The following is a 72,089-nucleotide window of genomic DNA, read 5'->3' on the forward strand; positions in this document are numbered from 1 at the left end:
GCTGCCTGGTTAGTGCGGCAATGACACTGGGCGGAAGGCCCTGCCCGGGGTCTCTCAGACACTGCAGGCAGGCTGCAGAATTGTTACAAGTCAGTTACATTGTAGCAGAGACTAAGAGCTGCACAAGGGCCGGCACTCTGACTCAGAGCAGCTTCACTCTGAATGAAAGTTTTGTCACGAACAGGAAGACACGGCCCGTCTAGTGCCGAGCAAAATAAATAAGGGCAAATTAATACCGCAGCGATGAAAGATATGGCGGGCTATTGATTGCAGGAAGCGGCCAAACAGCGTTCTAGTTTCCTTGCATTGCACGAAGTCATATTTATAAAGGAAACGTCGACATTTTTAAAACGTATGGCCCGTAGAGTGAAAAAAATCCAGTCGACAAGGCATTTATTTCGTTTATTTATGTACGTGGTTTGTCACGCCACGCTACAGAGTTGATTGTCTTGTCTAGAAATAGGAAGCTATCCTTTGTCGGAGCGGGCTGAGGAGAGACGATGGCTTGTGGCACGTGTGCGCATTCACAGTTCTGTCTGGTGGAAGAGCAATCTTCAAATTAGTTCTTACGCATTTGCAGAAGAAATGATGAGCGCTCCTCTGTAGTTTGGAATGAGAACAGGGGCGCCAGAGTATGGGGTATGTATAGAGCGGAAACGAAAAATATGAACAAAACTGGTTTTTTTCTCATCTTTTTGATGGTGGGTACCTTTTCACTCTTGTTTGCTGTGCGGCGGCCTGGGCCGCCACGGGCACACACAGCCCGAGTTGTCAGAGGCGCCATCAGCGCTGTCATTAGAGTGCCGGCGGTCAGTGGCAAACACGCATTTCATGGATGAAACACTCACACCCTTCACAGAGACAAATGGAAAAAAGAAGCCTGTGAGTGGTGCGCGCACGCCACAGTGAGCCATGTGGTTTTAATTATCGTGCCCACATGTAGGCACGATAATTGAAACCACATGACCGTCGGTGCGCATAATAGACACCAATAGGCCATGGGCAGAGCAATGTGCCCGCACGAGCGTGTGCGATTCCTAGGGCGATTTTGAAACCCCGTACAAGAGGTGTCTCACTGCGCAAGCGGTGCTACGCACTGCAACGCTGGATGCGAGACCTAAAAAGGGAAACCGGCGGCAGAGCTGCTAAGAGAGAGCCAACATGGACGATAAGTAATTGACAAGACTCGAGAGAAATCCGACACCAATTTATAAAAATAGAGTGTATTTTTATCTTAATTTAGACACCAAAACGAATAGAATAGCATACTTATAACCAGAGTTATAGATGTTTTAAGCAATATAAATTCAGTGCAGCATAATATAGCAAAAGAATATCATTGCGATCAATGGAAAAAAAGCATTGGCATAGCCAATAGGTTTCGCCTTTGGGACCTTATAAGTGCTTAGCCATGCAACATGCAATACTTGATGTTGTTGCACAAAGTATATTGTGCTGGATAACTAAACACTTATAAGGTCCCAAAGGCGAGACTTATTGGCTATGCCAATGCTTGTTTGTTTTTGGAGGAGGGGTTTGGGGGCAGGGTGGGGCAAAAGTGCCACTTAGGTACTTCTCGGCACGAGCCCCCCCTCCACACACTTGAGATTTTTGTTCACGTTGGCAGGTATGATACTGACCTGCTAAAAGTTTTTATTTTGGGGATAAACGGAACGCGCACTGCATTGCAAGTCCTAGATTACTGAGCACCGGAGTTAAGAGTTTTTGAAAGCGATTGGATTTTACTCCCTTATAAAGGTAAGAATCCATCAGCCCAGAAGTCATCACTTTATCTTCTGACTGACTAACTGCTTTGGTGCATCTGTGAAAACATCAGCTTTCAGGAATTGGCAATGCCCAGTAGCACCTGTAAACCGAGAGTGAACTGTCAGAGAGTTTAGTAATGGCGGGGCACGATAACAGATGGGCTTGGCGAAAATGGCCTTTCACTAATGTATGCCGAGCTTCGGTGTTGTGTTGTGTAGTCAACCTTCCCCCCCCCTTAGCCTATTGCTTCTCCCCGCGCGCCCCTCCCCTCCTGCGCGCGGCAGCCACCAGCTGGAATGTTGACAGCTGGACATTCTGATGTTGACAGTTTAGACGGTTTGTTAGATCGTCAGTTAGGCTTTATGCACTTTGCCTCCGGGTTGAGTGCGTTGTCCGTATGTGAATAAATAACTTATGAGTCTTACTAGAGCAGTCATCTTTACAATTTGGCGACGAGGATGGTCGGACGACGCACGGATGAATCCACGAAGAAGAAGTGATTGAATATGATATATTTGAAGGAGGTAATGAAATACTTTGAGAATATTTAAATGAGGAGCAACAGCAAGTAAAAGGAGTACATTTTTAAACGAGGAAGGAATAGAAGTAAGTCCTGCGTATAAGTGAGAAGATTGTTGGCACTTCAGGAATTGTGAATTGGAAGGAGAAAATAATTTAATGGATGGTAAAAGTAAAAGTGGACTGTGTTACGAAAAGGAAGTGAAGAAAACTTAAGCAGTGTATAATGAAATGTAAAGGAAAATAGAAGGCATTCCTTACTCGCATTGTTAAGGTGGAAAAATTTAAGAGCGCTCGGAGGAATACCGTGCTCTAAGTGAAACTGAATGAGTGTGAATCTGCCTTCAAGACATCGCAGGTGAAGAATTGCGTCATAATTGAAGAGAAAAGGAAACGTATTAGGAATACTCCGCTATGAGTGAAACTGAATGAGTGTGAATGTGCATAAAGAAGGGGAAAATAACGCTGACATCAAACCATCGCAGGTGATGCATTGCGACAGGATATATGAGAAGCAAGCAGGAGCATTTTGAGGAACACAGCGCACTAAGTGAAACCGAAGGAATTTGAAATTGATGAAAGAAGGGAAGTTTACGCAACCTTCAAGCAATCGCAGGTGAAGATTTGCGACATATCGAAGAGAAATGAAAACGTTTTGAGGAATACAGCGCACTATGTGAAACCGAAGGAATTGAATTCGCATTAAGAAGGAAGGATTAACGCTGCCTTCAATCCATCGCTGGTATGCTTTGCGATATAATTCAAGAGTAAGGACAAGTAAATTAACTTTACACGCCTATGTGATTTTACCTCAGATATAAGGCGCTGACAATAGAACGTTGAGACGTAAAAGAGGAGGAGGAATCCCAGGAAGTAGAGCCTACGTTCTAGTGTTCCGGCGCGCAAACACGCACAGGAAGTGGGCGCGTCACCATCTTGGTTGAAGTTCCTTGTAAGAGAAAGGAAAATGGAAACAAGACGTACAAGTCTTACGGAGGCGTACGAAGCTTTGAACGTTCAGGGCAAAGGTGCGGTTAATGAAGAGCACAATAGACTGGGGTTCTACCGCTTGGGCGCAAATGAGCAGGTGAGAGATATTTGTGTACGTGATTAACAGAAGCAATAAAAGTAAAATATTAGAGGAAAACTATAAGTCAAGTAAAACAAGAATTAACATGGCAACAGGCAATATATATAATTTACAGCCACCAGAGGCGTTCTTAAAGGGTACTGGCGTACCAACTGTGAAGTGGGAACAGTGGAAGGAGTACTTCAGTAATTATATATCCACATTCGATAAAGAGGATGAACCACTAAAACAGGAAGAAAAGAAAAAAATATTATTGCATTGTTTAGGTGCAGGTGGGCTAACAGTGTATAAAAACATTACTAAGAAAATAAGAGTTGGAGGAGAGAGAAATGTTTATGATGAGGCAATGGAGGATTTCGACAGTTATTATAAACCGACAGTATGTGTTGCGGTGCACAGGTATAAGTTCTACAGAAGGAAGCAAGGAAAAGAAGAAAATATTGAAGACTACGTTGCTGCCTTAAAGAACTTGGCGCTCTTATGCAAGTTTGGAAACATGCATGATGACTTAATCAGGGATCAGATAGTGATGTGTGCTGCAAATACTAACATTCAGGACGCCTTATGGGCTAAAGGTGAAAAACCCCTCCAACAGGTTATTGAAATCGTAAAGAAGGCAGAATTGACTGGTCGTTGTGCGAAGGAAGTCATCAATGAGAGTAAAGGTAACATTGAGGAAGCTAATGTGGTGGCAAAAGTAAGTGGGTACAGTAAAAGTACTCGTAATAGAGTGAAGGACACTTCAAAATTCAAAGAGAATGCTTGTTCATACGAGCAGTTGAAATGTTACAGGTGCGGCAGCAGTAAGCATTTGGCGAATGACTGGAAATGCCCAGCGAGAAACAACAAATGTACCCAATGTGGGATCATTGGTCATTTTCAGAAAGCGTGCAAGTGGAAGAAGAAAAAAAAGGTAAAATTTGTGGAGGATGAGGATGAGGAAGAATTTGGAAATGACTCTTCGGATGATTCGGAGTACAACTTATGTGTAATATATGTAACTGAGGCAACAGATAAAGAGGATGACGAAAGGAGGAGGAAAGAGAAACCTATGTGCGTGGTGGAAATTGGAGGAGTGCATATAGATATAGTAGCCGATTCGGGTTCACCATGCACTATTATCAACCATGATGTTTGGAGGGAGAAATTTAGCAGTAAGGTAGGAAGACAATTAGAAAGACCTGACATATCACTCAAAACATTCACGGGAGAACCGATAGAACTTAAGGGTTACAAAAAACTAACATTTGCATTTCAGGGAAGAAAAACCAACAGCAAGATGTATGTTGCAGCCACAGGCCCATCAGTGCTGGGCTGGAAGGACCAGGGAAAACTTGGAATAACTCTAAACCCAAATAGTGTTGAACAGGTCCAGGTTACACAATACGAGGTAGAGAAAGAAGAACTATGTGTAGCAAGCATCATGGAAGAGTTCCCAAGCATTAAAGAAGAGGTATGGAACAAAGAGAACGAAAGTGGTGGTAAATTAAAAGAGGTTAGGAAACTTGGGGGCATATCAACAAGGGCTTTATCTCTGCTTTTTTGGCTTTAAAAGCCAAAAAAGGAGAGATAAAACTAGCGCACTATCAACAACAGGGTGCTAACATGCAAATTTGCATGTTAGCACCCTTTTACTCTACGCTTCCCCTTGCATCTCTAATGAGATGCAAAGGGGGCGTTCCAGAGTAAAATAATAGGAGAAATGTCGCTAAGCGACATTTCTCCTATTATCAAGAAGGTCGCTAACCCTGTTAGAGACAAAAAAAGCAGCGCTAACCGCGGTTAACGCTGCTTTTTTACGTCTGGTATTTTTCTGACTTAGCCATGATATCCTATGGAAGGAGGATATCATGGCTAAGTTTGCCTGTCCCTATCAACAAGGTAACGTGAGATTATCGCTGGGTTTCCAGCGATAATCTCATGTTAGCCTGTTAGCGTGAGGATTTTTATCGCTATTGAGATAAGCGTTGCTAATAGCACGCTATCTCAGCGATAAAAATTTACGCTAGCCGGCGATAATTATCCTAGCGCTAAGTGCGTTTAGAGATAATTATCGCCGGTTGTTGTTGATATGCCCCTTATTGTTGAAGTATTGCCCAAAAAGGTATTACGTAGAGATGAATTGCGGCCTTTCTGGGAAGTGAGGAATGAACTGTCCATGGAAAACGAACTGGTTTTAAGACAAGGAAAGGTTGTACCTCCGACCACTTTAAGAGAGAATCTCATTGAACCTTGCCATGAGGGACATTTGGACACGAACAAAACTAAACAAAGGTGGCCTGGGTGTGACATACAAATCGAGAGAACGGTGAGAAATCACATGCAATGTGATTATTCAGAAAAATCACAAACAACCCTGAGACCTTCTCTCCAGCTCCTTAAGTGTCCGGACATGGCATGGAAAAGGGAGGGCATTGGTTTGCGACCACAAACTATTAGAGAAAACAAAGGAAGTAGAGAAGGTAGTGAGAATATCGAGACTATTGGGGGTATGAGAGAACATAGCACAAGCGCCTCAGTGGCATCTCCTGGTAAGGCAAGTGACCAGGTGTCTGTGGAAGAACAAGTGTGTTCGGAGCATAGTGGTGCAGTCAGTTCGCCTGATATGGGTGCCGCTAGTAGTTCTTTGGAATCTATTGGAAAACAAGTACAGAGTCATGAACTGGTGCCCGAAAATAACACTTTGGATGAAGTGACCATCACCAGCAAGTGCGGGCGCAGTGTAGCTAAACCCTGCAAGTATAAAGACTATAATTGTGAAATGTAACCAGGCACAGCATCTTTCAGTTTTCATGTCTTTCCTCTCTTTCTTCCTCTAGGTTCAACTTTTCATAAGGGAAGGAGATGTGTTGTGTTGTGTAGTCAACCTTCCCCCCCCCCTTAGCCTATTGCTTCTCCCTGCGCGCCCCTCCCCTCCTGCGCGCGGCAGCCACCAGCTGGAATGTTGACAGCTGGACATTCTGATGTTGACAGTTTAGACGGTTTGTTAGATCGTCAGTTAGGCTTTATGCACTTTGCCTCCGGGTTGAGTGCGTTGTCCGTATGTGAATAAATAACTTATGAGTCTTACTTGAGCAGTCATCTTTACATTCGGTTACTTCAGAGCCCCGGGTGGGGTGGGGGGGGGGCACTCTCCAGTAAATAGAGCCACTGTCTAGGCGCGGCTCTTGCTTCTTGACCAGAGGAATTTAAAGGGCCCCCTTTGCTCAAGTTCAGCTTGTGCCAGCGGGGGGCCTCCGTGGCTGCCAGGACGCGCGTGCGTAATGACGCATACTCCATGTATGCAATATCAAAACCTAATAATAAAAAACATTTTAAAATAGCATCGGCAAAGTCAGTGGCAAGTCTGCAATGATTAATTTTTATTATTTCTTTGCAAACGTGTAATAGGCATTAACATTTTAAGACTTGAATGTTGAAAATCAAGTAGCACAGAAACAGAAGAGATAAGGTTAAAATGTTTGGAGACCTGGCAAAGTTTGGTGAACAACGGTGAATATCAATTAAGTTATTCTTGCTAAAGCACACCCAAAAAAAAGTACTCGTGCTGCAACCAGTCTAAAAGGCAACAAAGTCAGATTCTTTAGGTTTTGTCATAGAGATCGTGGCGATGGCCCCCACAGAGCCATCCATTACTACCTTTTGGGGTCATTAGTGGCCCACACACCCATCTGGGTACTGCCCTGTTTTAGCAATCAGTGGCACCCAGGCGAGCATGCATCACTGCCACAGTTCACTTGAACCATACACCCCATATGGGCAAGTAGAAGCCGCTGCTGAGACGTAACCTATAGAGGGCACTACAGTGGCCAGTCCCGGAGAACCCCAGTCTGAACGAGGGACGTTTGGGAGGGAACCAGCTGAAGATGCGTATAGCTGACATCTATTTACAGCGTAGACCTATGAAGTCACCCCACTGTTTAGAAGGAAAGTAGGTTACTACTAATACTGTAAGTAGACTAAGTTGGATAGCACGGAACAGGGCACTCTGTTAACCCTTTCATCATTCTTTGCATGAATCCACCCAACCCAACATAGAGCTGCGTCCTCCATTGACTCGGTAACAATGAAGCAGGTAAACATGGAATAGTTTTCGAATAGGAATAAATATTTCTTCTTTTAAAGTAAATGCTTTTGCCTTTGATCAATTACATTATAAAGTACTTGTAAATATTTTATTATTATTATGAAAAAACAAAACAAGTGGTCCCTCATTGCAAGGCATGGCAGACACCCTGGCAGGAGGAGTGATGCCCTGGTGGGCGTTCAGAACCCTCTGCACGCCTTGAGCCCCGTCAGAGAAAACTGCTCCTGGGAATGAAGGCGGGATGGACTGGACATGAAAGCACAGTCAGGAACGGCCGGGAGCGGATCGGCATAGGTGGGCCTGTCAGTTATCTGCCGTCAAGTCTGTCTTTCAAGACCTCTCTTCCACTGGGGCTTTTTCTAAAACTCTGACGTGCAGCGTTCTGTATTTGATCTGTCTGCCGCTATGAACTCGAGGCAAGGTGGAGGGTGGGGAGGTGGTGTGTGAGATTCTTTTATTCCAGACAACCCAGATCATGGTAAAGGCGGCTTGTCCAAAGTACCCGTTTTCATGCCGCAGAAGTTTGACACTCCTCTATAAACACTAAATAGTGGATTGTGCTTCACGAGAGCACGCCCTACCTCCCCTAAAAACTAGTGGTGCGCTTGCGCTGTAGAGCAAGCAGCCCATTTGTTTTCAATTATCGTGCCCGCGTCTGGGCAGGATAATTGAAAACAGATGTGGCCAGTGTGCGTAACCGCAAGCCTTAGGCTGTGGGCGGTTACATTGGCTGGGAAAGGCGGGACATGCGCCCGCCTTTACCCACTTGCATGCTGTCTTTTAAGGAAGATGCACGCAAAGGCCAATGAAATGTCAGGATTCCAAGCACAAGCTTGCTTTCTCATGCGCGAAGTGCTGGTGAGCTCCAAGAGGTCGTTTTCCTATTGCAGCGCATGCGCGCTGCTATAGGCTCGACCTAAAAACACTGGTGAATATCAATCACTTGCAGATCGAGTTGAGTGGGTAAAGGGTACACCTTGCAGGGTAAAGGTGATGCAGGTCCCAGTACCAAGCCACAACAGTCAGTTCAATTTTACCTGGCCCGTGGAGCCCATGTGAAGAGTTGTCCTGGCTGTCCCTGGTGCTGAATGGGCGCCACAGGAGAGCTGCTTTAACTGCTGAAATGGTGTTGCGATGGAAAAAGTTGCAAAAACACCTCAATGGAGTTGTTACTGAAATTTGTCAAAGGTCGGATGGAGTTACCTGTTGATGAAGTGTCGAGTAAAGGGGTGGGTTGTGGAGCCGGCAACCAGCAAGCCTTGGCAGCGGTAAGCAGAAAGTATCTTTGATGTCCCGTGGTCCAGGGGAACACAGTAGCTGCCTGTACTAAACCATCTGGATTCAAGTGATTCCCTCAAAGGGCCCAATGGCCGGCAATTCTTCGGATTGTGAGCGGGGTTTTACTTTCAGTTTGCAGCCGACTAATGCCACTAGTCTAGGGGAGTCGGAGGGGGCTACAGGTTTCCACTGGGGTCCCTCTGTCAGAGGGAACCGAGATAGCCTAGGATGAGTCTTGATCAGGCAGTTCTAATATCGTTGCCACCTATGTAAGGTATCCCTCTTTTGTCTTGTACAAGTCTTGTTGTCCCTGACATGAGTCTCTTCTGTCCTCTTTGATGCAGGTTGTTCAGAACTGAGGTTCTGGGGGCAAGGGGGGTCCCTTACATCCTAGATTTAGGAGAGTTAGGAGTGTGGAGGCTTGTAGCCCACAGGCAGCTAGTCCCTACCGTCAGTCCACCCCTGAGTTGACCACATCCAGGGGTGTGGGTCACCTTTTCCACCCAGAAACCTCTATTCTACCAATCCTAAAGATGGCAGAATTCTAATTTTAGTGTACAGACCAGGCCCTGGAGGTGTGGCTAGCCTTTTGGGGTGTACAGTACCTTGAATAACTAGTTTCCCACCTTCCCCGGTGTAAGTGTGCCTGGGGCAGGGGAAGGGCTGTTTCCTCCACTGGGAGTCAGTCCTGATGCATATCAGAGGCGGTTCTGCCTCTGATGCTAACCGCCTTGATGTGCCTCTTCACTGGCCTGCTTGGGAGAAGGGACGTGTGACCTGCTTTCTGACCAAGCCTTTGTTCCTGACTCCTGGGAGTGATCACACTGCCAGCAGGAGATGTTAATCCTGTCTTGGTGGCAGCAAATGTGAGAAGCATGCGCTTGCCAGCCAGAGCTCAGCAAAAGCTGGGGCAAACAGGTAGGCAACCTCTAAGGTAGTCACCTGGATGCATGCCACTCCACCCAAGACATGGGATTCATTTCAGAGGTGAGAAGGCATGTTGTTTGATACCACATTTTGGCGGTACCATAATGGAGGTGCCAACCTCAAGAATGCCTGGGTGCCAGCCCATGTTATCCTATGGACCGCTAAAACATATAATATTTTCCAATGGAAAACACCACTATAGGGATATATAGGCTTGCACTTATATGTCCTTACCTTTAATATAATGCACCCTGCCTCCTGGGTTCAGGAGGCCTTCCTTAGGGGTGCCTGACATAGATTAAAAATAGTGTATTGACTGCATCACACATGGTGAGGGCGCAATCGAGTTCGAGCAGTTTGTACTGCTCCTACAGTTTGTAATGGCAGGCCTGTTGTCAGTATTTTACTTTGGTCACTCAGGGCAGCACAAAAGAGTGCTGCATCCCTGGGGACCCCCTTTACAACCTATGCCCTGGATACCCCTGGTACCATATACTAGGGACTTATAAGGGGCTTTAGTCTTTGCCAATTTGGGATTGCCTAGTTGAACATAACAGTTTTAGGAGAGAGCACAGGCACTGGGGTCTGGGCAGCAACTTCAGCGCACTATCAAAGTCATAACCATCAGCATTTGGAGCAAAAAGTGGGCGGTGACCATACAACAAGGGCACTTTCCTACACTTGCCATGAACTCTGATGCTTGAAACCTTCCACATCAGACCACAAAATGGTTTGTGTCATGTGAATGGTAGCTGTACACCTCATAGAATCTGCCAGCCCAACTAAAATGACTTCACCCACATCTGTGTATAGTTTACCGGCCATGCAGTAATCTCTTCAAAATAATTGACAAAAAGACAAATGCAACTACAATCTACCCCTTCCTAGGAAGAAGCACAGGAAGCCATTGAACCTAGCATGGCCACGGGTGCTTCGATTAGCCAAGGTGGTAGCAAACAGGTGGAGGAAGAGGAAGAGAATGATAGTGGGAGCAGATTATGCTCAACTGGATGTGCCAACTATGACAACACATCCAAAACCAAATCTGTGGTATTAGATCGACAATAAAGAACCATTGCATGGGAATCATTGCCAGTTTATACTGCAAGTGTTTGGGGCTTAACATTGCTGGATAGTGTGGCTTATGATTGGTCTCCTTCTGTAATACAATAGAGGCCATATGTACAAAGCTTTTTTTTATTTGCAAATGGTCCGATTCGTAGAATCATGCTGTTTGCAAATAAAAAAAGGCTTGTGATTCAATATTAGGAAGGGGTGCATTTAGGGCATCCCTTTCTAATACCAAATCGCTGTGGTATGAGTGAATGTTTTGAGATTGAAATGAAATTGCCAAACATTTGCATTTTACCACCTACTTCAGGTACGTGGCAACCCATTCGCTAATGGGAAGGGGTCCACGAGGGACCCCTTCCCCTTTGTGAATGTTTATTAAAACTTTTTTTAAGAGCAAGCAGTGGTCCAATGAACCACTGGGGGCTGTTTTTGTTACAGGGCCGTTTTTGCAGCATAGCTCCAAAATTGGCCCTGTAACAAAATCGGCCGAAAACCGGCCCTGGCAAAGAGCTCAGCCGCACCCACAACCCCCCGGGGAAGCTGGCCTAGCACTTTGTCAGGGCCAGTTTTGGTTCCCAGTCCAGCCCTGTGAGATCGGGCTATATGCGGCCCACTGAGAATCGTAGAAAGTGTAATGCTCCCTTTGGTACATTGATGTTTGCGATTACCAAACAGCAAACTGCAAACATTTGCTATTTGGTAATTGGAAACCATTCCCTATGTACATCTGGCCCTAGATGAGCTAAAATGGAATGCTACCTATAGGAATTCATAGTGGTCCTGACATGTTGGCACAAAGATACCTATAGGTTGGTTTTTGTTGTCACTCATACCACCAGACCCAGAGGCATATTCTACAGCTCCATCTAAGTGGCTAAAGTCCATGTTTCGCAGGAGGTGTCTATGTCCAGGTAGAATGGCATGTTAACAAGTTTGTTGTAGCATGAACACACTCATCAATATGATCCAGTAACGGTAAGCTTTTTGTTTTTAGATCTTGGGTAGATGTTGGGTAGATTAGATAACTTCTAGTTGAGTCTCGCATTATATAGAACTTATCCTCTCCCGCTTTGTTTTATTTTAGTCTGGGAACCCTCTTGAAGATTGACACGACTGGGATTTTTTGTCAGATTAAAGCAGGATGTTTACATTTATACTGCACTAAGGTAATTCATGTTTGGCATATTACCAGTTGGCAGTACCGGTTGTCTGGATGCTGAGTTCTGAGTCGGCACCTAGCTTGTCGTGCACAGTGATTTATATTAGTTTTTGTTATTATCTTTCTGTTACAGTTATTGAATTCGTAAGCAAATGGAAGCTGAATTTTAAGAGCTCACATTTCTTATATATATGTAAGTAACTTGGATGGATTATACCTTGGTGGTGGTTAGTCTTGCTCTAGCAGGACATTGATAGAGCTGTACCCACTCTCCTTTACAGAACTCTAGAATTCAACTGATACGCAAGCACGGATGTAAATTGTGCTCTAGATTTTATTAAGGATTTAGTGAGTATGATACAAAATTATAACTTCCCCCCTGCCTCAACCCCCCCCCCCGACACCCCCCCTTTTTTTACTTTAATTTTTTTCTTCTTGGGGTCACATGATTTTTTTCTTTTCTTTACTTTTCTTTATTTGCACAAAACCCCAATTTTTGTTGGAGACGGTGTGGCTTTCTTTTGCACAAATTTTTATATCATTTCTTTAAGCCCTTTAAAAATTAAATGTTATTATAAATATTTAAATGGTAATTTTGTACCTTATAGATTATCTGGTGAGATGCTCAGCTATCTAATTGTCCTGATGATGACCATGTACTTGTGACAAAGGTCGAAACGCCGTCGACGCATCTGTGGCCACAATTCATAGAGGACACATTGTTTTGTGTGTTGAAGCTCCAGTGTTGTCTTGGAACTCCGACTTTTATGTAAATCTCTGTTTGTGTACGACATTTTTGTCTGGTTTTATATGTTTATTGAATTGTCTATTTGTACCAGCTTGTATGTCTGAGCATTATTTTATTTAAGAATATTTTATGCTGATGATTAAAGTTGTTTTTCTGTATAAGGGCCTTATTTTCAATTTTCTATTTTATACAACTTGTTTGGTTTTTCACTATTTTTAGGAACACGGTATCATTTGTATGGTTATGTGTTGATCATATATCTATATATATTTTTTTTTTTTATTGACTGTAAACAAGGCATAATCACATACAAAGCGTTGCGCCTGCTACCCAGGGGCCGGCTACCATGTCGCAATTGTCATTCCAACAGCCTCGGCTATCCCACATCCCGGAGGCCGGGCATCGCCGTATATATTTTTTATATGTTGATTATTTTGTATACACTGTGAACCATTGTTAGGATACATTATTGATTGCCCCTGGTTCAGGTGGTTAGGGCTGCCCTTGTGGTAGTTAATTATGACTTCACTAAATCAGCAGTTCTCACTTCAGTGGTCTATCCTTTGAACGAGGCTAAGGTTACTTGAACAGTCAGGCTAAATGGGCAATGTACAACAAGATGGCAGTCCTTTAAAGTACGTGTAAATGCGCAATAATGCTAAGGTTCTAGTAGTGCATTAAGCAGGTATAAAAATGAATTCCAAAATGGTATTATATGCAGTCGGATCTACATAAAATTGTGCTCTCAGCATTAACTTAGATCTTTCTTGCGAATGTGCATCAATTTCTTTGAAGATCAGACTGCTTTCAATAGGCAGACTATCCCAAAGCAGAATTAGGATATTGCTTTCATCCGATACTCATTATCAAGAGGATGTATATATTACAAGTCTGAGTGCTGCGGTCACAACTGCTGTGCATCTGATGGCAGAGCCGAGGTGTTGGTGGGCTAGAAGTCAAACCTTCTGTCAAAGTATGTCAGCAGAGAACAAAGGATTCAGCCCTCTGTGTGTTTTCGGAACCTCTCACACAAACTGAGGGTGACAGATAGTTTCTAAGTCTGCACACTTGATGACAGCCAACGGCACTTCCAGCCCAACCACTGACTGGAAGACCCCACAGCCTCCTTGTTGACGTGGTTCTTGTTTCTTGGCACAATATTTACCTAATGATGCATTTTATTGTCACAAAAATTAACATGTCAGCAGGCCATGTTATTCAATGTACAGATTTCTCTGTGGGATCTCTGAACTTCGAGACAACAGACGTAGTTTCATAGGGGGGTCAAGATCCACCCACTTTTAAGCAGTACTATTGGATTCCTGCTAACTCGGCAGAGTAGCAGATGTAGGAGACTTTCCATTTGCCCAAAAAAGATAAATATGCATAAGTAAGTAAGTAAGTATGTTTATTGTTAAGTTAATTAAAACTATAACAATTTTTGCATAAAATAACATTACAATATAAATACTATCATAATTTTAAAACAAGATTACATATTTTGGACTATACACACATAGTCCTAATGATCAGTGGAGTATATATATATATCCAAAATTGTTCATAATTTTCGATTTTAAAATCAAGAGTGTAGGGCAGAGGAGAAGCAAGCTTCGTTCTTGATACAGGGTAATAAAATAATCAACAGTAATTTATTTGGTTTACAAAGCGCTCTTTTCCCTCTATTCAACTCCACTGTACACTTCGATCATGGTCACAATGTGCAAGTCTTTGCTGCTGCAGATGGCTAGAGCTTTGGAATACACACTTATGTTACTTAATTTGAGTGGCTTTTTCGACTTGCAAAGTGAATAATTAATTTGACCAACTTCATTTTTAGCTTTACTATAGCCTTATAGACCGCCGTAGCGGGCTATACCAGCTATTAGTGGCCAGCTGCAGGGTTAAAGGCCCGAGCCGAAGGCGAGGGAATTTAACAAGGCAGTGGGACTTTAAAAGCCGGTATAGCCCTGCTAGGAAGGGCTATAAGGCTATTAGTACATTCTGCCACTAGAGGGCAAACTGTTCTAACAAATAAAACAAAGGCTTAAGGGGGCGCGAGGGGATTGAAATCCCCTCAGGCTCCCTGAAGCCTTTGTTCACAGCCAGAGCTGTGAACAAAGAACCATTCGAATGTTGGAGCTCCGGGCTTATACCAGCCATTATAAGCCCAGAGCACTCCATTGTTTTCAATGGAGCTACCAACATTGCTATGTTCCAATTTGTATTATAAAAGTCATGGCAGAAATAATTTATTGTGAAAGTTGGATGAGTTAAAAGATCATATGTTCCAATATCAGAAATGTAAGTGTGCTTACTACAATCAACTGTACAATATATAATGTACATATAATAAGTACAATAAATACTCCTATTTGGCTATGATTTTCGAAGTCTGATCATGTAGTCTGAGAAACTTTATCAGCTTGCAGTTCATTTGAAGTTCTGACAGATCTAACCCTTGTATTATGAAAACTCAACATGTCCTTATTTCTCAGTCGAAAAGGACTTTCCTTCATAAAGTGACTAATGTTGTGTGAAGTTTAGGGCGTATACCACAAAGTCAGCACGATGTAGGCCCTTCCATCAATTGTTTTTTTAGATGAACTGAAAATGTGAGATTTAGAGAAGGTGCTGGTGTAGGGGTCTTGTATTTAATAATCGCCGTCCAGGTGTGTGATTTTCGGCTAAATGTGTTTTTAGCAAGTAGCAAGAAATGACATTTTGCAGCTTTGTTAAATATACATATTTTAGATGATTATGCATTTGAGATGATTACGATTTATGATGATAGAGATCAGCACTAATGATACTTATGCATAATTTCACATGCATATGGGGGTGGGTGCAGACTTTCAAAAGGTCCTACCTTGGCTGCTGTGCACTTGTGCATTGCTGGAATATGGGAAAATGATGTGTAGATTTTAGAGCCCAGTGACCTCTTTCAGCAGAAATGCATAGAAAGCTGGTCGCGGGGCAAATTACAGATACAGCCAATGGTGAGAAATAGGCTGGAAGCTTCAAATATAGATCTAGGCATTGTGCGTACCAACCAGTAGAAGAAGGGTCACCTAGCAACCTTAGGCCATTGTGGTTTAAATCCTGCCATGTTTGAATCCAGGATAGAGGGTTTTGAACCAGATGGGCATGAGTGAGACTAACAGCTGCATGTGTGGAAAACAGCAGTAGCAAGACAGCAGCAATCCTTAGTGAATGGAGCTGCTGGAACCTGTGACCGTGAGGTTGCCTGTACCTTTTACTGCTGGGGCATGACTTGAGAGAGAGACAGGATCCAGTGCAGGTGCAAAGCTACAAATATGACTGAAGCAAACATGCATGTTGAGTACTTGAGGAGAAACTCTGCAACAAGTGGCAGGGACCTGAGAATATGGCCACATGCAACAGATGACATTGATTACTCTTCCCTTGCTCTACAAAAAGGGGTAATGCAAGTGATCTGATTTATTTGCATATGTATTTATTTCTTTTGTAAAGAAAGATACAACCAACAAAGTAGCCTTGGAGGAGATATTTTACCAGCAAGGGTCTGCAAGTGAATGTGACCACAGCTTTGACTGAACTGTCCATTTAATTGTTGTATAAAGACTAAGGGGCAGATTTACAAGCCCCTTGCGCCACTTTTGCGTCACTTTTCCCATGTTAAAAGTGACGTAAAAGTGGTGCAAGGGGCTTGTAAATCTGCCCCTAAGTCCCTCATTATGAGTGACAAAGAAAATGGGCCGGATTTGTACAATCCCAAATTTACTGACACCTGGGTTCCCGAAGTCTTGGCTAAAATCTCCGGGCAAATGTAACTGCTTCAACCGACCTCATTGGATTTAAGAGGCCGCTCATAAAAAGGGCCTTCTACAAATATCATGAATTTGCTGCCTCACTGGCATAGATGAGCTAAAGTTATATAGTGGGGAACTAGGCAGAGCCGGACTGGCCGTAGCCAGCACCGGGCATTTTCCCAGTGGGATGGAAGGGTGGGGGGCAGTTTTGTTACTGGGGGCCAGGGGGGAGTTGGGGGGGGGAGGGATTCGAGAATATTCTGTAATTGTTGATTCAACGATAACTCCATCCAAATCGTCAATTGCACACATCTTGTAATTGAGGTCTTCCAGCCTTATTTAGAGATTGGTGGACAGGATATTCCATCACAAATGTGGCAGATTTTCCATCCACTGTTTTACACGTGCATTGTAGCCTATCACACTTGTAATACGGCAGACAGGCTATCCGTCATGTTTTGATGGAGTATCCCATTAACCAAGCTCTAAATAAGGCCCTATGTTTTGTTTTGTTTTTTAATTGAAGAACCCCCACCACCACCACCTTAGAGAGGGCTTATAACTCTTTGGAATGGTTCTGGTATCTTTGTATATTTCAGAGTTGATGAAGTGAATTTATCCTTTCAGATTGCCCACTTTCAAATGCATATAACCCTGTGTCATTAGGCAGCTCACATTAGTATCACTCATAAAACATGAAGTCCATTTACAACGCATGAATAATCTTCTAAATGCATCGCTAGTGAACAACACTGTCTCTTCTGCTGTGCCTCCTGGAGTAAATTGCTACTTCTTAATCGTCTCTGGATTCGCAGCTAAGTGCAAAACGGCATGCCTGCTATCTAAATACACAGAGGTCCCAGAAAGACATGTTTGTGTTAGCAGACATACTGAAATACAACTCTGTGGAGGAAATTAAAAATTCAGCATTTGCAAAATGTTGTGCCAAGAAATAAGACCTACTGCATAAATGTGGATGTCCTGCCTTTTTAGTCGGGTGGGTGGGTCAGCGAGGTCTGGTGCCTTGCAAAGGAGGGTTGGGCATCCACCCAAGCCATTTTGGGGCAGCAGCAGACTACCAAAGGCAGGCACAACAACAAGGTGATGGTCACTGCTTACATTCTGCAGTCAGTGCGATGGTGTTCTCGAGTTAGTGACCTGCCCCAAAGCAGCATCTGGCACATGGAAAGGGAAGAAGGCGGAAAGATGGCAACGAACCGGAAATGCCTATGCATGGGAGTAGGAGCCCCAGCGGAAGGGAACATCATCTTTGTAGGTTCCTTTTATTTTATGATAGTCAAAATTGTACTTTTCCCTCCACCACAAAAAAACTGTTTCGCAAATAGAAGTCTCGGCATGCAGTACCTTGAAATAGCATCAAGCGCCTTGGCACATGGAGAAGACCCTCGTAGCACTCATAAACACATGAATGGATGTTTCTGTGTGTTGTGTGTGTCCAGTGGAAGATGCAGCCAAGTCGAAATTGATTAGTTTATCCCCTCCACATAGAAACACACACGACTTGTTTTCCATTGTACACTATTTGGCTTTCTGTTTTGAACTATTTTGATTTGATAATTGTGGATGTATCTGTCTTTATGCTGGGAGATTGTATTGTTTGTATGTGCCTGTGTTTGACATTGAAACACATCCATAACATCAGTTACACACAGATCAACTTTACACTGGTAGACAGGGAGCGAAAAGTAGTTGGGAAAATGTGTTTCTTCCACCCTCCTAGTGTACTCAGTGAGTTTAGGGCAGGGGCGTGACACAGGGCCCTGCAGTCCCGGCAGTGCAGGGGGGCCCTCAACCCTTCACAGGGCCCCCACTCATCTCATTTAGACCAAGGTCAATATATAATTGTGAGATATGGGCGATTCAGGGGCCCCTCATCACATTCTCCAGGGGCATCCAACATTTTGCGTTGCGTCGCTGGTTTCGGGAATGAGCCTGAAGATGTGGATATCGCTGGCTGCTGCCTTGGAGGAGGTCAAAAGATCTCACAACCCTTCTCCCACCGGCTTTCTCCCCATGCCTGCCATTAACTGCAAAAGGCAGTGGGTATGCAGTTCCTCAAGGGGGAGGAAGGAACAGGGAGGGGAACAAGTCTCTTATTGATTGCTCTTACACACCTAGCAATGTGTCATGATTCATCATTGGGCTGTGCTCCTCGTCGGGCCGGCGCTGCAATGCCCAACAGGCTCCCGTGAAGGGGTTCTTTATCGTAGGTCTGGTGCTGCCACAAGGAATTGAATTTATGCAGGTGGTGCACCAACCTAATTAAAATATGTGGGCTCTGTCTGAATAATAATGATCCACAGGGACTAATGTGTAAGTTTGGTCGACATGTTTCTTGCCTTCTGCCCCTAACGGATCGCTCGGCAATTCTTCAGGACCGTGGTGGTGAGAAAAGGTGCTCAGAAATATCTCTACTACAATGCCAGTGAAAGTAAAATTAGTACGTCACCAGTAAGGATCTATGCGGTCCCAGGGGGGTAAAGGGACCTGCGAGTGCGAGACCCCCAGTTGTGGGGTCGTGGCTATACGGGGTTGCCGAATGAGCAGTTTGTTGCTCACCATAAGGGGGGCGTGAAACTAGCAGTGCTCCTACCCTTGTTCTGGCTCCCATAACTGCAGCAAGATTTGATGCTTTTCCTCTTTTGGTTATTTTGATTAGATTTACATGTGGTTGCATGACAGAGCAACGCAGGGAAATACTCTGCATGCCTTTACCACGCATTTTTTACCACGCATATTTTTAGATCGCATAAGTTTTTACAGCGTATGCCTTTACCACGCATTGTTTATATATATATTTATATATATGAACAATGTAGTTGTGGGGGGAGACCCCCCCTACACCCCGAAACTTCCCTTAAATGCATGGTAAAGGCATACGTTGTAAAAGCATATGCGTTTGGAAAATAGACTTGGTGAAAAAATGAGTGGTAAAGGTACAGGTGAAAACTTTGTTGTTAATGCTGTTTTCCTTTACATTTGAACTGGAATGATATATTTAAACCAGCCCTTCAATTTCTTTCCTTCATTTTATTTCAATTACATTTTACAGTCGTTCCCATGTCATTGTCCACTGTGACATTTTTTTCTCATCTGTGTTTTGATTTTTCCATCGCTTCACTTAAAAGACTGACCTTCATTCTAGCTCCACATTATGTCCTCACTTACTCATACGTAGGGTTATTATTTAAATCGATTGACAGACCTTTCACAAATGTAATTTAACTTATTGACAAAGCTTTCACACATTTAATTTAACTCATGCTCATATTTTTGTTCACTTTGTCTAATTATTTTGTAAATGATTCAGCCTACTTTGCTCATGTATACCTGTTATTTCACCTGATTTGCCCTTTTGAAATCTCTCAAAAAATCGGCGTAAAAACGCTGCTCAACAGTTTGCACAAGGACTCGAGCATTTGTTCTTTGTTTGTGTAAAGATAACAAATGCCCAGAACGATAACTAAATGTGTCTCATAGCAACCCGCCTTGTGATATCCTGTATCACTCAAAGCGCTTAACTCCACAAACACCGGCTGCATGTACCTTAAGCGTGTCATCCGAGCATCCTGTGATGAGACAGAATGCCACGTTTCTGTCAACAATATATCTAACCTCGCGTCACGGGGTGCTGGAAATGCCATATGGAATGTAGGTTAGCAGGAAGGCATCCGTCTTCTGACCTCGACTGAGTCAGGGTGGTCAAATGGCATTCTTCAACGGACGGGAACCCCCTAAATCTTCTTGAAAAGAACCCCTAACAAGCCAGTATGATTTATTTAGTATTGCTTCTGGAATGAGGACTCCCCCACCACCCCGGTCTTGAAGAAATCGTGCACGGCTCTGTGATTATTTTCACGGCACTGAGGTCGTTTAATTGGTATACAAAGATGTTTGCTCAGCTCTCAAAATATGATCAAGCTATTCTGACGTGTTTAAGAGCGAAGCGAAGAAATTCTATTTCCTAATGTTCAGTGAAGGGAAATGGGGTGGCTTGCCTGCTGCTACTGCATGTCGGGACGAACGCTTTGTTGTGAACGTGTCCAGCTGTAGTTTTGTTTTTTCTTCACTGCCGCTGACTGCGCTTTTATATTACATTCTGCAGTTGAAAATAAGATTGACTGCAAATAAAGCACGTTTACATCATGAACTTTGCCCTGTATGACAGTGTCCTTCTGTTGAGCCCCGTGCTTAGCAGGACCACCGGCACTTCAAAGGTTAAGATTTATAGTGCGTGTTAGTTGTAAAATGGGTTGGACGACATTGGCAGCTGCTACAGGGGACTAGCGGGAAGTCGGAGAAAAAAACAAGCATTTGCAATGCAATAGGTCTCGCATTATTAAAGTTTGAGCTATTGGCATTGCTAATAATAATGCAACACCAATAGCTCAAACATTCAGTAATGCAAGACCTATTGCATTGCAAATGCTTGTTCTTCTTTCTGTCACTGCCACTTAAACCGTGGCAGCCAAGGACTGATAAAAATAATGACCCCACACTGAGGGAAAAAACTCTTTGGGTGTCGGGGTCATTATCTATATGATGTTCAAAAACAAACTCCCACTTTGGAGTTGTTATTGAGAAAGGTGTCCAGTAGTGCTGCCTTTGCTTTTCAACACATGCCGCCAGGTATGCCAACTCAGACTGAAGGAACTAAACAGTGCCTTTAAAGTTAGCACTAGGAAGTTATGACAGCAGGATTTGGAGTGGACCCATCAATTTGGCTAGGTTCCCTGGACAGTGCTCCTCCACATAACACGGAAAGCCTGCAATAGTTGTTGTCCAAGACAGCTCCTGGAAACGAAATACAGCTTGTTATCCTATGCAAGCACTGGGAGTGTCATCAAGCAGCAGTTCCACTAAACAGCCACTTCTGTGCCGCTCTCCAGAGAACGACATTTTGTTAGCTGTCCACCTCCACAGCAGGTTATGTCAAACTGTCTTCCTTGACTTGTACAAACAACGTTATGATCATTTTTTGGTTTGTTGCATATTTATATAGCGCGAACTCGACCCGAAGGTATTGGAGCGCTTTACATAGCACCGTATTTATGTCACACATTCAGGCACGGGGAGATTAAGTGATTTGCCCAGAATCACAGGATGTGGACGCGACCTCGAGGCTCGAACCCTGGTTTCCAGCACCCGAGGCAGCAGCGCAGCTGACGGACCACATCCTCTGGCCACTCTGGCAGTAGTGGCGTAATTCTAACTGCTTGACTACGAGTTTAAAAAAAACACTGAAGGCAGAGTAAACAAATACTAGCCAAATGATAACTTACAGCAAGTTTAACATTAACCACCAAATGCCCCTTCTGATTCTTCATTCGCAGAAATCAATGCGTTCAGCAAGATGTGGCCGTCTCCAGGCGGGCAACTACAGCCAAATTTCAGGGGGGGGATGAAAGAGATTTCGGGGGGGGCTAAGTCTTCCAGCAACAAAAGCCTCAATAACGAGTAAATGGTCTTTTAAAGACCCGTGCAGCTGCAATTAGAGGGACGACAGCCCGCGAGGCCGTCTCAGCCGGGCTGTCACACACGACGGGGGGGGGGGAGCTGAAGCCCGGTGATCCCAATGGGTGTTGCGTTGCGCGCTCGGCCGTCTCTCAGTGGGTAGTAGTACAGCCTGCATGAACCTGCAGAGAGCAGATTATTCCGAAGCAACGGCCAAATTAAACATTACTATCTTACGTCACAGGTCAGCGGGTCACAGAGGTGGACTGGTCAGTTACATGTCAGAACAAGGATATCATGCTTCAACTAAACCATTCTCTCCCACGTTCACACGCTGTACGTCACGGCCTCACAGATTCTCAGCAAGCCCTTAATGCTAAAAATAAAACTAGGTTATGCGTTTCTGAAGAGCAAGCCGCTGCCTTCCTCCGACAGGCCTCTTCTGCTGAAGAATGCTTCCAGAAAAATAAGTTAGTCAGCGGCAGGGACGAGGAGCACTGAACTTTAGTGTAACTCGGGAGATAGTTGCAACCAAGATGAGCAGTGACCCGCTCCACCTCCCCCCCCCCATCCCCGCTTAATTGCCTGACACTGGAAGACGTGTGGGGAGAAATGAAGGATGATGTATCCAAAAAAGCCATCACTTTCATTCAAGTAATTCACCGGCAAATCTTTATCTGCTAGTACATCCATGAAAGGTTCGCGGCTACGATGGAATATTTATCAAATACGATACCCTGGTTCACTCGAAAAGAAAAAAGACAGCGCATTCCACAGCTCTGTTGTTCCTCTGCAGAACAGCGCCGTGGAACCTGCAGGCGGAGCGACAGCAGCCAAGAAGACCTTTGTTTTCGTTGCGGTGATCAGCAGAGTGTTGACACAGCTGGCGGGAGGCTGCATTTGCCTGGACCCTGGTGCCGCCATTGTATTAAACAAATACCCATAAAAAGAAAGGCATGGGTCAGCGTTTCGCGCAGTAAATATTAAAACATTATTATTCCTGCCCAGGCGTGCGTGCCCGATGCCTAAATAAGACAAGTAGTCCCTAAATTAAACGATAACAGCCAGCAGTGGAACTACATTGTAGTTGGTCGGTGCTGCTTCCTGCAAAACGGCAGGAAAACGGAAGTGACGTTTCAGACCACCAGCCAATCAATGAGCTACATAAAAGGAGCAATGCCAGATTTAACCAATGGCAAGCCAAAATACAAATATAAACGCAATGGATGGAGTTTCACCCAACTTACTAATTACTTAATGCCTTGGAGAGGCAGCGCATGCGCTGCCCTTTGCGAGACCTAAAAAGGATGTCATCAGTTCTTTAACACACAAGGGTTTTCACGGAAGAAAAATATATATACAAGCGTGTTCCCCAATGGAAATCTGGGGTGCGACTCAAGTGATAAGCTGTATGTAAATATCATGAATTCATTTGGAAACAGTTGGACATGTCAGTAATCTTTTCTTCAAAATCAGAGCCATTTCCTCTATTCTGCTCGCAAGTGGCTCAAAATATTTTTTTAAATGGTAAAAAAAAAAGGTTGGAAGTGGTTTGGACCTAAGCATAGAAACGGAAGTGCTTCTTTGCCGAATCCTAGCAGCAATCTGAGGCGGCCCTGTTTTACCTTTTCCCGGTGCACAGGGACCTGTGAAGTGTGAAGGATGTGGCCTAAGGGCAAGAGCTGCAGACTTTGGAGCTGGGAAACAAGGGGGCATATGTACAAGCCCTTATCACCACCACAACGTCACAGCTGCCTATTTTGGAGCTGGGAAACAAGGGGGCATATGTACCAGTCTCTATTGCCACCACAGCGTCACCTATAGTGACTTTGTGGTGGCGATAGGGGCTGCGCCTTATGTACAAGGCAGCGTTAAGCCACTTAACGTGGCTTAATGCTGCCTTGTACATAAGGCTCCCTTTCACGCTATGGTTAGTGTGAAAGGGGCGTGCAGTGGGTGTTGTGGTGGGCGTTCCACCGCAACACCCATTGTATTTGATGCTGCCCCCTATGTACAAGGACGGACTACATTAGAGGCAGCGCCAAAATTAAGATCTGGAAAATCCTGGTCTTAAGTTGGCAAAACGAGGAGAAATTGATTATTTCTCCTCATTTTTGCTTTATCCAGAGCAAAATGCCATGGTTTGTTTATGTGTAGGAAGGTGTCCCTTCCTGTACATAAACAAACCTTTAAAAAAATGCCATTTTGTCACTTTCATGTGTGCTGCATAAACAATCCTCCCCTGCACGCAGAAACCCTAGCACTCTGGTGCAAGGGTGCCTGCGTTGGCGCTAAGTTGCTAAATTTAGCGCCATTGCAGTGGAAAACACAAAGCTGCACCATATTCTTGTAAATATGTTTCAGCCTTGCGTTTTTGAAGTGGCTGAGTGTATAGTTAAGCCAAGGAGGCTAACAACACGCTCTGCTACTTCCTTGTACATGTCACCCAAGGTTTGAGTCGCCGTGTCGGCTAGACATCCAGTGATTCTGGGCAAATTGCTTAATCTCCCCTTGCCTGCCAAAATGAATGTGTCCTTGTGTAAGTAACTGGTTCTCATGTAAAGTGCTCCAATGCCTTCGGGTCGAGTTCGCGCCATATAAATCTGCAAAAAAGAAGAAAAAAAGTGGCATAGATAAAATGTCCTAGTTTTACCAAGTAATGATACCCTTTACATCCTGTCGCAGGTTCTGAGTTGATTTCCTTTGAACATGTTACAAAGATAAGCCACACATGGAGCAGTCCGGTTCATCCATCCATGGGCCTCCTATCTAGTAACACAAGCCACTGCACAAATATCCCACCGGTCTCCCTCCCCATTAACATTCACAGAATATAGCCCTCTTTTAAGGCTTTAGCATGTGCTCATCTTGAAACAGTCAAAGGTTGTAGGGTCAAAGATACCAGGAGCAGTACCCATGCGAGTTTCTGCTCCTCATTTCGTGATTTCTGGTCAATCTACCTGGTTTGACATTCAAAAGAGACAAGCAATGCGTCCTGACAGTTTGATTTACCTAAACTGTTCCTCCTCTCATCAAAATAGACTACTTTGTCCTTTGCTAGGTAATGCCATGCCCGTTGGCTGGTAGGAGATAATGGTAATTTGAGAGTACAGGCAATTTTCTTGCTCCCTTCTTGCAAAGCTTCCTTAAATTCTCTCCTTGGTGAAACTTCCTCAGAGGTGAGCATGTTGTGTGTATATTAGGAGTTGAGGGAGCTGTAACTAGGGATGAGTGTGTGTGTGTGTATGTAAAACTGTGAGTTAACATGAACTTCCCAAGCCCATTTCCACTTTTTCCCCATGCCGGCCCTTACGTAGCTCTTATCACACCCTCCCTGCATAGACCACTGATGCCCATGAAGCATCTCCACACATCAGGAATAACTGCACAGTGTGCCTATTTTTGATAAAGCAGTGTGGCAGCATAACTTAAAGTGGACAATGAACAAAAAACTACCAACTAGTGAGCAGATCTCAGCCAACCAGGCATGGTCTCTACTTTAGTATGGGGATTGGCATGTGGCATCTTCTGTTAAGATAGCATTTGCTCATTCATTCCTTTTCACACTCTCTCATACTGTTATGAGCTCTTAGCTCATGTTCATGGTTAAAGGCCGAACTGTCTTCAATTCCTCCATTGGTCTGAGGTCCTGGAAGACTGCAAACATAAACCCAGGGTCAAGTCAGCATAGAAATATCAAGTTCGATGCCCGGGGTGTCCAGCAAAGGTATTTCCACAGATTCCTACTGCGGTAGGTACCTTTGAGCCTTCTTTCCCACTAACACAAGCTGCTGTTACCTATCTTGACAGTGAGCCTCATCATGAGAAATGATCAGAGAATATAATACAGGGGGTGTTCTCTCCCCTTGCTTATGTATTAAACACATGGTACTTGTGGTCCTCAAGCAGACGTGGTCTGATCAACCTCGCCGCCTTCAAAGAGGGGAGAATCAGAGCAACGTGTTAAAATCTGAAGCGTGTCACTTAGGAGTACAGTTGTTTTTGTTTTGGAACCCATTTGATTCATGATTTGATCATCTAATGGTCAGTAGGAGAAACCAAACTCATGTCTTCTCACTGGGTCCCTCCATATGCCCTAAACATCCCTCCTTGTTCACTATATGGTGTAGACAAGCTCCTTTGACTACACTAACATTAATCACCTAACTGGTCTACCCATTGATTTGGATCCCCTCACACAAAATTAAAACAAGCATTTGCAATGCAATAGGTCTTGCATTTCCGTGAGTTTGAGCTATTGACATTGCAAATAACTATGCCTTTTATTTTTATTTTTAAAAACATAAATAAAAGGCATTGTCATTTTAGCTTATACTCGTTTAACTGCGAGACCTATTGCATTGCAAATGCTTGTTCTATTTCTTTACTATTGATGAAATCATGGCACCCGCGTGGGTGCCGAGATTGTAACTAAAGTAAAGAAATAGAAAATAAATGGCAGGGCGGCCGCATTTAGCATGCGGCTTGCTGCGCCGCTTAAAAAACAAGCATTTGAAATGCAAGAAGAGGAGCGTTGTAAACTTATTTTCGGCGATGTGCGCGGCCGCCATAAAAACACAGCAGGGCACTGGGAGGCCGTGGGCCATATGGTCGTTTCACAGTGTGACTGTCCTAAATGCACGCTCCGTGGCAGTCTCAGGGGAAGGGGGGCGGGGGGAGGAGCAAGGAGAGGAGCGGTGATAAGCAAGAGGTGTCGTGCAGCTTGGGGATTGCGGGGGGGTGTTGGAGGAGCAAAGAGAGGAGCTGTGATAACGAGCGCAATGTGTTGTGTAGCCTGGGGGTGGGTGTGGGAGGGGGAGGGGTGGAGGAGCAAGGAGAAGAGCAGCGATAACTAGCGTGAGGTGTCCCAGGCACAAATTCCCATTAGGGCACAATTAATATGTGGTTAAAAGCAGACATAAGATGCCTCATAAAAATATATAGTCCAAGTGGTTTCACGTCATGTCTCACTTTCGTGCTGTCAAGGCTATTCAACCAACAAGACTTTGCATGTGCACATATTTAAGCCATTACCGGATGTGAATAGTGAAACAAAAAGTACTAGAAAACGGACATGCGCTCGCTTAAAGGCATGACAAGCTAAAAGGCATTAAGTAATGAAAGATTACTCTCAATGTATGGGTTTTATGTTACACAGTTTACATATAGCACGTCTGCCATTTACACGCCTTTTAGGCGACAACAGATCTCGAATTTCCTACTGTGAGCACGGCGCAGCACGGAGGATCTGCCTGGGAACAGGCCGTTATTTGGAGCCCGAATGATGACATCCCTCCATGATGCATCTATTCAGCAGTGAAGTAACAAGCAGGAAGGGGGTGGCAAATAGTGTGCACTTTCGCGGCCGCTTTGATGTCCTCAGTGGCCTCAGACCTGCTGATAACCAGCCATGCCCTACACGGTGACGACGAGCGGGACTGAAAGTGATTGCTATTGAAAAAAAACAATGAACGTGGGAAATGAGGCGCATACGTCACAACGTTAGAAGACATGAAATCACATCACGGGTTAAGCAGCTGATTCTAGTACAGAGTCTACCATGAATAGGATTATGCATTTTAATGTCGTGTACCTGAAGATGCACCAGAGCTGCTGATAACCAGCCATGCCCTACACGGTGACGACGAGCGGGACTGAAAGTGATTGCTATTGAAAAAAGAAGTGAAACAAAACAAGCCCGGCGGAGCGTGGCGTGCGCGCGCTTGGGGGCGGGTGAGCGCATTCCAGGCGGGGGAGCAGACCCTTTGAAGTGCTCCCAAAAAGCGGAGTGCATGTCGGCACCATGCGCGTGATTGCGCGCGTGCTTGCAATGCAATCCGCTTTTTGGGAGCACTTTGAAAAGCCCTATTACAATAGTCTCGCTTTGCGATCGCTTACGTGATAGCAAGGCGAGACCTAAAAAAGGTCATCAACTGAAAGTTCACAGTATGCCAAGGAGCCAACATATTTCTGTGCCACATAGCGCCATATGTTTCATTACAAAAACCATATTACTCTGATTTCCTCTTCACTTGTAATGCAGATTTAGCTTGTAATACCTGAAAAAGAGTGGAGAAAACACATCTCATTCATGTTACTACATGCATCAGGAAGCACCAGTATCCTAGACATTCTGAATCTCTCCAAATAATGCTAACGTCACTAGCCATATACTTTAATCCGATGCTCCTAATATTATTAGTTTACTCTGTATGGGACAAATGTATCTAAAGAAAGATATTTTAGGAGGGAGTGACTTAGCTCCAGCAAAGTTGGCAACAGCCTAGAGGAGCTCCAGTGAGCCTGACACTCTAGACCCACCATCTGTCAACATATCTGGGCCAATCAGCACTGTAGTGCCCCGATCTGAGCCCTGGGGGGTCAGCTGACTCATCAGCGTCGGACTGTAGAGGAATTGCCATGGAACTTGTTCAGTCCGGAGCAGTGATCGATTGGCCATCAGTGCGGCGGCGGAGGAGCTCCGAGCAGGGGCCGGAGCAGCAGGACCGAAGCAGACCCAGGAGCAGTGGATACATTGAGGTGCTTTACTCCCCCCCAGCAGATTGCATATTAACACTTGGTGGGACACGCAGGGGAGAGCGCGGCTGCCCGGAAGGTAGGTCTGCACGTTGAAGCCTGAAAACTACAGGAGTGTGGCAGACGCCTGAGTGGTGGGACTGGTGGGGGCCCGGGGAATACAGGAAGTGACGGGGTGATTTCCCTCCTCCCCACAATATCTGTGCATCGGTGGACCACATGGGAGAAAGTGGAACCATCTGACTAGAGGGCCCACACATTGGGGCCTATACCAAGTATTGTGATATCCAGTGGTCCCGGTCGTAGGATGGCAAACAAATGGGATGAAGATGAGGGAGCAGGCGGACCCCTGGATGCTGCTAAAAAATATTGAACTGTGAGTCTGTACTAAAGGAAAGGCACAACCTGCATCGAGCGCGAACCCACTTAGTCCCTGGAGGGGAAGTGAGGCCCTTGGGTGAACCTCATGCCAAGGCCCATAGCTTGCTCACTGATCACTAGCGCAGGCTGGAGAAGGGGCGACACTGTCAGGTGGCAACCCTGATGGCCCCAGGGGGCTTTGATGGCGGGGTTAGTGTCTGCGGGGACCGCTGTACTGAAGTGAGCATGGGGCTAGAGGGTCTGAGTGGCGATTAATCTGGGGGTGCTTCTGTTGGGCAATCCCTGCTCCATTCCTTGTCCAGGTTTGTGGAAGACTCCTCATGCCTACGGGGCCTCTGGAGCGAGCTCCCTGAAGAGTGTCCTGGTTGGTCTTCATCAGAGTGTGGGACCATGGCAGAGTAGGAGAGGAGTTGCATCCCTTATGACGATCAACTGGGGGGGGGGCAGGTGGTGTCTGCTGCGGGGATGGGTTACCCAGCGAGTTGGGTGTGAGGGCACACCCCAGACCCAACGATCAACTATCATAACTTATCACTGCTTGCTGGGAGTTATGGTGAAAAACTAGGGGCCATTCACCACCACAAACGAACAAGATGGACAAGTACGCGCTTCCCAGACAATCTGCAGAGGGAGCCAGGCTAGCCCAGGTTCAAGGTTGAGCCGGCGGAGCCATACTGGCAGCTATCCAACACCTGAATATTCCGTTTGAACCTAAAATAGACGCAGTCACAATAGATGTTCTTCTGCGAGCGGACTGTCAGAAAATGTCTGAAAAAGTGACGACCACTGAATCAATCATCCACAGCTTAGTATCTACATCCAAGTCACTGGAGGAAGAGGTCCGTAACCTCACGAAACAGCAGGAGATTTTGGCATCTAAAATCAAGGACCAAGAGAGCAGGTCCCGACGGAACGATATCAGGGTGGTTGGGGTTCCAGACTGACCCAGTTCCAACCTCTTCGTAGAAGACCTGATCACCAACTTCTTCCATCCTAAGCACCTCTCCAAATTCTTTTCAGTCTACGGGTGCATAGGTCTCCGATCCGGTTGCCGAAGCCGGTGCCGCCCGAGCACTATTATTGCCTGGATCTTTAACCACTGTGACAGGAACGCTATACTACAGGCGGCTCACATACTTGGGGACCTGAAATATGAAAAGGCAACTTCCCAGACTTCACACTACAAGTACAGTGCCAGCATCACATTTGCCAGGAGGTAAAGAGGGCATTCCGTGTGAAAGACTTGAAGTACATGATGCTCTTCCCAGCCAAGCCACGGATTACAGTGGAGGGGAAATCCTGTCTCTTCACATCACCAGCGGAAGCATGGGACTTGCTGAAGGGCTGAGGTACTTCACAGAGGCGAGACCTAGGGGGCAGGAGAGGGCACCCCCAGGTCAACAGGGTGATGATTCCCCAGCACTCAGCGACAGCCTGCAGACCGATGAGACAGAAGAAGTGTCATAATAGGCTCTGCTGGATGTGGGATGAGTACCTAGTTGTATAACTTTGAGGTGCAGACATGGGGACCGGAGTCTAGTCAGACTGGGCGGACCTTCTTTTGGGGAACACCACTTTGACTTTGATCCTTCACTAACATACTTGCCTTCATAGAAGGAGTGGGCCACATCATATGTTCCAGTCTGGGGTGGGTGGTCTCGGGGGAGAGTACTGTTAAATGTTCGTCATTGAGTACGGGGAGCATGGAAATGCAAGGGACGTTAGAATTATTTATTGCATGGGCGCTGTTTGGAAATCTTACACCTACTTGCAAAAGGGTCTATGAGTGTCTTGGGCGCAGGTGAAGGCAATGGTGGAGCAACCTGCCCTTAAAATGTTCACTTTTCAGCTTGGGGTGACAGGCGCTCTGCAAATTAGGGTGGTGGCCATTTCTCAACCCACAGTGCAGGGTAGCAGGGAGGGGGGAGTTTATGAGAATGTTTTGCTTGTGTATGATATTATAGTTGCACAGTATAACATGAATATTTGTAGTTACAGAGCGGGCTGGCAGGGTGAGGTGATGCGACCACGGGGAGGGGGGCAGACACAGGGCATAACCCACAGTCTCAAATGCCCACACTAAATTAAAAATTCTGTCCTGGAATATGAATGGCCCGAGCTCTGGTTCTGCAGTATATTCGTTGACATGTCCCGGACCTAGTCCTCTTGCAGGAGACCCATTTGAAAGGCCATCATTGCAAGGCACTGGTCAGATAGGGGCATACCCTGGTGGTGCAGTGCGGTGCATGCATGTTTCATCTCTAGAGCAAGAGCATGGGCATCCTCCTAAGGTCCTCTACACCATTCATGCCCGGCCAGGCGTGGCATGACCTGATGGGTAGATTTGTGCTGCAGACAGGTGTTTGGGAGGGACACATGATCAACCTGGGACCCAAGCTACAGGGGCACACTCTCTGTGCTTGGTGCCTCTCTCTTGGAGATGCCGATAGACACCTTGATCCTGGGCGGCGACATAAATGACGTGATGGCTCCGAGGCAAAACAGGTGGGCTGAGAGGGGAGAGATGCTGACGGGAGCCAGCTCCAATCCTTTGTGAACGCTATGGGACTGGTGGCCCTCTGGCAGGGGAATGCACTACCTGAGTGAGAAACAGTACACTAATCTCTCAGCCAGAGACAGTAGCCTTTCCTGACTTGATTACTTTCTTACCCGCCATGGTGATGTGAGCTGCTATGGCAAGATAACGCATCTGGCTCACGGCATCTCCCACCCTTCCCCGGTTGCGATCTGCCTGTTGGGACCATTCAGGGAGACCGGACTGCCCCCCAATATAGCAGCTTGGCAACTTAAGGATAGGAAATTCCAAGACCAGATAATCAAGTGCATGGACCAATACTTCTAGGTAAACAAAGGGTCAATTGACTTGGCGTGCACTTTGTGGGAGGCTTTTGAACAGTGTTGCGTGGGCACACCAAGGCCCTTATAGGGATTAAAGGTAAATACAGGATTGCTAGGAGCATTGAACTGGAGAGGGAGATTCAGTCCCTAGAGGGGGGGAATGGGGGAGAAACCTCAGACGTTGAACTGATCCATCGCCTCCGACTAAAGCAAAGAGAACCGAGGGACCTTGATGAAAATGCGGCATGGGCACACACCTTGGCCGCACAGAGACGGCTATATGATGAGGTTGATAAAGCCAGCAAACTCATAGCCTGGCTGGACAAAAGAGACAGAGATAGGACCTAGGTAACCAAAATTCATGACCATAAGGGCAGGGAACATGTCACGGGGGTGGCAAAGTAGAAACTCTTGCATCGTATTATGAAACGGTATACTTCTACAGAAGCCTCAGCTCGGGTGATGATTGTGTGGAGCTCCTGTAGGACCTAATGCTTCATGTCTCTCCCTGGAAGACGGGATGCACTGAAACAGGATCCGAAGTTGGAGGAAATTGAGGGGGCCATTTGAGACTGCAATCAGGTAAGGCAGAGCGGTCCAATGGACTCCCAGTAGAATTTTTCAAATTTGCTGCACCCCACATGCTTAACATGTTTCATATGACAAAGGTGGCCGGTGCCCTTCTGGTGGATTAGAGGATGGCCACAATTGTCGTTCTTCCCAAGAAGGGCAAGTCCCCCATGGCCTATAGTTCCAACAGGCCTATATCGCTGCTTAATACAGAAGCCAAGGTGTTGGTCAAAGCTCTGGCCAACAGATTTGTGAGGGTCATACCTTATGTGATACACCCAGATCAATCTGGGTTCATGCCGCATAGGGGCACCCAACTAAATCTGAGGCGCTTATACGGGGTGATGCACATGACGGAGGCACCAGATTCGGAGGAGGCCATAGTGCTCTCTTTGGATGCGAGAATGGCCTTCGATAGTATTGAGTGATCCTATTTATTTGCAGTTCTACCCAGATTGGGCTTTGGCCCTAAACTTTGCTCTTGGGTTTGACTCATTTAACAGGACCCTGTGGTGAGGGTCTGCAAAAACGGCGCAGTGTCTCGAACCTTTGCTCTTCACAGAGGCATGCAGCAGGTGTGCCCACCTTCGCCCATTATCTTTGCCTGGCATTGGAGCCCCTGGCGGCCTGGATCCAACAAGATCCTCTCCTGTGGGAGATTCGGTGGGTGACGTGTTGGAGGAGAGGATCTCCCTGTATGCCATTGACATTTTACTGTATGCCTTGAGGCCCCACTTTTCAGTGCATCGGATTCTGCACATTTTTTGTCTCTTTGAGTGTTACTTAGGCTATCAGATAAACTGGAAAAAATCCCTCATCTTCCCACTGACGGGTGGAAGCTCAGTTCTTTCATTGGCATGCCTGGCTCCGGTGGTGACACATGGTTTTCGATATCTGGTTATCTGTGTGGCCAGGGACGTAGAGGAATTCCTTAAGCAGAATCTGTTTGCTCAGCTTAGGGAGGACATGGTTCTCTGGAGGGCTCTGCCAATTGTTCTGATGGGCAGGGACATGTTTTTTTAGATGATGACCCTCTTCCACATGTTGTACGCCCTTCAGAACACTCAATATTGAGTGCTTAGCATTTTTTGACTAAAGTTAGTAGCGTACTGTGCACTTTCCTCTGGAATGGTGATATCTCACAGAGGTCTCTTGAGAGGCTGAACGGGGAGTGTTTGAGGGCAGATTGGCAGTTCCTGACCTCCAGGCCTACTACTGGGCCACCCAACTGATGGTCGCAAATGAATGGGTATTTGGAGGTAGGGAAAAACAGGCGTACAGAGTCAGTTGTGAGACCATGGAGGACCTGGGATAGCCCTCCTTCCTATATGACAGGAAACCAGTGAGCACAATGCCGACACACACAGGAACGATCGTTTAGACTTGGCATGGAGCTAATAGGCATCTGGCTTGAGAGGGTAAACTGACCACCACGACTCCACTGTGGGACAGCAAGCACCTTGGAGAGGAGTAAAAGCTGATGGGCCTTATTAGATGGGGTCTGATAGGACTAGACAGACTGAGGGATATTTGGAAGGGGGCCCTCCTGTATCTTCAGACAGAATATGACATGGGGACTGGGGAGCAATTCAAACATTTACAATTGAGACATGCACTGCAGTTACATCTACCGGAGGGGTAACAGCTTCCGGAGTGCTCGCCCCAGGAGGGCAGGTTACTACTAGAGCCCATGACTGCTAAGAGAGTCTCCTTAGTGTACAGGAAAATAATGAATAACTCCCCATACCTGCTCCGTTCACTTAGGGAGGCTTGGGAGGGAGATATTAGCCTTATAAAAGATGACGACTGAGCAGAGTCCACCCAGAGCTACAGGGATATAGCTATAAGGGCTTGTTTCCGTCTTATACAACCGCGCATACTGCATAGATCCTACTATTCCAGATCCATGCTACACCGCATGGGCTGGTATGACACTGCCCTCCGTGCCCGAGTCAGTGGTGCAGTTTCCTCCCTCTTCCATATCCTTTGGGAATGCCCAAAGATTCAACAGTATTGGAGGGAGGTCACACTTATTATGGCTTCTATCATGGGCCTTGAAGTTCCACTGGACTCTAAATGGCTGGTGCTGGGCATTTCTGAGGAGGAGACCTGGCCCCTTAAAATAGGTCTGACATTGGTGGCGGGACTGCTAAGCAAAATATTGCGAAAACATAGCGGGGGGGGAGCAGACCTCCGGTTATCCAAGACTGGAAAAACAACTTAGACTTGTGTCAACTAGCAGAGCAGCGGTCTACCAGAGCCAGGGTTTGAGACAGTGTGGGGCAACTGGATCCAATATAGAGAATCTTGGGATTGGCTAAAGTTGAGCGAGAGGGTAGAAAGTGCGTGGTACTTACCTGAACTGTATACTGCAGAACACTGTGCCTAAAGAAAGTATAAGTACTGTTACTGATGATTTAATTGGTGTCTGTGACTGCTGTGGTTTGCTACTCTCCATATTGACTTACTATAAGTGCCTTTAATTCTGTACACTATGATATATTCTACGCAACTGTTCCAGGAAAAGATTACTGAAACAAAAATGATATTTTAGCTAAGACACTGCAATCAACTCTTGGCACAGATATCTACACTACCTCAACCTTTTAATTGCTGTGTCTGCCTCTTGCACACTGTTTTATGTAATGACCTACCATGTGGCATTCGCAAAATTTGCAATTATATATGTTAGTATTTGTTCATCTGTAACTTGCATGTCACGAAAAATTTCTCTTCTAAAGTGCTCTAGCACCTTTGGGTAATGTCTGCGCTATGTAAATATGCATGACTATATAAATTTCACCTACATCCATACTCAGCCAACAGCCTGCTCGGGGCAAGGGGAAGTATTCTGCCATATTACAGTGAAAAATTAAGTACGTCATTTTGGGCCAGATGTATCAAAGGGTTTTACCCATTCTCTGCCTATGGGAAAATGTGTTCATACATATGGCCCTTTGCCTTTACATTTCTATTCAATGTCATATCATTGTTCTGCTGTTGTGCTTCTGATGCACAGAACGGAAAATAACTTGATAGTTCTGGCTTCTTATATTGAAAGAAAAATTGTATCCATGGTATTTTTCTTATAGAATATCTTCCATATTCTGTATGGAGATAAGAGGAACTCAGCAGAAGTTTTTTAGGAATTAAGCCACTTAGCAGAAGCCAGGTTAGGGAGAGAGGACAATCAGTTGTCCTAGCAATGTCAGCATGAACACACGCATTTTAAATGCAAAACCCAGACTGGATTTTTTTTAAAAAACTGGATATTTCTCTCACAGTGCCTTCTAAATTTTGACGTAAAATAAATGTAAGAATACAAGGATGGCATATCAGTCAGAGTATGACTTTAATAATACCTAATGATAGAATACTCTTTCATACACATATAGTATTTTGTGGTTGTGAATATAAATAGCTTTAAAACTTAATATTGTTAATAGATTCATTTGGATCATTGCATTCTACTCAACTTTATCACTCAATCCCTGAATACGTGTGAGGATTCAAAATATAAATTTTACATCATATCATGACGCCGGTGATATGCTGATGTAATATTCTTATCTTGAGTGATCCTGCACATCCCTTTCAGGGACTGTGTCATGTCTTTATAATGTGTGATCAGTTCTGTATTAAGACTTTCAAATCTTATACTACTTTTAGGTTCTAAGATGTGAGATTTAACTGGCCTGGTAATCATCTCTATATAATGTGACCCACAAGGGGGCATTATCATGTGTACACCACAACTGGTGTGATGCAATTAGTAAAGCTTCTATTTTTCCAGGAAGTCTGCCATCCTAGATAGATATTTTTAGTTGCTGTTCTATGTTTAGAAACCCTGCAAGAGCCACACCTGAAGCGAATATGTATCTTAGTCATATTCAATAATCAGGGTAGATTAATGTCTGAAAGGACTAGCCAAGTGGCTTCCAATTAGTCTTTTGGATAGGATCCTCATTTGAGCAAACATTGGATTTTCAAATTTGTTTTTTCAGTATTTCAAAATGTTAAGAGTTGCAATTGAAGATTTTTTCTTCACTTGATTAGTGATAGCATTGCATGCCATCACCAAGCTTTTACATTGGTTTCAATAAGAGCGTCCATATTATTATCACTTGTGTGACTCTTTACATGTTTTTCTTGAGAATGTCTAGCTCTTGATTTAGATGTAAAGTTTTCAGCTTGGGTCTCTTGTTCCATAATATTAGAACAATTCCTTCGAATTCTAAGCAAATAACCATGAAGAAATTCTCCTTATAAGTTCTTGGGTGATAGCTATCATATAAAACAAGGGAATTCTTATCCGTGGTCTTGGTGTGAAACATGGTTGACAGATGGAGTAAGTACCAGGTCTACAAAAACCTGTACTGTTTTACTTGTACTTTAAATTTTAGTTGGCATTTTGAGTGTCCAACTGTTTCAACAAAGGGATGGATAAACCCTCTCCTTCCAATATCACCAACACATCATTAATGTATCTTTTCCATAGTCTAATTTTATTGTTGGTAAGAACTGGTTGCAACAAAAATGGCCAGTTCAAACTTGTGTATGTATAAATTCACTACACTAGGTGCACACAGAGAATCTATCAACGCTTCCCTAATGTTTTGATTTCTCATCTTGTAGGGGACTAAGAGTTAATGCCTGAAATATATCTCATGTGCTGAAGATGGCACTATTTAATAAAGTGGAGATGCTGGGATTTCTTGGTGACAGTCAAATTTGGTTGACTATGCACAGTGTAGCAATATGAGACAGAAAGACTCCTTTATACAAGTGTGACAGAACTTTGGAATCTGTTACACTGTAACAAGATTTGCAAGTTAGGCCATTAAAGCATTATTAATTGAAAGTATTATATATTTTTTTGTTTAAATATCTTTATTGTTCTTTTCTTATTTTTCCTTTTCCTTTTCTTATTTACATAACAATACAGGAGTATCTGAGACATAATCCAGACATATACAAAACAACACAATAAGAACACTGTGTGTATCAACAATGTGTTACAGAGGTAGATGCACGATATACAGTGTTGCATACATGTTGTTCCAGAAGGCATTTACTGGTAAATCATTATGTGATACTCCCTGTTCACACCACTACAATGCAGTTCTCAATCTTTATACCAAATTGCCGGTGCCATATGCTAACACATTCAGTTTTAACCGATCCGTTCGTACCTGGCGCGCAAGGCATTAGCGCACACAGGAGATATTAATGCATGGTCGTTTCAGCACTTCAGTGAGGGGATTGTGCAAAAGAAAAAGAGAAGAGGATAAAGGAATGTGCCAATAAGACATACATTATCTATTCTGCAAAAATCTAACAACATAATAAAGAAACTGCCATCAAAAAAGAACAATTTGAATAAACATAGCATGACTGGCTATGGAAATGTGCATCCTGTACATGACTATATGGTGGCTCGCCTAGGTGGGACTTAGACTCATGTAGGTGTTAAAAGTCATTGCCGTGTAAGTGGATGGTCAGGGGCCAGGCTAGTCTCCCATAGCGGGCTCTGGCTGTATGTTGGTTGCACAATGGTTCGCGCTGCTCACTACAAATACTACATCCCTTGTGGCTCGGGATCTCTAGTGTACGAGTTGCATATCGGCAGGCTGGGCGTCATCATCTTCCCCGTCTCCTTCATTTTTTAAGGCTGTGAGTAGTGTGTCCCAGTATTGTGCAGTAGGGTATTTGCGGAGCCCCGCTGTTTCCTCCCTATGCAATGTTGTACCTTCCACCTGCGCCCATATCGTGAGTGATCGTTTCCAGCTTATTGCCTCTGGGGGGGTCTGTATGCTTCCACCTCTTTGCAATTAAGCGCTTCACAACTATCAACCCCAGGTCTCTAAATCGTGACGTGACTCTGTTCTTCTTGGACCTGGTAAAAATCCCTAATATGCAAATTTCCCATGTAAGCGGCAGGGATGTGTCAGTGCAGAGTGAAAGGGCCGTGACTACTGCTTGCCAGTAAAATTGGAGGGAAGTGCAGGACCATAGCATGTGGAGCTGGTTCACATTAAGCTGTTGACAGCTTGGGCATGCAGAAGTGGCAATGTTGAAATATTTGTTTATTTTGTCGGGTGAAAGGTACACCCTCTGGATAATGTACGTTTGTATTAGTTTGAATTTAGAACTTCTCGGTATCTATGAAACAACAGCCAAGACGACGTCCCACTCCTTGTCAGTCCAAGGCTGGCCTCTGTCTGCTTCCCAGCGGATGCGGAGATCAGCACCGGTTTCAGCGTGTGTGTGAGTTAAGCCGCCACCAACCAGTGTACTATATGTGATCCCGCCCCCATTACAAGTAAGCACTGTATTAGCAGATGTGTTGGTGGCTCAGCCATTAGATCTCCCCAGAAGGCCGAGAGGGCCCTTGTGAGGGAAGTGTGCCATAGGAATTGCCCAGCAGGCAAGTCAGTGTCTTCCGTCAATGCCTCAAAAGTTAATAGTACACCATCCCTGTATAAGTCGCCCAGGATGTCAATGCCTGCTGTATGCCAATTTGCAAGATCCACCTCGGAGGTGCTCATCTTCCCCCTCGGCGTCCCCATGAGTGGCAATATCGGAGCATATGGGATTGTCGCGTGGGTGAGATGCAAGCTCCTCCTGTTGCACCTATGCGCCAATCCTACGTGTAATTCGGATGGCTGTGGGGGCTTGGTAGCGAGATGGAATAAATGATATATTTGGGATTGGGTCCATGGCCGCTGCAAGGTCGCCGTGATTAATTCAAAGCATTCATGACATATTATCAACTTGAATAGCTGCATCCTTTAATTTCACATACTCTTTGATATTATTTAAATTGTTTCTTCTACACTTTCATTAACAAAGGTAATAATGTTCTCAGTTAAAAAAATATTCAGAATACAGCCATATGAGACAGATTGCAACTCATGACCACTGGTATGTCCCCGAATATGGGGAACATCAATTATGTAAAGTGCAATAAGTATGGACATCAGACAGCACCATCATCACCTTTTCTTGGGTGGATTTTTCTGAGAATCTAGAGATCAGACAGAAGCCACGTATTTCAAATTCTCATGGTGGATTGCCCAACTTTGATCTTGTTGCTCTAAATTAGTATCTCAGAATAATGAAGTGATGGAAAGTCACTGTACTCTCAGTCAAAAACTGACATCTCTCAAACATGCAATTTTTTGTTTATTCATTTCAAATTATTTATATTGAAGTTTTCTATTTGAAGCAGTTACTCAACTAGGGCTTCCTGGCACTTAAGAGATAGAAAGTTATGTAAATCCACAAGGAATTACTCTGTGAAAAGAAAAGATTTTAAGAGTCTTTCTGAAAAACCAATCGTTCTTAATCAGTAAAAATGGTGTTCCAGATCCTGGAAATCCAAGATAACTAGCATTGAAATATATAGGAACGAGCAATTAGTTTATCAAGTCACTTTAAGCCAGAAGGAGAAGGAAAGAGGAAGAATCTTCTTGATGACATGAGCACAAAATCTAGTTTTTCTTTGACGGTAAAGCAGAGGTTACGTATTGTAAAGTCAGGAGTGGGGAAAAAAGGTCACCCTTCATGGCACCTGATTGGAAATTACTCTAATAGGAAGCCCTCTATTTTATCAGAGATCAGCTTCAAGCACTTAAGTTTCATCCAGCTTGCTACAGCGGTCAGACAATATTGAAAAATATGTTGTGCTGAACTCGTCCATCTTAAGAATTATATGGCTGTAATGGGTGTAGTGAAACCTACCGCCAGACGAAGAGCCAAACAAGCTCGAAGAGAAACTGAGAGTTAACTTATCAGACAGTCCCTAACCACTACAGAGAAGCTTGTTCTTCAGAAAGGCCTGGGTTTTTTGCCGTCGCCCAAGACAAATAGGTTCCGGACCACCCACAACTACACCAGTTCTTTCGGAAAATATGCTTGCAAGCCCTTTTTCTATTTAAACCCCAGACCGATACTCAAAACTCAGGCCTACATCCAAGATCCACCTTCACACCCACAGGAGGCATGGTACCCAATGAGGTCCTTACGTTTGAACAGGTAGTACTGTGAGATATTGAGAGATGCCCATGAAAATGCATCTTTTACAATATGTCAAACACTGAAACCACAGCCATGCAAACTCTGTGGAATGACACCACGATCACCATTAAAGCTGCTGACAAAGGAGGTGCAATAGTGATCATGAATACCCATGACTGCGTCATAGAATGCCAACAACAATTGGGGGACCTGGCATACTATACACCAACAATGCAGGAGCCCACAGAAAGGCTGAGCTGACAGACAACTGCATTTGTTACATTAGCTCAAGCACAAGGCTGGATTACCAAAAAAGAGTCAGAGTTCCAGGTTAACAGGAATACCAGGATTCCCTACTTCTACACCCTCTCCAAAATTAATAATGCCACACATACTCCAACGGGCAAATGCATAGTTTCAGGGACTGGTTCTCTTCTGGAGCTCCTGTTGCAAAACCACTTTCTCCAGCTCCTGGTCACTAAGACTCCCTCGACACCCAGATTGATTTACTTGTCTCTTTGGTTGTGGAGATACTATACACCAACATACCCCAGGATGCCATACTAGGAGTGATAGAGAATACCCTCCTTCTAGTAAATTGGTCATCACCCACACCAGTGAGATTTATCTTTGTATGTGCCACCTTTGAACTAAAAAATAACTTTTTCCAGTTTCAGGATCAGCTATACCACCAAGCACAGGGCACTTCTATGGGTAGTACGTTTGTCCCGAGCCTGCCCTGCCTCTACATGGCAGATGTTGAATAACATCATGTTTGGGAAGAGAAGAACCCCTTCTCCAACAATATCCAAATCTGGCATCGCTACATTGATGACATACTGATCCTGTGGCAAGATTCAGTAGAGACCTGAAGAGGTTCTACGAATGGGTCAACAGTCTCAACCCATACCTCAGCTTCACTAAACATATCTCAGCGATACATCTACCTTTCCTTGATCTGTTGATAACCCTCCAAGGCGGAAAACTGTGCAAATCAACATACAAAAAACCCACCGACTGCAACAGTCTATTAAGATATGACAGCCACAACCCTTAGCATCTCCAAGATAATCTGCCTTTCGGCTGATTTACTCCACCTTCGTCGCAACTGCAGTTCAGTTAGCAACTTCTAAGATCAAGTTGAAACTTTGACTACCAATCTCGTTGCACGTAAATACCCACCACAGAAGTCAGGACTGCCTGTAAAAGAGCAATGAACAATAACAGGGCGACACTTCTAGAACAACATAAGCACCCAGAGAGTGAGGTGTTGACATGTGTCACGGCATTCACTCCACTGTCCCACTTTATACAGAATATCATTAAAAAATACTGGTCGATCTTTAACTTAACACTGGGCACCTAACACTAGCCAAAACACGGTTTGCCTTTAAGCGCACCAGAAATCTCAGAGACACTATTGTCCACACCAGACCTAAAGTAAACAGGTATGACACCAACAGACACTCTGGGGTCTCCCGCCGGTCATGGTACATTACTCATGTGGGTCATGTAGTGTATGTACACTCACACAGTCCTCAAAAGAAATACATTTTGATACCTCAAAACCATGGGTTCAACGCTCACACACTAACTGCAATTCAAAAAACTTTGTCTGTATGATTACCTGCCCATGCTAAAAACACTATATAGGCATGACAACTAGAGCAATTAAGATCAGAATCACTGAACACCACAGTAATGTGAGATGCAAAAGAATCACAATGAAAATGAGTACCCACTATATTGAGAGTGGTCACACTGCGGGGGATCTCTGCTGGACAATCATTGAGGCACACACACACACATACGCAGTGATTACCTATTTCGCACAGAACAATGGGTGTTTCGACTCTCAGCATACATCAATGGTCTTAAAGACGACATACCATGGGATGAGGTTCCATTATAGGGACTCTTTAGATGTTACCTCTTTTTGTGTCCCTTGGATTGACTGCGGTGTTTCTGGTACTACCGGGCACCTGATCATGGGGCCCCTGCACACGGCTATGTCCTATACGTGTATATTTCTATTCATAGCAACCACTATTTATGCAGTGTACCCAGCACATGTTACCTTGTCATGGACATGCCCCCAGGCACCTTGCAGACTGGACATCCATCACCCTGAGTTCGCCCCGATTGGACTGATCCTTTTCGCACAGCACTAACCACGATTGTGCCCCCAACCAACCCACCCTCTCCCCTTCTTTTCGGGAGTTCCCGCGCTTAGAAATTGTGTATTGCTGCCCACGGCCAGCCTTACTGCCTGGTGGCCGTGCGCACCCATTGGACCGACTGTTGTTGCACTGCGCCATCCACGATCTTGGGTGTAACCATAATTACCCCCATTTTTTGTGAGTCTCTCACTTACGACTTGTGTATTGCCTCTCACAACCAGTCCCATTGCCTGATGGCCGTGCGCGCCAACAACCCACCCCCAACACACACACCCACCCTCTTCACCAAGCACTCCTTCAAGGTGCCCATAGGTCTCCCACCTCATTGCACCCGGACAGTCTCTGGGATCCCTAGGGATTCCCCCTGCCCCGTTTTCACCTTCCTGGTACCACAAGAAACACTTTCTCTCCGTGCAGGCCGCCACCACCAAGATGACGCCTGCCAATTGCAGCTCCGGGTTGACGTTGCAGCTTCCAGACGTTAGAGCAGGAAGTACTTTGGGTACCACCATACTGGTCACTCCACACTGGCATCGGAAGGGACCTGGGTAGGTCAACAGCTGCATTGCTCTTCAACACGGTAAGTTACAACCCCTCCTGTCCTTTTTCTGTCTTGGTGGCCCCCAGATAGAGATTTGCTTTGACCACAGTCTAATCTGACCAGGCAGCGTGGAAAATAGGCTGCAGCACCTTCTACAAGGACCGTTTATCGAACGGCCCCCTCTTTCCTTTATTCTTTTATCTTTTGCTTTTCAGCATCAATGGTACGCTCTCTAGCGTCCGCCTTGTCCAGTCTGTTTGGGGCCGTTGCTTCCCGAATTTTCAGGTGAGTTCCTCCCTTGATTGTGATTTTAACTTGGCTTCACTTCCCTCCTCGAGGGGTCGCATGCACCTATGTGTTTTGTCTTGTTGGCCGGTCACTGCTACACCACCCCTTGTTCCTGACAGGGGACACTTACCATGAGGAGATTCACTTCACCTAATTAGACCCTAGGCTGGCTCACGGGAAACCGTAATTCCTAGTATAATTACGCAGCTGGTGAAATGGGTGATTGGTTATATTCTGTTCAGCTGTGATGAGCAAACCTCAACACGTATCATTAGCTTATCTGAAGCTGCATTCCTTAGACTAATAAAGCAACCAGTGATACATGTGATTGCCCACACCCAGCTCTTATGCTTATATACCTGCCTGTGATTAGCATGCATTGTCATACATTATGAATTTCTATTATCACAATACTGCTGGTTCTCCTTTACAATTGCATTTATATATGATCATGAATACCTGGTTTTAATTTTCTTTATGTCTTTTTTATACTCTCTTGTTCCTCTAAATCTAGGTCTATCCCCAGGAGTTGTTTTGAATGTCTATGTAAAGAATACTGGGCATAATTTGAAAGTCTATTTTAAACACACAGGGCATGGTGCGCACACTCTCTATATACCCATCCCTGTGAAGAGTAGAATAAGGTCTTTCTGGTCCTGAGAAAATGCCATGATCCACTAGGGACTGTAACAGGCATGAAACATGCTGACCTTATTGACTCATATTCATTGCAGCTAAGTAGACCATTATATCTATTATATGCTCAAACCTTGTTTTTATCCTTGACAAACGGACCATACTATTATAACTTATTTTCTGTTTGGATCCCTTTAGCCAATGTTTTAAACACTTCACCCATTCTACTCACATTTTATCATTCATTCAAGATCTCCGATAAAGAGCCCCCTCAAGGGGCCCGTTGGGCATTGCAGCGCTGGCCCAATGAGGAGCTCACGGTTGATAAAGCAGGGCACCTCTCTTGGTGTGTGAGGCCCGTTGCTCCCAAAAGGAGCACCCCTCTGCTGACCACCCGCCAGACCTAGATACCTACATAGAAACAGTACACTCTGTGATCTCATAACTGCAGAGGCCCATGAGCTGGACCTCAAAAAAGCCTGAGTGCCTCTACCCTTGTTTTGTAATGGTTGTAGGCCATGAAATCCAGATTAAAGGGCCTGATTAATTTATCAGGTGGCACCCCATAATGGTAAGGCTAAAGCATAAGCCTTTAAGAGCATCACAGGTTAGTATTTACAACCCAGAATGACAAGGACAGCTTTAATAGCCTATACATGATCCTCCAAGAATGAGCAGAACCAGGACAGGACCTTGTCTCTAATATCAGCCTCCTCCAGGTAAGAAACAATGACTGCATGAGACACGGGGTCAAAGGCAGCAGTAAGGTCCAGTAAAAAAGTGCTTCTATTCTCCTGCAATACGACTCATCCGGAGTTGGGCCATCACAGCAAGTAAATTGGCCCCTGTGCCATGAAAGGGACAGAAACCTGTCTAGGCATGATTGAGAATTGACTCTTGTTTATTAAATGTTGACAAGTCCTTGATAACTTTGTTTTCAGGTACTTAAACCATTTGCATTTCTTGATCTGTAGAAGATTTCCAACTACCAGGAACAATAGCCATCTTAAAGGAGATGTTGATAAGAGAAGCAACAACTCCTCACAGAGTCTTTCTTGGAAGCTAAATTTAAGTTACAAGATGTTTGAAGTTCTGAACAGGACCTAGATTTGGTAAACAGGATTATGATATTATTGTACCCGGCATTGGTAGCAAAAACATCATAGGAGAGTGTTTGAGTGGTGTTTTCCTTCACCAACAATTGTATAAGTACGTGTGACACATGTAACATGAAACAATAATTGAGTGGGTTAGAGTTAAAAAATGATGAAAGGCATTCACAGAAGTCTACTGTTGATCGAATAACGAATGCACAGGGAGTATTTTGGCCAAATCGTTTCCAATTTTGAAATTTCTTTTCAGTGATTATCGGCAGTGGCAATGTGGATGCTTAAAAAGAGGAATGGGTATGCTGACTAGCTTTATGTGGTTTAAATGGCCAAATTGCATCAGATTTTGTAGCTTGGTATTAGTCTTTATGTCAAAATTTTACAAGTGCTTTGTATGTACACTAGGAAGATCCCAGGTCCTCAGTATACCAAGTAGCTAAGGGAGTATTAGGTTTGCACTTTAGTATGCTTAACAGGTAAAGGTAGTCAAGTGTGTTGGAGATCCAAGGATGTTCCCTGGTGAATGATGCTTCCAGGTACAGTATCAATTGATATATATATATATGTTCAGTGGGAGTTCTTCCTCTAAAGTGGAGGAGTGTCGCCCCACCGCTTGAACAGCAAGCGGAATACTGAAAATATGTAAATTATTATCATTTTATTTTATGTATTCAGCTTCCAGCTGAAGCCAGGGAAGCAGGGCTTGGGGAGGATTGCTTACAGCAACTAAAGTGCGCATGATGGTTTGGCCGGTCTTCTTGGGCCAGCCAAAGCATCATGCACACTCTGCATGTTCTCCACGCAGGCTCCGTTGAGAACATGCACAGCCTGCCAGCTCCTGTCTGAGTGCCGAACCACGGTGCTCATACCAATCACAACGCAGCATTGTGATTAGTCAGGGGTTCTGGGAGGCTGTGTGCTTCCTGGGAAGGAGGACGGAGGATGAAGGAAGAAGAGGCACTGCCGGTGGTCGTCAGTATGGGTAAGTGTTTTTTTTATATTTTATTATTTCCCAAACCCTCCTTCCGTACCCCTTGACCCACTATCCTTGTTTGATAGTAGCCACTACTTCATAATTTATGATTGGGAAAGTCAGTATAGAAATAGAAACATTAAAGTAATTCCTTTTAATACTATTTCCATAATCTTCTTCAGATCTAATGTAAGGGGTAGAAAGAGTGATAGAAAAGTAATGTATGATGATCTGACCAACATACCAGCAAGAAGGGGTGTTGGATAAAAACTGAACTGGAAAAAATAAGATAGATTTACTGACAGACCTGGTGTGTGAGAAAAGTAATTTATTGCCTAAAGCCTAGGATAGAAGAGGACTCAAGCAAGGATTGGAGGTACTTAATGTAAAATCCTCAGCCTAATTATTACAATTTCTGACTGGAATGAAATTAGAGGCTGACAGGACTGGGGGAGAAATAAATAGTGCTAGGGTGCTACCAAATGCAGACATGCCCGGGAGGGAGACAGTCAAGAACACCAGCAAGGAGAGAAGAGGTGGGAGAAGGCAAAAATGTAAAACAAGAAATTAACCTGAGCAAATCCATTTAAAGGAATAAGGGGCACATACATGTGTTAGTGATAAATAATCTCCACACTGCCACCTGTCATATGTTCATGGTAGACTTGATATTTAGAAGCAGTTAGGTACTGAAAAAGTAATATGAGGAAAAGACTCACCATGAATTTTCGATATGAAAAGTAAATCAAGTTAAAGATCTAAATATGGATCATGGATTTCAATACTGTGTTTAGGTATCGAGCAAGAAAAATAAGTGTCAATTGGAATGATAGGGAGCCAAAGGAAGACCTATCCAGACATGCAAGAATCATGGCTATGACATCACTATTGTTGTTACAATCGATGAAGCAGGTAAACTGATGAATCCTTCTAATTGACACATAAAATTGATTACTACGCTTTTGAGAAAGAAAAATGACAAATGTGCACAAACTGTACTAAAATGAGTTGGAGAATTATGAAAAATAAATCATGAAAAGACTAAGGGGCCCATTGGGATGATGGGCAGATTGCCACCGCCTGACCGGCGGTGGCGATCTGCCCGCCAAAACACCCCGCCGGACGGCCTTTTACCCCTGCCACATTAGCATGGTGGGAGGTACCGCGGCGGACAGAAAGACTGTCCACCGCTTTTCCGCCAGTAGGCAATACCGGGTGGAAAAGGCCTGCAATATGGTGGCGGTGCCTTGCAAGAGCCGCCATCCATATTATGATGTTAGCGGTTTAATGCCTTTCCATGGCGGAGACTCTGCCATGGAAAGGCTTGCAGTGTTTACTTTGGGGGCCCGTTGCGGGGCCCTGGTGTGGTGGGGGGATGCACTTAGGGGGTACCCATGGTACCCCCTTACATTGGCATACACAAGGTGGCAGGCACCATGCGGTGCCTGTCACGCTGTGCATGCCAATGCACAACATGCATTTACTACATTGTGGCGGGTGCTGCTCACAGCACCGCCCACCACAATGTTGTATATGCGGGATGCAACTGCCACGGTGGTGGTTGCATCCTAATTGGGGCGGTGTGGGACGGCCACACCACTGGAGGCTGGTCCCAGCACCGCTAGCCCGCTATCTTAATGGACCCTTTAGTTACTGCATCGTAAAACCATGCAGAAGAAGAGTAGGTTAGATGAAAACATTCATTTGAATAACATAGGTTAATGATTTACAATTTATGATTGTGTTGGTCTGTTTAACATGTAGTAGAACAATGAAAGTGATGACTCACGTATTATAAAAGATTACTAAATCATCTATATTAAATCTCAATTAGGAATCACTGACAGAATATCGACAGACAGAATATCAAACTACAAAAATATCGACACAAAAATATCGATGTCATGAATATCGAAGTCCAATCTATATAATGTTAAGTACAAAAATATCGAGACAAAAAATATTGTTGTCAAAAATATCGCTGTTAAAAATATTGTTTTAAAAATAATGTAAAATAAAGTAAATAATACATAAAATTAAAAGAAACAGAGTTAAAATTATCTTAAAATGTTTACAATTATAACTAATACATATATTGTAAAAATTAATTAAACATATTTATGTATAAAATATAATATATACTTACTTAATAATATTTATAAATAATTATTTTAATAACTTATACATTGTTAACAAACATTTTAAAAACTTATAAATACATATCTATACACATACACCAATAATATCTATAAAAATATAAAAACTATATATAACACTTTAAAAAATTACAATTTTTAAAACCTTTTTAAAATAAATTATAAACTACATTAACTAAAACAGTTCAGAAAATATTGGATAGCGGAGGGGATAAAATTACTATTCTCACTCCAGAGAGTTTAACAGTACAGAAAGTGTTGGATAGCGTAGGGGTAAAAATTAGTATTCCCACTCCAGAGAGTGCAACAGTAGGGAAAGTGTTGGATAGCATAGAGATAAACATTACTATTCCCACTCCAGTGAGTGCAATAGTAGGAAAAGTGATAGATAGCGAAGGTGTAAAAGTTACTATGCCCACTCCAGTGATTGCAACAGTAGAGAAAGTGTTGGATAGCGTAGGGGTAAAAACTACTTTTCCCACTCCAGTGAGTCAACAGTAGGGAAAGTGTTGGATAGCGTAGGAGTAAAAATTACTATTCCAACTCCAGAGAGTGCAACAGTAGGGAAAGTGTTGGATAGCGAAGGGGTTAAAATTACTATTCCCACTCCAGAGAGTGCAACAGTAGGGAAAGTGTTGGATAGCGTAGGGGTAAAAATACTATTCCCACTCCAGAAAGTGAAACAGTAGGGAAAGTGTTGGATAGCAAAGGGGTTAAAATTTCTACTCCCACTCCAGAGAGTGCAACAGTAGGGCAAGTGTTGGATAGCGAAGGGGTAAAAATTACTATTCCCACTCCAATGAGTGCAACAGTAGGGAAAGTGTTGGGTGGTGTAGGGGTACAAATTATTATTCCCACTCCAGAGAGTGCCACAGTAGGGAAAGTGTTGGATAGCAAAGGGGTTAACATTACTATTCCCACTCCAGAGAGTGCAACAGTACACAAAGTGTTGGATAGTGTAGGGGTAAAAAGTACTATTCTGATTCCAAAGAGTGCAACAGTAGGGAAAGTGTTGGATAGTGTTGGGGTAACAATTACTATTCCCACTCCAGAGAGTGCAATAGTAGGGAAAGTGTTGGCTAGTGAAGGGGTTAAAATTACTATTCCCGGGGGAGGAGCCTAGTGCGCAACCAAGATGGCCGCGTAGGTGCGAGGCTCCCGAGGACCTCCGCGACCTCCTACGTTTATCCTGTCTTCATCCTGCATCGGTTGAGGGGACTGTGTCGGTGAGCCTGAGCCGAGGTGGTACCCGTTTCCCGTTTTCGAATCGGACCTCGGGTGCCGGAGTGAGCACCGATTGAAGTTTGCGGCCTCCTTCGCTCCTGACCCCGGACTCGCGTTTGGGGGCAACCCGGTGACAAAGTGAACAACAACGGCGGGCTGGGCCTGGCGAGTCGCGTACCCCGCACTTTCACTTTCACTTTCGCGCCCCCTTGCCGTCTTTGCAAGTGGGATCGCGGCGCTCTTTGTGTGGGGGTGGCCTCGTTAGGGTGACCCAGCCTGCCTGCCTGCTGTGGCCCGCTCCGCCGTCCTGGGGTGACCCCCCGGAGCCCGTGGCCTTGATTGCTTGCCTTTTACTGCGTGGCTGGTGAGGGTGTGAGACCCGCGACGATGGCCACGAAACAAGATGGCGATCGGTTGAAGGCCAAGTCGACCCGGCGTGGTGCCGCACATCAGGCCAACATCATGGACCGCTACACCCTCCCGAAAGGATCTCCTGGTGGACCGCACAAGTCCTCTGAGTGCCCTCCGGATGCCCCGGATTTGCCCAGCGGTTTGACACCTTAGCCCATAAAATCGACGCGGTCCTAGTTGATGTCAACCTGGTGAGGGCTGATCTCTCCAAGACCAACGACCGGGTTGATTCTTTGGCCCACACCGCGTCGGGCCTCACGACTGAGGTGGCGGCCCTCCAAACGGAGGTGCACTGACTTCGTCAGGCGAGTGCGCTTATGGATCGGCGCCTGGAAGATTCCGAGAGTCGGGCCCGGAGGAATAACATCTGCATCATCGGAGTACCCGAGGGATGGGAGGAAGCGGCGGCGGATCTTTTTGTAGAGGACCTGATCGCTACCCATCTCCAGCCTCGGGGACTGAGTAAATTCTTTGCCGTGGAGAGGGCCCACAGAGTTCCCGGGGGAAGGCCGAAGGTCGGAGCCCCTCCGCGGCCTCTCATTGCCCGGATTTTTAACTTTCGGGACAGGGACGCGATCTTGCAAGCCTCCAGACTGCAAGGGCCGATTAAGCTGGAAAATATGGAGGTGAACTTTTATCCCGATTTCACTCAAGCGGTCCAGAAACAGAGACTGAGTTTCCTGGGTGTTAAGCGCCGGCTCCGGGACATGAACTTAAAATACGCCATGCTCTTCCCGGCCAAGCTGCGGGTAGAGGTGGATGGTCGCACGCACTTTTTTGATTGTCCCGAAGCGGCCGGGGACTGGCTGGACACTCTGTCTGGGGGTAGTGCTCGTGATGGTGGGGGGGGGGGCGGCGGGAGGAGACGGCCCACTGGATCGGGACTGAGGGGTTGATATTGGGCCTCACTCTGGACGACTATGATGCCACTTTCGACCAAGCTTCTGTCTTTGTTCTTTCCCCTCCCTTGGAGGTTGTGTGGGGTCTAGAAGGGGTACTCTTTCCTCCTCTAGGGGGTCTAGCTAGTTTTACTATATAGGGGCGACAGGCACACTGCAAGTTGGGGGGGCTTTCTGGGCTCATGCAGGGGTGCAGGGAGGGGGGAGTTTTGTTGGGGTGGGTTGGTTGGGGTGGGGTGTTGTTCGTTTCTACCACAAGGCAAAAGCATTGTTGTATCATTTCTAAAGTGCTCTCTGGGGGACGAGTGATGGTTTCTGTTTATGATGGGGGGTAGGGGACTGAGTCTGTTGTCCTGGAATGTGAATGGATTGGGGGACAGGATAAAACGAGGTGTGGTCCTGCAGTTCTTGAAGCGAATTTCGCCCGATATAGTTTTTCTGCAGGAGACACACCTCATTGCCAACTCCTTTTGTGCCATGAATCGACGGGGCTACCGCCTTGTGGCCCATTCGGGCTTCACGTCTGGTTCAAGGGGTGTGGGCATTATGGTTAAGAACTCGCTCCCGTTGGAGATTGATGAGGTGCACCATGACGACAGGGGATGCTACACGGTTTTGGTGGGTAGAATGGAGGGCAGAGTGGTCGTTTTCGTGTCTGTCTATGTCCCGCCGGGGCTGCAGACGACCACCTTTGCGGATCTGGGGCGCCTCCTCCTTGGCCTTCCGGAGGGGATTCTAGTGGTGGGGGGGGATTTTAATGCTGTGGTTTCCGGAACTGTGGATCGTCACCCCCCTAGGGATCTCCCCCGTGCCCAGGCATGGTTGTCTGGCCTCTTGGATACCTTGGGGCTGGTGGATTGTTGGCGTTTGAAACATCCCACGCAGCTGCAGTACACCTTCCATTCAGGGGCTCATGGTAGTCTCTCATGACTAGATTATGTCCTGGTTCCGGCGGCGCACGTTGGGAGGATAGGGGAGGTGCGCCATTTGGAACGGGGTATTTCGGACCACTCTCCACTCTTGTTGCACTTTGATATTCTTCCGAGGGGAGAGGGTAGGGTGGTCCCGATTAATCCCTGGTACCTGCGTGACCCCACCATTCGCGCAGAGCTGGTTAAATCCCTTAAGCGCTACTTTGACGAGAATGTGGGGTCTGTGTCATCGGCGATCTCATTGTGGGAGGCGTTCAAGACGGTACTCAGGGGAGAGGCCTTGTCCCTTATTTCCCATTCCCGGAGGCGCGAGCGGGAGGAGGTGACTCGTGTTGAAGCTGAGATAACCGAGTTGGAGGGTGATCTAGAATGTGGGGTGACGGATGACAAATTACATGTTCTCCGACTCAAGCAAGCGGCTTATAAGGCCCTCGTCACGGAGGCGGCCAGGGGCCTCAGTAGAGAGCAACAGGGGAGACTGTATGATGTGGGTGATAAGGCTGGTAAATTGATTGCATGGTTGGACAAAAAGGAGAGAGCGAGTCGAATTGTCCCGTTGATTGAGAAACAGAATGGTGTGTGTGTCACTGAACCAGAAGAAATTGTCTCCTGCTTTGCAGACTATTTCCGTGGGGTGTATTCCCCGGTGTCCTCCCGCTCTGAAGAGGATTCCCACGCCCTGCTCAGGGATATCGCGCTGCCTTCCCTTTCGGAGGAGGACAGAGTGTCGTTGGACGCTGCTCCAACTTCCGAAGAAATTGCCCTCGCCATACGTTCGGTCGCTTCCGGCAAGGCCATGGGCCCTAATGGTCTTCCCATCGAGTTGTATAAACTGCGACCGGATACGCTGGCACCGCATCTCCGGGCTATGTTCCTCGCGGCCCACTCGGCGGGTTCCCTCCCGCTAGACCAGCGTCTAGCTACTATCGTGGTTATCCATAAGGAGGGGAGGCCACGGGACCGGGTCACATCCTATCGGCCTATTTCGTTATTGAATGCAGAGCCCAAAATCCTCGCCAAGGTGTTGGCCAATCGGCTGGTCGGCGTAGTGTGTGACTTGATTCACCAGGATCAGTCCGGCTTCATCCCTCATCGCAATACAGCGCTTAACCTGCGGCGTTTGCATGGGGTACTCGCACGTGTCCCGTTCATACGAGAGCCGGCCATTTTGGCGTCCTTGGACGCCACTATGGCGTTTGACACGCTTGAATGGCCTTATATTTGGGCGACGCTCGCGAAGTTTGGGTTTGGCCCAGGATTCATCAGTTGGGTAAAATTGTTGTACTCTGGCCCGCTGGCGCAGGTCGTGGTGAACGGTAGAGTGTCGGCTTCGTTCGAGCTGGGTAGGGGTACGCGGCAGGGCTGCCCGTTATCGCCGCTCCTTTTCGCGCTCGCCTTGGAGCCCCTGGCGGAGTGGCTGCGGTGGGAACCTTCTATTCGTGGTCTCCGCTGGACCCCCGAGTATGAGGACCGCGTATCTCGATACGCTGACGATATTCTCCTGTACCTGGCTTCCCCACGTAAATCACTGATAGTGCTGGTTGATGTGTTGCATTCATTTGGTCTTAACTCCGGCCTTGTCATCAACTGGGCTAAATCGTGCGTCTATGTTCTCTCTGGGGAGGACCCTATCCTTCCGCGGGGCTGTCCTATCCAGATCGCCCCGCGGGGATTCCGGTACCTGGGTGTCTTCATTACCCTGGACGCGGAGGCCCGATATAGTCAGAACTTGCTTCCCCCCCTCCAGCGCCTGAAGGAGGATGTTGCGCGTTGGAGGCGCTTGCCGCTCTCGCCGCTCGGCCGGGCGGCATTGTTTAAGATGATGTCGCTGCCGCGTTTCCTGTACGCTCTGCAGAACACAATGGACGTCGTCCCGGCGCGCTACTTTCGCGAGGTGGAGAGTTTGCAGCGCCGACTGTTCTGGGAAGGTAGACCGCGTATCGCCCTGGCGAAGCTGACGCTCCCGTGGTACGACGGGGGGATCGCCCTCCCGGATATCAAACGGTATTATTGGGCCTCCCAGCTGGCTGCGATTAATCACGGCCTGTACGGGCCCGCTCTAAACCCGGCCTTTGAAATGGATAAGATGTTACTGCCGGGTGGTGATTATAACCGAGCGCTTTACTCCAGCTCGCTTGACGCACGTCTGACGGGCCCCACGCATGTCATGGTACGAGTGTGGCACGCGGCTAATGTGGCGATGGGGTGGAAAGGTCGTTTGACCCGGGCGTCGCCACTATACGCATCTGAGCAGTTGGGCTCCCTGTGGACCTCGAAGGGCTTTGAAAAGTGGGACATGATAGGCATCAGCAGGGTGGGTGATCTCTGGACGAGGGGGGGATTCAAAACGTTCGAGATGCTACGGACAGAATTCCAGTTGCAGGACAGGGAGTACTTTCGGTATATGCAGATCCATCATGCGCTATGCTCCGTATTCCCGGACGTTGCCTCCATCCCGGAGTATTCCCCTCTGGAGGATAGAGTGCTAGATGGACATGTACCGGACAGCACGATTTCATTGATCTATAAAAAACTTATCAATGACCGCTCGGGACTGCTGACTAACCTTCGTGAGGCATGGGTGGCCGATGGATTGGAGCTGGATGACGAGGACTGGGTAGTATCGGCGGTGGCCTCCCCGAAAGAGGTGGCCATACCGGCCCGCCTTCGCTTCGTCCAGCTCAAGATACTCCATAGGGTCTATGTTACGGGGCCAAGGCTACTGCGTATGGGATATGCTGTAGACGGGTTGTGTAAGCGTGGGTGTGGTTCTTTGGGGACCTTTTTCAATATTTTGTGGGAATGCCCGGAGGTGGAGCGATTCTGGCGTGGTGTGCATGAGGTCCTGCGGGTGGTTACGCGTGTGTCGCTGCTGCCCGAAGCGAGGAGATGCCTGTTGAATGTGTGGGAGCCAACCGACTACTCGGTGCCGCAGACGCGGTGGGTGACTCTGGGATATATGGTGGCCAAACGCGACATTGCTCAACTGTGGGGTTCCCAGAGGTCGCCGACTGTCTCTGCATGGAAGGATAACATGGATTGGTGCATGTTTCGGGAAAAGGTGGTGTATGTTGCGAGAGGTAAGCCTGGGACATGGGTGAACGTATGGGGCCCCTGGAACGCCTACCGCGGGGGAATCTGTACCCCGCCGTTATTGCCCAATCCGTCACCGGCCCCATCCCCTTAGTCAGTTTATCTCCCCGGTCCCGGGCACTGAGTCCACCTAATCCCAGTCTTGACCTTTTTCCCCCCCTTGCTACTCCTATGGATTGGTAGGGTCCCCCCCGCTAGGGGAGCACATGCTGCTGTTTCCGATTGTGGGTTGCCTTGTGGATTTGTTCTTTTGTTGTTATTTATATTAAAATGAAACCGTTATGTGTGCCCGGATGGTGTGGCTACCACCGCTTCTAACTCCTGTGCATTTCCCTTTGCCGCGGCATGCGCGCTATTGTTTGTATCACATGCTCCTCTTGCTTGCTAGCGGCCGGCCTGAAGGTTGTAGGCCCATCTTTGTATATTTTTTGAATTTTGTAATAAACGGTTTAAAAAAAAATAAATAAAAAAATAAATAAAAAATTACTATTCCCACTCCAGAGAGTGCAATAGTAGGGAAAGTGTTGGAGAGCATAGGGGTAAAAATTACTATTCCACTATAGAGAGTGTAACTGTACGGAAAGTGCTGGATAGCAGAGGGTTAAAATTAACATGTTTATCAAATAAATAATTATTTAAATTAAATAACCAATTAATAATTAACAAGAAATTAATTATGAATACAAATAAATAAAAATGTATAATTACTTTAATAAAATTAAATTACTTCCCACCCTATTCCCCTATAAACCCACAACCCGCTCTAAAATAAATTAACACAATTAATAGAATTATCAATTAATCAAATAATTAAAATTAATTACCAATTAATAATTAATTAACAATACATTAATTACGAATGCCAATACATAAAAATTAATAATTACTATATTATAATTAAATTAATTCCCACCCTATTCCCCTATAATCCCACAACCTGCTCCTAAAATAAATTAACACAATTAATATAATAATCAATTATTCAATTAATAAAAATTAATGACCAATTAATAATTATTTAACAATAAATTAACTATCAATATCAAAAAATAAAAAATATTAATGACTTTATTATAATTAAATGACTTCCCATCCTATTCCCCTATAAACCCACAACCCGCTGAGAAATTAGCACAATTAATATAATTGTCAATCAATCAATTAATAAAAATGTATTACCAATTACTTATTAATTAACAATAAATTAATTATCAATACCAAGAAATAAACAAAAATAATTACTTTATGATAATTAAATTACTTCCCATCCTATTCCCCTATAAACCCACAACCCACTACGGAACTAAAACGCAAAATGTAATTAAAAATAATTAATAATTCCTAAAAAGTATTATTTAATTTACTATAATTAAATTACTTTCCACCCTATTCCCCTAAAAACTCACAACCCGCTACGGTACTAAAACGCAAATTTTTATAACAAAAATTACTAACTTCTAAAAAGTTAATACATTTATTTTTTTTTAAATACAATGCTTAACAAAAAATATAGAACACATACATATAAAATACATACAAAAATACATAACAATAATATAAACATCAATATTATTAACAACGATATTTTTGCAAACGATATTACTGACTTCGATATTAACAAAAACGATATTTCTTACCTTCAGGTCAATATTCTGGTCACCGATATTCTTGATGTCGATATTCTGCCCCTTCGATATTTCCAACTCGATATTTCTGTAGTTCGAAATAAAAAACTCGATATTATGTCAGTGCACCCTCAATTAGGTAATCACAATTTACAATGTATGATACTCATGTATGGATTAATATACACTGAGTGACAAAGCGACAATGTGCTGCTGGAGACCCATCTCTTTTTCCTCTGGAGATCTTGCTCTTTTGCAGACTGAGAGACATCATTCGCTGCTTGTGGACTCTATTGAGTGGACACTCAAAATGTGTTGGAAGTAAAAATAAACTATGAGCAACTACTCCGAATATGACTATAGACACTCAATGTTTGTGTGGCCCAGCACAACAGTGAGGCCAAAGGGGGAGGCAACAAATTTCCAGGTCAACTTGACAAGCCAGAGTGAGCATGGAATCGAAAATTATTGATTTGTGTGTTTTATATGACACCACAGAGGCATCTTTGGGACATTTCTGAATACTATGGAATACAGTCATAAAGTGTTGGAGGTTGTGTTGTGCACTATTGGTGATGATAGTCAAGCTAGACTGCTTCCATACATTTGACTGGAAATATTTCAGTGAAGAGGTCGGGGTAATTTGTAATGGGATTAATGAGATTTAAGTAACACAAGCATATACTTCATAGTATAGCCTGGTTACTCTAGTCCGGTTTGGGTCTATAAGGTTTAGTCCTTGTTCATATATATATAACTCTGCACAGCTTTCAGCCATTTGCAGTAGACTCTCATGGCTTGGCATATGATAAAGACTCTAAACCAGCACCTCTCTCTCTCCATACTCCTCATGGCCTTCTCCACATATCAGATACGTAGTTGGGGAGCAGCGCACTCCAATTTGCTTACTTTACTATTCAGGTTGTAGTTCTTGATATAGGTGCTGCAGTGTTATACTCGCTGTCTATCGGGCATTTGAGCAAAGAAAAAAGAGAACAACCAACTGATGGTTGACACTGCGCACTGTGCTGGGGGTAGCTAAGACCCTAAATTGGTAATCTCCTTGACATACAAAATAGTCAAACACAACGGTCCAAATCAAATGAACATATATTAATTCATATATGTAGTGGATAAATACTCAGGTTGTCAATCCGTTAATATAAAGTAACAATAATTATTTACAGTCATCAACTGAATGCATTTCTAACAAATCATGAATATGATACATAGTACATTTGTTTGATCACATGATGATATGATGGTGAGACCAATGCATTTCGGGACTATGGTGTCCCTTCGTCAGGGGCAATCTGCAAACAAAAATGAACATAATGATCATGGATAATACTAAAACCTAAGATATATATTACATGATACTCAATGGTAAGCATCACTGATCGTGTAGATACCAACAGTGAATTACCCAAGAGGGTCCTCAAAACAACGTGCCACTATCAACTGGGCTATGCAAGATGTGTGAGATTCTATGTAAAGTGGAGAAGTAACGTCACCCAGAAGTGTGAGGGCACCATGGTAGTGAATGTGTAACAAAGTAGAAACTGCTAAAGGAAGGAAGTGTCGAAGAGGAATATAGGAATGTAGAACGCATGGCGAAAGAACCTCACCTAATGTACTATGTCGATGAAACCTTAATGAGGAAAAGGTCGTATATACCGGACAAATCCGCTGCTGTATTAGGAAAAAAAGCGAACATAAGGAACGAAGAGGATGCTGACCAACGTAAATAATAGTCAGAACAGGGTAGACCCAACTTACCAACAATGCTGTCTGTGGGGCCACGCAGATGAGAACTGCAAGTAAGAACGCATGAAGTAAACAGAAATGCTGGGAGAGGTACGGCAAAGTAAAAAAGTGTGAAAACGCCCGAATGAGCAAAGTACTCACAAAGTGGTGCAGGAGGCGTAGCGTGGACCGTGGTGACAGGAAACGTCCGATGTCAGAAAGAGATACTGAAGATCAAACATCACGCCATAATAAGCAACCAGGACGGAAGGACTGGTGCGAATGCGGACTTCCGGAGTATAGTTAATCTAGAAACAAGACTGGAAAGGGATCGCCATGTTGGAAAGGTATAATGTGACATAGTCACGAGAGAGGAGCCGGAAATCGGGTACAAAGATGTCGCGGGGGAAGTCACGAAAAATGTGACTACAATAGGGGTAAAATAACTAGACAGATGCAAAAGGGAGAAAATAGTAATAATGAAATGTAAATGAAATGGGAAATGACATGAAAATAATACTCTGAATGGAAAACGGAGGCCCTGAACGGTGGGGCCGAGAATAGTATGAAACACCTCAACTGATACCATGATCGGGTACAAAGATGTCAAGATGGATATGGATACAAAAAAGAAAAATGAGTGCGAAAGGGAAAACAATAAAGAAATAAGTGAATGAAATGCGAATTAATGTGGTACTCCAAATAAAGAACGAAAGACCTGTGCGGTAGGGCCGAGAATGGTATGAGAAACATCAACTGATACCATGAACAGATGAGGAAGAGGGATATGCATGCTGGGATGGTAAGGGACATATATAGATGATATACAAAGAAGTTTGAATAAAAGGCGTAATAAAAATGACTAAAGGACTCAAAAGGGGACAGTAGTCGGGAAGGTGAAATATTAGTGGACCTAAGTACGTATTGAGGAGAACAATCGTATACAAATACAGTCGTTGAATGGTGGATGAGGTGACGCTAGAGATGAAGCCAAGGTGAATGTAGTGAAAAGGCAGATTACAGATGTGAGTCTGTGGGGAATGATACGGGTGCTATATGGAAATGATGTGGTGAAAAGGATAGTGAACCCCAGAATGGTAAAGAATGCAGTAGGAATTAGTGAACTAGAGGTCGCTGAGGAGAATGTCTACAAAAAGCATGACAAATCTAGACGATCGTTAAGTCCACACGGAGCCAGTGTGTGCAATTTCTGAATCCCAAAAACTTCTTTGCGTAGTAGAAGATTAGTAATGTCAACCCCTGGCCTGACGTTGATGGTTTCAATGATTTGGAAGCGAAGTTGTGAGATTGTGTGTTGGGCTTCTGTCCAATGATTGGCAAGACTTGAGGTAGTGTTTTTGTTTCTAATCCTGGATTTGTGTTCCGTGATGCGAGTTTTAATTTTGCGCTCAGTTTTCCCTACATATGCCTTTCCACAAGGGCATTTAATGCAATAAATGGCGTGAGAGGTATTGCATTCGCTAGTGTGTTTCAGTGGTATCTTAGAACCAGAAGATGGATGAGTGAGAATGTTGCCTGTAATTACATTATTACAATGCACGCATGATTGACATTTTCGTGTCCCATGGTACGTACTCTGCTTTTCAGTGGGTGTGGTAGGTTTCAAAAGAGAACGTAAATTCCTGCCTCTAGTGTACGCGAACATGGGTTTCTCTTGGAAGAGATTTTGGAAGTCTTGTTCCTGTTGGAGAAGTTCCCACCGGGAGTTGATGATGTTCTTTATTTTAGAAGATGTAGTAGAGAAACTGCTCACAAATACCAATCTCTGATGGGAAGGTCGTGTTTGTTGTTTCAGAAGGTCGTCCCGCTGTTTAGCCATGGCTTTGGTTAGGCAAGTGGTTAATACTTCCTGAGGGTAACCTCTTGCTGAGAAACGTTTGGAAGTTTCGAGTAGTTCAAACGAGCTGTTAACAGAGTCAGAGCAAATTCTACGTATCCTTATGAACTGGGATAATGGCAAATTTATAATAAGGTTGCGTGGATGGAAGCTTGAAAAAGATAATAGGCTGTTTCGATCTGTTGGTTTGTGAAAAACCGTCGTTTTGAAATGATTCAAGGCTGTTTTGCTCACTTGTACATCCAGATAGTGGATCGTGTCCTCATTGATGGAATATGTGAGTTGTAAATGTGGGTTGGTACTGTTGAGTGCCTCAATCATGGTGGTAAAGGACGGTATGGTGTCATTCCAAATGAGAAAGATGTCGTCAATGTACCGATAATACAGGATGATTTTTGTCCACCAATCAGGATTAGAGATGATGTTGTCTTGCTCATATTGTGCCATGTAGATTTTCGCATAGGCTGGGGCTCCCGAAAATCCCATTGATGTGCGATTCAGTTGGGCATAGAATTGGTGTTCGTATTCAAAATAACTGTTGTGGAGGCAAAACTTGAGGAGTTGAAGAATAATTTTTTTTTTAGTGTCGATGTCCTCCATTTTAAGAAGCGCCCATTCCACAGCATCAAGCCCTGCTGCATGTGGAATCGAGGTATAAAGTGCTGTCACATCGATGGTGCAAAGATAAATGGCACTTTGGGGGTCAATCGTGACCTGTTGTAAGACTTGAAGGAAATGTGTTGTGTCTTTAAGATAGGTTCTCCATGAGTGCACAAATTTTTGTAGGTAGTGATCCAAAAATTTCCCAATGGGGTCAAAAATGGACCCACAACCAGACACTATCGGGCGAAAAGGTGGGTCATTTGGGTTCTTATGTATTTTCGGAATCATGTATAGATGAGGCCGTTGTGGGTTGGTAGTCATTAGGTAAAGACGTTTGGCGTTGTCAATCCATTCATTCTCGCATGCCGTCTTGAGTATTGAGTTAAGCAAGTCTTGAAGTTGCACAGTGGGATCACATGGAAGTAGCATGTAGGTGTTGGTGTCAGAGACATGTGATGAAACTTTCAAATGATAATAATCAGAGTCCATGACCACTATAGCGCCTCCTTTGTCAGCCGGTTGTATTGTGATCATTGAGTTGTTTGCCAAGTTCTGGATAATGTTGCGTTCGTACTTAGAGATATTATTATGATGCTTTGGTTGATAATTAAGCTTTTCCAGATCCTTGTTGACCAGCGTTTCAAAGCTATCCAAGGTCTTATGAGAGGAGGGTGGCATAAAGGTACTTTTGGGCTTGAATTGTTGGTGAATCGGTTCTCTATCTTGCTGATTAGACATCACAACATTGTTAAAGAAGTGCTTCAATCGGATGGTGCGCATGAATTTGAAAAATTCACCCTGTGTCTGGAGATGGGTGGTATCATCTCAATACCTCCTTTATGGATAAATGGTACTCCATACTTAATAAATGCTCATTGGATTTGATTCTCTTGATAATTGAGGAATTGTCCAAAACCATAAAAGATCTAGAGGAAGAAATGTATTCTTTAAAAAACGAGTTACAATTGCGCATGGAGTCTGACTCTTGGAAACTTCAATTGGAAGTCCTTAATCAGAAGCTTGACAACTATGAAAGAGAATTACAAGAAGGCAAACTACGCAAATATAGGCGAGAAACTATTGACTATAAACTTAATGAAGTGTATACTTGGGGCGAGATATATACGCGTAAACGGTTTGACACCAAGAAAACACCCACATCTTCTGATGAAAGTCTGGTTTCAGACAAAGATACCAACATTGGCCGGACCCCTGCTTCAGCAGTTATTCTCACTCAACAAGCTGGCCCTTCCACCTCAACAGCTACCACGGCAACTGGCATAACGTCTGCCTCCTCGACTTCTTCCACTTTTTTATCACAGGCCATGGATCACGGGCGTCCACCGTCCCAACCAGATTCATCCAAACCAACAACACACGAAAAACCCGGAGAGGGAAAGGAAGGAAGTGGAAAGTCTTTACGAAGCGTTAAAACAGTGAACTAGTTATCAATACATCATCTTACACGCTCAATGACCAAGAAAAATCCTTACTTGGACGTGGATTATCGTTTGTACCCACATCCCATACCACCCATCTCCAGACACAGGGTGAATTTTTCAAATTCATGCGCACCATCCGATTGAAGCACTTCTTTAACAATGTTGTGATGTCTAATCAGCAAGATAGAGAACCGAGTCACCAACAATTCAAGCCCAAAAGTACCTTTATGCCACCCTCCTCTCATAAGACCTTGGATAGCTTTGAAACGCTGGTCAACAAGGATCTGGAAAAGCTTAATTATCAACCAAAGCATCATAATAATATCTCTAAGTACGAACGCAACATTATCCAGAACTTGGCAAACAACTCATTGATCAATCAATTGACAATACAACCGGCTGACAAAGGAGGCGCTATAGTGGTCATGGACTCTGATTATTATCATTTGAAAGTTTCATCACATGTCTCTGACACCAACACCTACATGCTACTTCCATGTGATCCCACTGTGCAACTTCAAGACTTGCTTAACTCAATACTCAAGACGGCATGCGAGAATGAATGGATTGACAACGCCAAACGTCTTTACCTAATGACTACCAACCCACAACGGCCTCATCTATACATGATTCCGAAAATACATAAGAAACCATATGACCCACCTTTTCGCCCAATAGTGTCTGGTTGTGGGTCCATTTTTGACCCCATTGGGAAATTTTTGGATCAATACCTACAAAAATTTGTGCACTCATGGAGGACCTATCTTAAAGACACAACACATTTTCTTCAAGTCTTACAACAGGTCACAATTGACCCCCAAAGTGCCATTTATCTTTGCACCATCGATGTGACAGCACTTTATACCTCGATTCCACATGCAGCAGGGCTTGATGCTGTGGAATGGGCGCTTCTTAAAATGGAGGACATCGACACTGAAAAAAAATGTATTCTTCAACTCCTCAAGTTTTGCCTCCACAACAGTTATTTTGAATACGAACACCAATTCTATGCCCAACTGAATGGCACATCAATGGGATTTTCGGGAGCCCCAGCCTATGCGAATATCTACATGGCACAATATGAGCAAGACAACATCATCTCTAATCCTGATTGGTGGACAAAAATCATCCTGTATTATCGGTACATTGACGACATCTTTCTCATTTGGAATGACACCATACCGTCCTTTACCACCATGATTGAGGCACTCAACAGTACCAACCCACATATACAACTCACATATTCCATCAATGAGGACACGATCCACTATCTGGATGTACAAGTGAGCAAAACAGCCTTGAATCATTTCAAAACGACGGTTTTTCACAAACTAACAGATCGAAACAGCCTATTATCTTTTTCCAGCTTCCATCCACGCAACCTTATTATGAATTTGCCATTATCCCAGTTCATAAGGATACGTAGAATTTACTCTGACTCTGTTAACAGCTCGTTTGAACTACTCGAAACTTCCAAACGTTTCTCAGCAAGAGGTTACCCTCAGGAAGGATTAACCACTTGCCTAACCAAAGCCATGGCTAAACAGCGGGACGACCTTCTGAAACAACAAACACGACCTTCCCATCAGAGATTGGTATTTGTGAGCAGTTTCTCTACTACATCTTCTAAAATAAAGAACATCATCAACTCCCGGTGGGAACTTCTCCAACAGGAACAAGACTTCCAAAATCTCTTCCAAGAGAAACCCATGTTCGCGTACACAAGAGGCAGGAATTTACGTTCTCTTTTGAAACCTACCACACCCACTGAAAAGCAGAGTACATACCATGGGACACGAAAATGTCAATCATGCGTGCATTGTAATAATGTAATTACAGGCAACATTCTCACTCATCCATCTTCTGGTTCTAAGATACCACTGAAACACACTAGCGACTGCAATACCTCTCACGCCATTTATTGCATTAAATGCCCTTGTTGAAAGGCATATGTAGGGAAAACTTAGCGCAAAATTAAAACTCGCATCACGGAACACAAATCCAGGATTAGAAACAAAAACACTACCTCAAGTCTTGCCAATCATTGGACAGAAGCCCAACACACAATCTCACAACTTCGCTTCCAAATCATTGAAACCATCAACGTCAGGCCAGGGGTTGACATTACTAATCTTCTACTACGCAAAGAAGTTTTTGGGACTCAGAAATTGCACACACTGGCTCCGTGTGGACTTAACGATCGTCTAGATTTGTCATGCTTTTTGTAGACATTCTCCTCAGCGACCTCTAGTTCACTAATTCCTAGTGCATTCTTTACCATTCTGGGGTTCACTATCCTTTTCACCACATCATTTCCATATAGCACCCGTATCATTCCCCACAGACTCACATCTGTAATCCGCCTTTTCACTACATTCACCTTGGCTTCATCTCTAGCGTCACCTCATCCACCATTCAACGACTGTATTTGTATACGATTGTTCTCCTCAATACGTACTTGGTCCACTAATATTTCACCTTCCCGACTACTGTCCCCTTTTGAGTCCTTTAGTCATTTTTATTACGCCTTTTATTCAAACTTCTTTGTATATCATCTATATATGTCCCTTACCATCCCAGCATGCATATCCCTCTTCCTCATCTGTTCATGGTATCAGTTGATGTTTCTCATACCATTCTCGGCCCTACCGCACAGGTCTTTCGTTCTTTATTTGGAGTACCACATTAATTCGCATTTCATTCACTTATTTCTTGATTGTTTTTCCTTTCGCACTCATTTTTCTTTTTTGTATCCATATCCATCTTGACATCTTTGTACCCGATCATGGTATCAGTTGAGGTGTTTCATACTATTCTCGGCCCCACCGTTCAGGGCCTCCGTTTTCCATTCAGAGTATTATTTTCATGTCATTTCCCATTTCATTTACTTTTCATTATTACTATTTTCTCCCTTTTGCATCTGTCTAGTTATTTTACCCCTATTGTATTCACATTTTTCGTGACTTCCCCCGCGACATCTTTGTACCCGATTTCCGGCTCCTCTCTCGTGACTATGTCACGTTATACCTTTCCAACATGGCGATCCATTTCCAGTCTTGTTTCTAGATTAACTATGCTCCGGAAGTCCGCATTCGCACCAGTCCTTCCGTCCTGGTTGCTTATTATGGCGTGACGTTTGATCTTCAGTATCTCTTTCTGACATCGGACGTTTCCTGTCACCACGGTCCACGCTACGCCTCCTGCACCACTTTGTGAGTACTTTGCTCATTCGGGCGTTTTCACTTCTTACACTTTTTTACTTTGCCGTACCTCTCCCAGCATTTCTGTTTACTTCATGCATTTTTACTTGCAGTTCTCATCTGCGTGGCCCCACAGACAGCATTGTTGGTAAGTTGGGTCTACCCTGTTCCGACCATTATTTACGTTGGTCAGCATCCTCTTCGTTCCTTATGTTCGCTTTTTTTCCTAATACAGCAGCGGATTTGTCCGGTAGATACGACCTTTTCCTCATTGAGGTTTCATCGACATAGTACATTAGGTGAGGTTCTTTCGCCATGCGTTCTACATTCCTATATTCCTCTTCGACACTTCCTTCCTTTAGCAGTTTCTACTTTGTTACACATTCACTACCATGGTGCCCTCACACTTCTGGGTGACGTTACTTCTCCACTTTAAATAGAATCTCACACATCTTGCATAGCCCGGTTGATAGTGGCACGTTGTTTTGAGGACCCTCTTGGGTAATTCACTGTTGGTATCTACACGATCAGTGATGTTTACCATTGAGTATCATGTAATAGTATTATCCATGATCATTATGTTCATTTTTGTTTGCAGATTGCCCCTGACGAAGGGACACCACAGTCCTGAAATGCATTGGTCTCACCATCATGTCATCAAACAAATGTACTATGTATCATATTCATGATTTGTTAGAAATGCATTCAGTTGATGACTGTAAATAATTATTGTTACTTTATATTAACGGATTGACAACCTGTGTATTTATCCACTACATATATGAATTAATATATGTTCATTTGATTTGGACCGTTGTGTTTGACTATTTTGTATGTCAAGGAGATTACCAATTTAGGGTCTTAGCTACCCCCAGCACAGTGCGCAGTGTCAACCATCAGTTGGTTGTTCTCTTGCTTCTGCACAAATGGCATTTTCTGGGTCCAAGACCTGTCCTAGAGTACAGTTAAAATGTGGCCAAAAAGGTTATCATTTGCTGATAGCTTTGACACCATTTGACAAAGTTGCATGAAAGGTGGCAGACAGTACATCAATTCAAGTTCTAACTTCTCTTGTTCCATGGCAATCAAATTGTGCCAAAGCTACTAGCAAGTCAAAGGTTTTTAGACCTCACTGTACCTTTCATGTGCCCAACCTCATTTGACAGATCTGGATGAGCTATAATATGGCCACCGATTAAACCACTGTAGGCTAAAAAGCAGATGGGTGCTTTGAGGACTGAATGGGATGTGGGATCGACAGTACGTCCAACCATGACAGCAGTTCTGAGGAAGAAGCACAAAATTATTAGAGCATACTGTAACTGGATTGATATGTAAAGGGTACTGTGAGAAAGTGGATTTTGGTTGACTGGGGTGTGAGCCCTGGTCAAGCAACAGTCACAATCCCTTGTAGGGCAAACCACAATAAGTCACTAAATTAACCTGTGCTTAACCCCTTGGTAGCCTGGCACAAAAAGCAGACAGGTTTAACTTAGAGTCAATGCTTAAAGTATTTATGCAACACAGAATCAGTAATAAAGTGAAAACACAGAACAAGAAAAATGGCACACCAATGAAAAAAATAGGGTACATTTTGATAAATTATTTGACACCAAAATGACAAAAATCCAATCAGTAGAATCTGAGCTATAAATTTAAGGATTTAGGATACTCCATTCAGCGGGCCTAACTGGGTCCCTGTAGCCGGCACATGCTACATTGTTGTTGGCCTGAACTTATGACTATTCCTGGTTCAGCGCAATCATATATCCACAGTTGGAGCTTCGTGCTTTTTAGTACTATATTTCTGGTTCTACTGATAAGATCGTTGTCATTTTGATGTTTTTCCATTTATTAAAAAGTATTCTATTTAGGTGCGAGGGTTGATGCAGGGAAAGTGGCTGCCTGAGCAGGAGCTCTGTCTCCTCGGCGCTACATCCTCGGCTCAACTATGAGCCTTGGCCGGAAGCTGCACCCGGGGCACAAAGGAAAAAGTTCTGGTATATGAGGGGAATGCCATAATGGCTCAGAGCTGCTGCCTGATTCGGCATTGCCCAGACGTGACTTCAAAATGAACCGTACAAGGCCTATTACACAGCCATTCCCAAACTCGCAATGCGGCGAGGCCACATTTAACGATCCGGTGAGATCACATTGGTGGCCTGTGCATTTTTAGATAAGATGCTGACAGACTCCCTCCCTGCCACAAATAATGAAGTGAGTGACTGTTATTTTTTACTGATGGGGTATATCTGTTCTTCTTAGGAGTCCTGATGGCTTACCCTCACAGCACCTCAAACTCTGGGCCTGTTCCTTGTGTTACCCTGACAAGCAGGATTAATATCACTGCCCTCATCCACACATAATCAATCAAATGGGCTGCAACTTCTTCTATAAATATAATGCTGCAAACACTGTGCTTATGCCCGCATCCACTAGCAAAGGCGCATGAGACTTTCTACCCCAGCGAATACATGGTGGACTGAAGCTTTGCGAGTAGTGTGAAGTGACAAGGTACTCTCACTACCCTCCTCCATCTGCTTTTAATAAGCCAAGTTAGACATCTGCCTCTAAGATAAGTTGTCTATGAAGACATTTGTGGCTCTTGTAACTTTGTGAAGTTAGTGATTCTAACTGGCTGCTTCACCTTTTCTCTCGGGTGAGGGGACGAGCCTCACAATTGCTCCTCTGACGTCATCCAAGTTCCTGTTTTGTTGCAAGGAGCCGCCGCGGCTGCGACAAGCGGGGGAAACCGGCGAAAGAAGGGGGAAGGAGACGCTAAGACCCAGGAGATGCACGGGAGTCTGAGAAAAATCATCACATAGCTCTATTTTAACCCGCTGCCATACAGGCTCTATTTTAGCAGTTCGCCGAAACCGAAACCAGACAAAACCAGATGCCGACGCTGACGCCGAGAGTTAGCAGGCAGCGAGGAGCTCCGGGACATCTCCCGCTCTTTGCCCAAGCCAAGCCCGGTCTGAACCCCGGTCTGGTCTACTGTGGTTGGACTGGGGGGCCAGGGGCCCTCGGGCCCTGGGGCGAAGTGAGGAGAGCGGAGTGCGGACAAGTGTGGATGAGTGCGAGTGCGCGAATGCGCCTGCCAGCTACCAGGGGAGCGAGCGAGTCAGAACGAGCGGCGCGAGTGACCCGGAGCGTGAGGGTCTCCGAGCCTGAGCTTGCAGAGTCGGGAGAGCAATCGTGCGGGAGTCTATCCTCATCTGGGTAAGCTCTCTAAAGACTACAGGTTAATTGTAAAAGCCACAGTGTCCCCCCCGTGAGTCAGTCATGGCTCATGTGACTGCCTCTTTCCTGTCAATTAAGGACCTCACGGCAGTGGCAAGCGCAGCCGCCCCATAGTTGGCGGCTGCAGTGAGAGCGGCCCCCGGTGGACTTGCGGAAGTGGCCTGATCAGATCAGGTGCGGCTTGCAACTCCATCCTGAGTGCCCCGCTTGCCCTATACCCTATACCCTATGCCCCATACCCTATTCCCTTTACCCTTTGCCTCCATTCCTGAAGACTTAAGACAGACTCGTAGAAGGAACAGAAAAAGACCGGTCCCAGCAGGAGGGGCAGGAGGGCTGAAAGGAGGGCCAAAAGGAGAAACCTTCCAGCGCCTCAGGAAAGTGTTGGGAGTATTATAAGTGCAGGAGCAACTGGGCCCTGCACAATACGGTTAGGCATACAAAGTTTATTGGGTGCAGTAGTGACATATTTGTGACACATTTGGATTAAATCTGAGTAAAAGATAAGAAACAGATAACAGGATATTAAATACTTGAATTGATAATACTTTTGAAAAAACCCAGCATGCGTTTATTAAAAGAGAGAGCTTCGGGCCCCCCCACAAGACGAGCACAGAAAGTACAAGTACCAAAATTAATAAAAAAAGAGAAAGCATACATAACGGGAGTGAATCAATCATTAATTTCACCAATAGCACGGATGTTCGAAAAATCCACAAAAGTCCCACACAAATTTGATTTTATGAAATACCCATCTGGAGCTCTGATGACAATGCAAATAGAGTCAGAAATAAGTAAACTACAAACTCCAATTAAGCCAACTAACAACTTCGGAGGAAGTATGCAAACTGCCAGACAAGAACAGGACCCGCCATCATTGGACAAGAGCTTCCATATTGTGGACAAAGAGGGCCAAATTACTCATCTTGAAATGCTACATATATTATCAACTACTCAAACGGAACAAAACAATATGGATGTGCTGGGAATACCTCGGGATGAGATATTGCAGGGATAAATATACCAGAAAAAATAACAACAACCCCGCTACCTATGGAGATTATGGTAGAAATAAGGAAAAAAATTGAGACGACCGGTGACTTTATACCAAATAAGCAGGTGGTCGATCAATACCCCAACGAGAACATAGCAGATGTCATCCAGGTTAATCAGTTTAGAATTCATAGTAATACTAGTTCCACCTCGGGGGTAACCACGGTAATAAGAACTAATGTAGGCACAAATACGGTAATAAAAAATGAAGAGAAGGATGGTCAGTCCCTAAATCAACAAAATCTATTGACCAATAATGAACAAAAGCTAGGATTTAAGCAAGATACTCTACAAGGAACTACTGAAAATTCAGGAACAAAAACAGAAACTGCATACTATTAATAGCAGCAAAACACTATACAGTGTAAACGATATTGGCGAACATATTGATATGGCCAACTTCAAAAAAGTAACTGAAGATCAAGAAATCCCCCATGTTGATTTTAAAAGTTCCACCGACAACGAGTATGAACCAGGACTTGGGGTCTATTTGGGATATTTTCTACCAAACCTCATCACTAACTCTAGAAGCACTGACATATCAGTCGAGCAAAATGGACATTCAAATTGAATTACTCAGAGTGATGGCAAATTCAGTAGCCGGAATAAACCAAAAACTTGCTCAGCTAAATAGTTTGATAATTAGAGCTCAAACTGAAGCTGCTACAGCATATCCTGTTTGTGCATGTGCCCCAATAATAAACACATTGGCCACAATACCAGACGCTATGAATACCATACTAGAAGGTGTTAAAAATGAGCCTCCAAAAGGAAAAATATAACTACAAAGAGGATATCTGCATAATAGAGAAAGACAATAATAACATCACAGATGTAAGACATAAGGAACAACTTAGTGCCAAAATAGACCTAGATGGCCTGGATAATTTAACCAAGAAAATACCTCGGATCACACAGCAGGATGGGAAGAAGTAAATGGGCACAAAACCATCGGTCCCTCATACAGAAAAGACAACTGAAGACCGGGAGGTCAAAAAAGCAGTTTCTCCATTGTTTAGCATGACAAAAAGACATAGGAAAAAATTACGCAAAGCAAGAAATAAGGCCAAGTGTGAAACAATAGTAGCAACACACCCCCAAGAGGAAGTACCAACTGAAATGGGTAGTGAAGGAAAAGAACGATGCAAGGAAACAACAGGTAAACAAGAAAACTTATCATATGGAGAGCAGTCTTCCACAGTGAAGAACAATAATAATAAGTATTTCACAATATTCACTAACATTGGAAAACAACCGATCGGCCAAACATGTACTCAAACAAATATAGCTATTACATCAGACAAAATCGTATGAACCTCCAACGAACTTGAGAAGGGGGGGGAAATCAAACCAAGGGAAAAGAAACATAGGCTTCAAGGAAACGGTTGTATTATAGAACAGACAACTGAGTATTTAAAAAGTGTATCTCCTGAAAAGATGGATCAAGCAAAGAGTTTGTCAATTCCTCATAAATCCAAAGATCTGGTAAAAGAAGAAGAGGTGGAACAAATATATATTGGTCCAGTAGTACAGAGGTCACTTCGGGTATATCATAATACAGTCCAAAGTTCAAGTTTGAATATAACTCAAAGTCAGAACCAGCAATATTCTCAAAAACCAGACCAAATAAAGAAACCAAACAATATAATTGTAAAACAAAATTATATGATAGAACAAACTGTGGATACCCGGTATGTATCAAATTGGGATTACCTGGTCATTGTAAGACACGGTGAGGACATACTAGTCACATATAAAGTCCCACAAAATATGGAAGAAGATGGAAAAAAAGAATTTACCAACTAATGGGATGGTACAACTAATTTTTAAACCGGTATACGACTCCCAAGGTAACCAAGACACACTGAATAGAGGAAACATTCTTTGCCTATTTAAGTCTATCATGTCACTAGCAAATGTGACAAGTAAAGATATTGAATGTATCGGATTCTTACCAAACACTGAAGGCAGCCAGACACTAGCTTTGATAACTGTAAGTTCTGTCTTCTTAGCGGAACGAATTATGGACGAAACGGAAATCTTTCGTAGTTGGTGGATAATAATTAGCAAGCCAGTTCCAAAGGTATACCCAACTCCTCTTATCAAAAAAGAGAGTCCGATACTGCAAAAAAGAAAGAACAATGAGCCGGTTTTCTCTATACTAAAAAAACCCTTGGAAGATCGGAGCGAGATGTTGAAATGGCACTGACCAAAAGCAAAGTAGAAAAGGCAACAAGAATAAATGAAAAATGGACATCTACAGCTCTACATGGTAATAATGATCCATGACAGAACACAGCAAAATGCACAATAAAAGAAGCAAATAAGGACAGTGAAACATTAAGGATGTGCTCATGGAACATAAATGGGGTATGTAACAAGGTAAATAAGACTCACTTAAATTCTATGTCTAATTCCTATCAGATCATTTTATTACAGGAAACATGGGCAATCAACCCTATTATGTTACAGGGATAAAAAGGTTATTTTGAGCCCGCTATCAAGCAACAAAAATATGGTCGCCCGAGTGGGGGTCTAGCAACATTCATATCCATCGACCTGAGAGTGGAACATGAGCAAGGAGATAAGAATA

This window comes from Triturus cristatus, chromosome 11 (assembly GCF_964204655.1).
Source record: "Triturus cristatus chromosome 11, aTriCri1.1, whole genome shotgun sequence".
Taxonomy (NCBI): Eukaryota; Metazoa; Chordata; class Amphibia; order Caudata; family Salamandridae; genus Triturus; species Triturus cristatus.